Genomic DNA, 72,089 nt, shown 5'->3' with positions numbered 1-72,089 from the left:
AGAAACACTGAGTCTTGGGCACTGTCCATCAGCCCTGGGCACAGCATTTCAGGAGTTCATGATGGGTTTATGTCCTTGATGGTGGTGTTTTATCATCCTGCTACACCCATCCCTTTCTACTGATCTGGCACAAAATTCATAGAATGACTCAAGCAATTGAGACCAATGACTGACTACTTTGACATGCTGTTCACAGCAGAGTTCAATTATCTAGTGAAACCAGAATCCATTAATTAGTGACTGATTTAGGCTTGGTAGCTTAACGATTTGCCTAGTATCTCATTTCTTTAATATGAACCCCAAAATGGAAACAACTTAAGAGGAAAAAAAAAATCAGGCTTATGAAGTGACTACATTTTCTTCAGACATTTTGTGCTCTCTCTTTAATAGGGACCACAAAATGAGAATCTTTGCACAGATGTCTTTTCATTAAAGTAAATGTTAATGAAAGAACTTAAAGAGCTCATCACGAATGAAAATTTGTAGTCCTTTTAGTCACTACTGAAGATAAGATGTATAAGCTAATCAAAATAAAACAACTACACAAACCACCATCTATGCTATGATCCTAAATGGACCAGTTTCAGAGACCACTGACTTATAAGTACATCACTGACTTATAATAAAAACTATATACTTCACGTGACCCCCTGTTTGAGCTCAATATAATATCCTGAAAAGGTTAAATGTGTTCAGTCAGTTTATTGATGACTTTTATGCACACACACACATATGGATCTGTGTATGTGTGTATTCATATACCATTCTTGACTCACATATGTCCTAGCAATAACTTCAAAAGTTATCATTTGCTGACATGGTGCATGTTCTATGATATCATCACGATGAAGTTTATAATCACTATAACCCCACTCATAGTTTCTGTTAGAAAGTGGCCTCTATAGTAATGTATCTATCACCCCTTTGGTTTGACAAATTTATTTCATTTTATCAAAAAAAATGTCTATAAAGCCCATTTTATAAGCAATGTCATAGTAGGTAGTATTGCAATATCAAAAAATATTGTTCAAAACTATGTCTCTCCATAATTGCCTGTCCATGAACCATCACTCATAGTCCAATTGTTGTACAGAAATATCAAGTGGACCTTGGGAAAATGTCTACACTATTACAATTCTATTAGAATGAAATTGAAAACTACCAACCCTACACCTTCTCTGGTCATGACAATACTTTCCTATAGCAGTTCACCACTGAACTTCTTAAAACACCTCTCCACAATAAACATACCTTTTACCCTGCCATTTTTCTGCAACAAAACATCAATGTTCAATCAGTACCCAGGTGATATTGAGTGAGAGTAGGACACGCAAAAAGAGCAATAGGACTCCCAACACTATGAAAAGAGAGTCACCTATTATATGGTGATAGAAATTGAATTCTCAGAGATAAATGTGATTTCCAAGTGCCACCTGACCTTCCAACTGACACATTTATACCACCTGCTTCGGATGAAAATTGAAAGATTCCTTGCTAGAACTGGACAAAAATCATCAAGTCAATCAATGCTCATCCTCATACCTTCAATTTCCTTGAAATTCAACCCCCTCCATCTTCCTTGATTCTATATTATTCTTCACTCCCCTAACCCCCCCCCCGAGTTGCATTCTATTTTCATCTGCCAAGCTCTAACATGGACACATTAATTAACTGGAATTTTATTTATAAAAACTGACTAAGGTAGAAGTAATTTTTAAGAATGCCCCATCCCTCCTCCTATTACAAATGATTTGTCATCATCTACTTTTTGGGAGCTAATTTTCAAGTGCATTTCTCTCTCACTCTCAATTCCATATGTAGTTATTTGAGATTACTAACACCAAGTTTCATTGGAATTTATTCATACTGTCTTACTGGATATGCACTATATTGAAAAGAACAGGATATGGCCAGGCATTTCTGATTCTTATGTGGAAAAGAAGAGAGACACAATAGCAGAAATAACTGAGATAATTGTAAATTATAGTAAATAATAAATATAATTCTTATCACTAATGTCTTAGGAATACCACTCTAGAAATAATCCTGTCTCCTGATCAGGTTTATGAATTATATACAGATAAAAGTTTATATTTATCATATCTCTGTAGGGCATGTGATTTTTAATATATATATATTCTGAATCATATTTAGTAAATCTGCATCTTAATTTCAAAAAAGCCCCTTTTTCAGCTATTTAGAAAAGTGATGGGGGGGTGGAGATTTGAGAAACATACTAGCAATGGCAATTTTCCATGATCACTTGGGGATTTTTTTGGAATAAATGATTGAATTTTGATCATAAAAGTTGTCAGTCAGCTGAGGCAGACAAAGGTAGGGTAATTAGAGCACAATATTCAGCCAACTTGTGATTTCATCTAAACTGACTACACTTAACACTGAAGTGTTCCACCTAATTAGAATATAATGTCACTACATAAGTTTTTGTATTTTCCAGACTACAAACACTCATGTTTATATCCCCTCCCAAATAAGTGGCATATTGTGACTTCCCTGGTGGTGCAGGAGTTAAAGACCCAGCATTATCAGGCTTTTACCAGACACTATGACATGAGTTCAATGCCTGTCCAGAGAGCCAGTCCATGTGGCGCAGCAGACCTCTTCTGTCCCGCCTGCTGCTCCCCTCAGCAGTGTATTGCAGCGGATCCTCCTGTTTTGCTCCCAACTCTGTCTCTGATAAATCCTCTCACCCCCTGCACCTCTGACTTACCTCCAGTTCTTATATGCATAAATAAATAAAAAATAAGCCTTTAGGAAAAAAGGAGTGGCATGTAGCCCATCTATGGAATGTGTGAAGGACAGATAAGAATATCTGATAGGAAAAGAGAAGAAAATATAAGGATGATATAGCTCTTCCTTTCTATTTCTGCCTATATCTACTTTTTTCTAGGCATCCCTGAAACAATTGAACATATAAGGATCAGATGAAACTAATTTTCTAATTACTTGAGCCTCTAGCCATATTCTCTTTCTCTCCTAAGCTTTAGAACTGATTAAATTAAATAGTTCTTGAAGAGTGGCTTTACCTAAATAATTAATGCAATGATTTTCAATGTATTTACCTTCAGGTTAACTCTTGCCCCTGTATGCTCAGGGATACCTGTGTCTTATTTTGTAGATAAATGTTTGGAGCAGAAATCCATTAAGACTAATCAAACCTGAGGCATTGTTGCAGGACGTTAATTTACCCAAACATATTAATTCTTGTCTGTTTTCAAACCATATTTTCTTAAACAAGGGTCTGGAAACTTAGATAAACCAATGCAAATGCATGTAGAGGACAAATAACATTATATATTTGCTTATATATGTAAATATTATATATATATATACATGTAAATATGGAAATGAAAGTATTAGTTAGGAATTCAACTTAAATATAATGTTAAATAACCGGCATATAACTGTTTCAATGTATTCTGTTATGGTCTTAGAGAATGTTATTTTATGTACTCTGTTTAATGTCCGTTTGTTCTAAAAGTATAATGAAGTTTTAACCAATTCCTTCATAGGGTAATTGGAGATTTTTATGTAAGGGCCACATAAAAACAGGGTTCTACATATGATGTTTATGTACCTGTAAATAATATTTTGATTTATATTCCAGTGTGTAAAATAGTAATCATTGATATGCTCTCAATTCTGATTCTTCACTTTACTGAGCACTCTGACTCTTTGTAAGGGTAGGTATTTCATAGAAATTACTCTTTTCTAGAGATTTTCTAAAACACAAAACTTTATAATTTATTTTTTTTACATATTTTAATTGTGGTAATTATAATGCCCTGTAGGATATTGCCACACTGAACTCCTTCCACGAAATAACCCATAATCCACCATCATCATCTGTTGTGTTTTCTTCCCTCTTGATCTTCATTCTTCTCTGTCCCATCCCACCTCTGATGTTTTAACTCTATAGTGCTATTCAAGGGTTAGTTTTTTAATTTGTACATTTAAAGTTTGCCTTTATCTAATTCTTGGATCAGTTTCTCTGTATTTCACATATTAGTGACACTGTCCAGTGTTCATATTTCTCATTCTGACTCATTTCACTTTGCTTTAAACCTTTCAATCTCATCCATATTGCTGCTAATGGAACAAGCTTGTCATTTTGATTGCTGAGTAATATTCCATTTTGTATGTATACCGTATCTTTTTGATCTACTCTTCTGGTTTGTGCACCTAATTTGTATCTATATCTCGGTTATTGTAAATAGTGCTGTTGTGAGAACAGGAGTTTAGATTTCCTTTCAAATGAATGTTTTTATATTTTGGGCGACAGATACCTAGGAATAGAATTGCTGAATGTTATGAAAGATCCATTTTCATAAAAATAGATACTATCGGGCTTTCCCTGGTAGTGCAACATGTTCAATCCTGCATTAAGCACTGCATTATGAAGATCTCCAAAGCCACTGCAGCATGAGTTCGATCCCTAGCCAGGGAACTGAACCACATGTTGTGGCAGACCTCTTCTGACCCTCCCATTGCTCCCCTCAGCAATGTCCTTCGTCCATCTGCCTGTTCTGCTCCCCACTCTGTCTCTGGTGAATCCTCTCACCACCACACCTCTGGCCTGTACCCCAGTTCTGTAAGCATAAATAAATAAATGTAAAAAAAAAAGTTACTATCTTTGAGCTACTGGGGGGATGATTTCTGTGTGCTCAGCTTTCTTGTTTATATGTCCTTCTCCACTTAGATGTTAAATTCTTATTCCTAGTGTGATAGTGCTTGCAGATGAGGCCTTTTGTAGGTGATTGGTTCATAATTCATTAATAAGGTAAGTACCTTTTCATGAAAAAGAGAATCCAGAGCAATCGCTGATCCTCTAGCATGTTAGTTTTTGCACTGCGAGGGGAGATCCTATATTTAAATCATAAACAATGTCAACCAACATATCTCAATAAAATATAAAGTTAAAATGAAATAAAAATTTAAAAAGATATACAGTTATTTAAAAACAAATGAGAAAGGACCCTCCCAGCCAGCACAACAGGTTAAAGAGCAGCACTATGAAGCTAGTCACAGCCACTTTAACACAAGTTTCATGCCCAGCCCCAGAGGTGACCACACAGCATAGAAGACATTTCCTGTCTCACCCACTGCTCCCCTCAGCAGTGTATTTCAGTGATCTACCTGTTCTGTTCTCCAGCCTATCTCTGGTGAATCTTCGCATTGTCCCTGTACCTCTGGCCTGTACCCCAGTTCTGTATGCATAAATAAATAAATATATAAAAACAAACAAACAAAAAAATGAACAAACAAAAAAATGGCAAAATGCAGACTCTCCCCAGACACGGTCTGTGCCTTGGCCTTGGACTTCTCAGCTTCCAGAGTTGTGAGAAACAATTTCTATTGTTAACAACCCCCCCCCCCCAGCCTGTACTATTTTATTATTCTAGAACAAATGGACTAAACCAATGTGATCCATTTTTTATATGAAAAGAGGAATGGGTGTGTGGGATAGGAAGAAGAATGTCCACCTTAGCCCGTACCTATGGATATCTGACCTTACATGGCTAGAGGGACTTTGTATATATGATTAAATTTATGTATATTGAGATGTGAAATTATCTTGGATTACCATGTGGGTTCACTGTATTCACAACACAGTGTTCAAAAGGAGAGGTGACAAGAGAAAAGAGTCACAAATGTTGCACTAGTGAGTTTGGAAATGAAAGAAAGGAACCACAAGCCTGCACTTGTGGCTTTACTATTGAAAATAGAAAAGACAAAGAAAATCCTCACCTAGTCCCCCTGAAAGGAATGCAGAACCTCCAGAACATCTGTGTTAACATAGTGGGTGCATGGTTTTAAGCCATTATATTTGTTGTAATGTATTAAGAAGCAATAAAACACAAACACAGTAGAAGTAGGTGATTTTCCCCAATTCACATAACTACATGTTCTGGAGTCTCATAAACCTTAGCTTTTATTGACATGGTAAGAGAAAGTATACATCTAGGGCAAAATAAGTAGATGGAAACAATTAGAACAATATTCGCATCCCTTAACAGAATAGCCCACCACAGCTTTATGTCTGATTTAATGATGCCTTAAACAGAAGTTAGTTCTAAGCTGCATTACATATGGACCATTAATTGTCTTATACAACTCTGCATGCTTTTCAATAGTTTCCCCAAATCCATCTGTCCTTTTTAAGTCCTTCTAAAGAGAGCCTTTTTGGTGAAATCTTTGTGGAACACATCAGGAAACAAATGAACAGCACTTTATGTTTATGTCCATTTCTGTAAATGGTCATTGTTCATATAATAATTCATCATGTTCACCGTAGAACATGATTCTCATTGTTTCTTTATATCAAGGCTATTCTTCCAAATTTGCATCATTTTGTTTTTTACAAGTGTTAAAGTTTGACGAGAACCAATGTTGAGTTTCTTTTTTTAAATGGTTGACAATAAGTATCTATTCTGGAAGTTTCTGTTTACATATACCACTTAAAAATGTTCACTGTTAAAGAAAAACTGGGTGATAAATTATATTTAGAACAGTAAAGATTGTACGTGCTTATGACTTAATTCAATGGAAAAGTAACCTTGAGAATTAGTAAACACTTGAAAGATAAATATCAGAAGGAAAGCTGCTGGTACTCAGCTCACATAAAAATGTGATTCATTGAATTAAGGTAAGGAGGGGAGATTTCCTTTATGTCGTGTCTAAATATTTACAGTCCTCATAATCAATTATTAATTATTTTTCCTGTCCTATCACTAATGAATTTAATTTTCAGAATATGTCATGATACACTTAATTCATGTTTTTGCATTTAAAAACAATTTGCCTCATTATTTGTTTTCTTTTAAAAATTATGCACTCAAAGAATTTTGTTGTATAGAATTATATAGGCTTTAAGTATACAACATTTTCACATCCGTATATGCTACACTGTGATTACCACCAAATGTCTAGCTTCCATTCAACATACACTGATCACCTTCGCCTAATTTACCCACTCCTCCCTCTCCTTCTACGGTAACACCATTTTACTCTCAATATCAAAGAGTTTCCTGTTTTGTATTAAATATAAGTTTTACTTACTTTCATAACATTTTTTTTAGAAACTGAGGTAACATTGGTCTCTAATAGTCAAGACCTGGAAACAAGTCCCCAACAACAGATGAATGAGTAAAGAAGTTGAGGTATGTATACACAAATGGAAGACTTTTTGGTAATAAGAAAAGAAAAAACAGAGACATAAAAACATGCCATTTGCATAACATGGATGAACAACAGATGCTTTCATTCATATATAGGGTAAAATGAAATAACACAGGAGCAGACAAAACTAAACCCCTACCCAATCAAGCAAACTGAAATATGATTCACAATTAATTCTAAAAGTGAAAGTGTGGGGGACAAAAAGTCATGGAGGTCCATTGTTCTCTGGTAGAGGATTATGGTGTTTTGGTGGTGTGTGTGGCATGGTAATATACATCTAATAAAGCACAAACATCTTTCTCCCATTTTGTTATCTGTAAATATCTACCGAAATGTATAGCCATTATTGAACTTTATGGACCTGTAAAGCTTTTGATAATATTCCAGAAAAATAATTGGAAATTTATGACATCATGTATTTTGTATGAGACCCTATTTACAGCAAATGTTGTAATTGACATTTCATGTTTGTCCATGACTTAATTGTTAGAGAACGTAAATATATGATTTTTTTTCACTTTTTTTATACCCAAGTATTAACTCTGAGACAATTTTGTTTTCGGCGATTAATGTTTAATTAAAATACAGATAAACAATGTTTGTCCTTTGTTAAGGATTATATCTTGAAAACTAACCTAGTTTGTTTCACAGAATACTCATACTTAATGAGTTAGTAAGGAAAATTTAATATAAAATTAAAAATATTTTTAAAGATATTTTATTTGATTGATTGTTTGGATTGACTTTTAACTTATCTATATGTCCCCTTCTAAACTCAAGAAATGCAAAAGTCATATTATAATCCTCTCATCTTTTTGTCAAATTTCTTACCTTTTCACCTTTTGTTTCTGAAACAGAATTTAACATTCCTTATGAAAAGTGGGAACTCCTTTTTGTCTGACTGACCACAATGTAGACAGTGAAAACACACAAAAAGAGGCAAAGGCTTTTGTTTTCTGTTTATCAGTTTTGCGTTTGCTTTTCTCCCTTTTCATGGATTAATCACATCAAGGTCAGTGATGTAGTCATTCCTCCTGGCAAAACTTCTAACCGAAGTCAATTAACAAAACAGCTGAGAAAGCAGTAGCTTTACTAATTCTTTCAGTGTTTAATCAGAAGAAAAATCTGTTTTAATTTTAATTCATTTGATGGGGGTCAGAATTCAAGTGAATATAGTGATCTCTGGACAGTTTCTGAGTCAATTAACTATTAACTTAAAATAATGAAATTATTAAGTCAGAGAATATCAACTAGAAAAATAAGCAAAATTGCTTTGTAATCGGTTTCATATATGAAAGCAAGGTATTCTTCCTGAAGCTTGTTAGAGACAGAAAAATTTCCTTTAAAGTGTCTATTATGTATTAACCCTGGCAAACACTTTATAAATCTTTCTTATAAACTCCCTAATCCTCTCTTAAAAACAAAACTGAGAATCCTGCTGAGAGGTTAAGTAGATTAAAAGAAGCAAACAACTTCCTTGATAGTACGGTGTGAAATGCATATTAATGCATTGTTTACAAATTAGTAAAATACTTATAAAATATATTATACATTCTAGATTTTATGTGTCCAAATACTGCCAGGTAAGTCCAAACATTACTTACTTTTATCAGTCACCTGACAGGGTAATAAACCACCCGAATTTTAGAGAATTGAAAGATCAACCCAACCGTTAATCTACCTTACATCCTAATAACCAGCTATTAACAAGTTTCAGCTGGGTCACACTTGACTGGTAATTACTTGGCCTCTTCTTGTCAACAGTCAGCTTTTGGTAGCAAGTCTATGCTGATTCAGTGTTGTTGACTGATTGAATCTAGGTGTAAAGAGATTAGGAGGTAGGATGAAATTGTTTATCATAAAACAGGCTAGCTAAGATTAATTTACAGGGTAGGTTGCTTACCACCAAGAGATTGTGACTATACAAGATATCACAAGGTCTATACTCCCATCAGGAAAATACTGCTTCTGCTGCATGGATTGAGCCAACAAAATTCCAACTACACAAACGGTATAAAAACAAGTTTACTCAAACCACAAATAATATAACATGCATACAAATAAAATAAAATGGGTGTCCATTTTTATAATTCACTCCATCTTACTTAAAGTTTTTGACAACTTTCAAGATTTATTGTCTTCTGCTCTTTAAATTCCACATCACAGGGCCTATGAGCTGGCACAGGGGCTAAAGTCTAGTGCTATCAGGCTATCACCAGCTGCAGCCACATGAGTTCAGCCCCCAGCTGGGGAGCTAACCCAAATGTTACATCAGACCTCGCATATCTTGCCAGCTGCTCCCCTCAGCAATGCACTGTTCTGCTCAGCAATATGCCTGTTCTGCTCCCCACTCTGTCTCTAGTGAATCCTCTCACCACGCCTGCACTTCTGGCCTATACCCCAGTTCTGTATGCATGGATGGATGGATCTTTATTTAAAAAAAAATTAAAATTTCCACACCACTCATCATATAACTTATATACATATATAATAAATGAGATATATATATATATACACACACATATATATATATATACTTTATTATAAATAATAGCACTATGCTATTATAGTATTCTGCATTAATATGTTTCACAGGAATGAGTACACATTATATATAATGTACAACTTAAATATTATTTACCTCTATATATGAAGATGTGGTATCTACATACAATGGAATATTACTCAACTGTAAAAATCAATAAACTTTTACCATTTATGAGAACATGGATGGACCTGGAGGGGATTATGTCAAGTGAAATAAGTCTGAAGAAAAAAATAATAATAACAGATAAAGGATGGTATCACTTAAATGTAGAAAATAGAAAGAAAACAAGGGTCAGATAAAAAAAAAACAAACCAACAAGCTCTAGAAATCTGACAGTATAACTGAAGTTATCAATGGGAGAGAGAGGAGGAGGAGGGTAAAGTGGAAAGAGGGCACAATGTACTATGATGCGAGAATCGGTCCCTTGATGTTAGAAGTGGTGTAATAATATACACCTAAAGGGGGTGGCCCTATCCTTAAATAATATATGGAAGGGGTAAACCATGGTTGAATAAATAAATTTGTGCATATATAATTAACCCTGTATCAGCATACAATTATACTCTAGTTCATATTAAGGAAATTCACAGTGTAGAAAAAAAAACACTTTAAACTTAAATGCCTTAATTTAATAATGTGGTATCTCTCATAAGAACAATATTCTCTGATAAATATTGTTTATTAAATTTTATCAGAGATATATTGTCTTCTATACTTATTAAACCAGAGGGAATAACTTCACTGTTAGAAAATGATTTTCCCAAGTTATTATTTTCATATAGGAAACAATTTATACAAATGTTTGTCTTTAGTTGTTTTATAATCATCATATGCATTTAAAACATTAAAAGAACTTAGTTTCTCTTGATGAGTGAGGTAGTATTTTTTAATCTTAGAAGAAACAGTTCTATCTTAATTCATCTTTGCACCAGCTTAATAATTTGGCTCTGATATTATTTTATGAACTACAAACAGACTCTTTTTATTAAAGTGCTATCTTATGAACTTGATTTTGTTGTAATGAACTATAAATGCTGATAACTTTTCAAATATGTAATTAAAGCTTTAGATGATGGATCTACTGAAAAGCAAATTAGTTCTGATACATATGTAGCAAGAAATAACTACTTAAAGTAATTCTTAAATTGTTTCCTTTTATTTCTTATATAAATATATGTGTTTAACAACATATATTCTTGATCATTAGTCACGATCGCTGGAGTCAATAAAAAGAAAAAAAACTTATCGAACAAATTAGAACAATTCACAGAAAAAGAAATGGAGATGTTACATGTGGCTTAAACTTATGAAAAGGATTCAGTATTTTCATGTAATTAAATGCTATTTGAAATGTACATTTACATTATGTAACATTTACCAAACAAAGGGTCAGAGAATGACAAACATTAGAACTAACCCTGAATACCTGCCATAGATCTGAGTCATCTAGAGAGGCAAAGAAAATGGAGAGATGAAAACTGGGCTGGGGGATAAGGCCCCGTGCTACAGTGGAAGACTCAGGTGACTTGGTGGTGAAGAGTTACCATGACAACACCTGATGAGAGGTGCTCTTATGTTGCCAAAGTACTGCCGAAGGTGTAAAGCAGTGGTAGTTCAATAAAAAATTAACACAAACAAAAAGTACCCAGAAAAAAAGTAAAATGTTACACATATAACATTACATCAAAGTTATCTAAAATTATGCAGATATCAATTGATTTAGAATCTCAAGAATCATGAGCATAAATGGAAAATCATTGACATAATTGAAAAATAGGCAGTAAATAGCACTTTAATTTAGGAAAGTCCAAAGTAAAAGAGGAAAAGACAAAATAAGACTGGGTATAAGGGTGTTTTGATGTCTCAATTAAAGGATTTATGTTGATTGTGAGCTTTGATAGTTATTTTTTTGTTTCTCAAAATTAGCAGTTTTTCACAGTCAATTGAAGAAGTCGAAATATTACTAACACAGTTTTTCAAAGTGCATGTTTTAAAGACCTAATCAATGGTTATGTTGGGTCACAAAACTCATGGCAAAAAATGACATTGTGTTTTTCTTATTAAACAAGAGGTTATTTTATACTTGATAAAATGATTTTTTAGAGATTTTAATGTGAGTTAGTGCGATTATAAAACTTCAGCTTCAATCCATTATTATACTTGATCAAATATATTGTTTATTCATCTATAGTTACTGCCAAAATGCAATCATATATGTATTGTTTTCAACTTAGTAAAATGTCTGAGGCAATTGGAAATTGAAGTTTAAGGTTGACACTAAAAACAAAACTAATTAACTGTTTTACCTAAGTTTGGAATTTTCTCTTTGAAAGCATGCATGTAAAAATTATATTGCTATCCCCTAAAACTTAAACATCAGTTTCAACTGGAATAAAAGGAAGAAAATATATTCAGATTAAAATACCTATTTCTTAATATTTTGCTTTCATTTTTAAAAAGTCAATATTAAATTTGCATCATTTAAATGCAAATTTAATAGTATATTTGTAGATTTATTCATTTGTGCAGCACTTAATAGTATATTTGTAGATAAGAGTTTTTTTTTTTTAAAGATTTATTTATTTGTGTGTACAGAACTGGGGTACAGCCCAGAGGTGCAAGGGCAGTGAGAGGATTCGGATTCACCAGAGACAGAGTGGGGAGCAGAACAGGCAGATCGACGAAGTACACTGCTGAGGGGAGCAGCGGGTCCGTCAGGAGAGGTCTGCCACGCCATGTGGTCACCGCCAGGGCAGGCGGGAATCGAACTCATGGGGAAGTGACTTTAGCCTCCCAGTGCAGTGCTTTAACCCTCTGTGCCACCAGGGAGGGCCTCAAATTAATTTTTTATCATGACATGTGTTCACTAGCTCTATCAGTTGCACTTATACACCTAGTTCTGAAAATTTATCCCTGTGTCATGAGAATTAAATAACATAAGAAACTACCTTAAAATGTTTTTTTTTTTTTTTTAAGATTTATTTATTTATGCTTTCAGAACTGGGGTACAGACCAGAGGTATGGTGGTTGAGAGGAGTCACCAGAGACAGAGTGGGGGACACAACAGGCAGATGTACTGAAACACATTGCTGAGGGTAACAGTGGGCGGGTCAGGAGAGGTCTGCCACACCATGTGGGTCAGCTCCCTGGCTGGAGATCGAACTCATGCTGTAGTGGCTACTGAGATCTTCACAGTGCAGAGTTTTAACCAGTTGCACCACCAGGGAGAGCCCAAAGTGCTTTACTTTTTAATTCACTGTAATGTGAAATCTGTATTATTGTTTGTGTCTTCACGATCATGTTTTCAAAATAAATTGATTTCTAGAAATATTCTTAGTGTGTTTTCTCCTGAAGAAAAAAAAATATATATATATATAACTGCTGTTATTGATATTTATAGGATGTTATTGCTAAATATCCTTAGGTACATACTTAAAATGCAGAGTCAGTGTATTCCAAATGCATATACAGTTTATGGAATATTATATACATATCCCTCTGTTCTCCAGAGTTTATAATGCACTAGGAGCCAAGATAGGTATTAGCAGAGATTTTGTATATTTTACATCTAATGTTACTTCCTTGTCCATTCAGGATTTGTGTCTTATCTCAAATTTCATCTCTACTTTTAGAATATTTGATACAATATAATCTAAATAATGTTATCACCTTTCCCAATACACAATCACTTAGGATTCTTATTGTATCTTAATATCCTCAGTTACACAAAAAGAAAATATACACATCAAACTATCTTATAGATTTTAACTCACATGAATAGTATGATTGAATGTCTCAAATCCTTTTGCAGTATGGATCTATAAAACATTGTAATATGGTTGACAGCTGAATTTAAGAAAATACACTCATTCATTTATCAGACCAGATAAAAAATTTTACCATTGTTCACAAAAATAAATGAAACAAAGAAGAGTACAATTTATAGCCTAACAGGGGGTAGCAGAGAAGTATCAAAAGCAATGGTTACATCATTCCATTCTTTATTAAAATAGCTATGGTATCTTATTTTGATAAAATACTATTTATTTTTATGTGAATAAAATAAAAAAAAATGAACTTGGTGCAAAAAAATCCATTTTGTCATTGAAATTTGTTTTTACATTGCCAAACAATATATTACTGCAAACAAATAAATATGGTATCTTTTTTTTTCCAAGATCTTCCTTGTGTCAATGAATATTTAAAAAGAGATTTCTAATGTGTCAATGTGAGAAAGGAATCGCAGTGATTCAATTGGAGAAAAAAGTGTAGAGTTATAAGAATTTAACTGATACACGCTTAGTAACTCATGAACCAGATGGACATTTAATGCCCCAGGAGTCCAGAACACAGTCTTCATTTCTGCTACAATTAGTTTGCAGGCCCTTTCTTTTATCTAATGCCCTATGCATGCAATTACTTAGTATTCTTTTCTCCAAGACAGTCAGATCTTCTATTGAGTTTTTTTTTTTTTTTTCCATTTCAGCTGGCTCACTTACGTATCTACAGTGATCACTCAAAAGCATAGCACCTAACATTTGTTCAACGTGGACAGAAGCTATCAATTCAGAAGTGAAAACTGGGAAAGTTAGAATAAATTTTAGAGGCACACAATTTATATATTTTCAAGAAAAGAAGAAATGGAGCACGTTAGAGGCCCAGAGTATGTGTGTGGATGTTGGATGATAAATGGACAGAAAGGCAATCTGATCTGTTGAACTAAAGATGAGATTCATTTATGTGTTACCAAGAGGTAAACCAAAGATTACTTGCTGAATGTAGAGTTAGTGAATTCAGCATAGGAGATCTGCATTACACCCATCAGTAGTAAATAAATGAATAGGGATAAAGATTTCTGACATGAAAAATTACCATCCTATTAAAAATATATTTCCAGTACAAAAAAGCTAAATTTGAAATATGTTGTAAGTGAGCACATTTAGAATACAATGATTTGTTATGACTGAAACACTTTTTGTTTACTTTTGGTAAAATCAACTTCCTGGCTAAGTATCCTATTTAGATTTGCTTATACAGCTAACTACCACTGTGCATAACTTCTAGAATGGGAAATTAGCCTGGCTAATTTAACCACCGGATTCTAATCTAATCCTGTTGATGTATTCCTGATAATTAACAATCTGTGAGCAGTTGCATTGTCCGATAATCAACAGCACAAGGAAAATGATCATTTATACACGGTGGATTCAGTGGACTAAAGAAAAGAGCACTTTTTTTTTTATTAATAGCAGCACTTTTCATAAATTTTATGAGTTAATAGGGTTCAATTAATGTTGCCAAGTGGTGTGCTTCATACATATGTCTCTGGGGCTTTGCAAAGTTGAGAAGAATGTATAATGAACGGCTGAGCAGTTATATTGGTACCCTAGTAATTAGGGAACGAGTAATTAATGTGCATCTGTGTTAGGCTCCTGGGTGCTGTCAACGACCCTGTAGTGTACAAAAAAAGAGAAATTATGAGCTTGGCAAGGGAATACAGCTTTTCTCTTTTTCTTAAATTTTAGATCTACATCTGTGTTTAATTAGAAGAAGAAATGAATTCCCATTAACACTATTAGGTAACATGCTATGATTGGTTAAAGCCTACATAGACTGTGAAACTGATCTAGAACTCTCCAGAGGTTATAATGGAAATGTTTAATCTCAGAAGGACTATATTTTAATAAAATAAGGATGCGTGAAGATCCCTGCCTTCTGCTTTTACTTTTGGTCCATCTACCCCTATGAGTGATCTCAATCAAACTACCGAGCAAAAGTGACACTTGCCACACCCACAAGTGGATTTATTCCCCCTAGCCATGAAGGACAAGATAAAGTAACATTACCTTTTAATAGGTTCCGTATACAAAAAATGTCGTATATTAATGACAGCATAAAATACTTTACTAAAAGATAATAGTCACAGATGATGCAGTTGACTAGCTGTGCTGATACTTTGGTTTCCAGTGAGATTCAAATTAAATTGCTTTTATCTCCTGGAGCAGAATAACATTTCATATTCCACATGACAATAAAATGTATCCTTAGGGTGAGCAGTATGTCTGTAGTTTTAAAATGAACAGGCATGATTTAATTAGTATGCAAGAACCTAGGCCCAGATTTTAAGAGATAGATGACTCTCCTGAGCTTTCCTGTTCAATGGCCCCCTAAAATTCTGCTTTTTGAAAGAGTTACTGAGTGACGTTATTTGTAATTAAACATTATCTTAAAGTTTTAGTAATGATCTGCCAAATATTCCACTGAGATATTAATGTTAAATGATATTAATTTCCTCATATATAAATGTTAGAAACCTGCTATACATTAGTGGTTTTTGAATTAAGAATTTTGGAGAAAAGGTTATGTTTTGGACATCAACAGATTATATAAGCAGGTTAGTGGTGGATAATTACAACCTCAGGGACGTTCAGTATCTGTAACTATGTTAATTTTAAAGAAATAGAAATTGTTTTTTACCTCTTATTTACAGATATAATATTTAAGGAACATCTATCCTAAAGTTAAAAGATTTCTCAAAACATTTTACTCAAGTAAAATAATATATAATAAAATGCGTAATACATATTATTATAATAATTAAATAATTATGATCTCTATTTTCTTCTTGTTCTAATATCTCTGATAGTTCATTTAAGAATTGAATAAGATTTGTTTTAAAAATGAAATATGGAAATGTGAACTACATTTTAATAGAATTATTTTAGTAAGTTATTGAATATTATACTTTGGAAACGGGTCAATATGTCTGAATGAGACTGCTTTTCTCACTAGGTAATATGACATTGATTAAAACAGTGTCATATATTTTATTACCTAGAAAAGGGAAAAATAATATCTGTAGCCTAAAGGGCATTAGAATGTATAAGTAGAATAAAAAATATGCCTGATGATATGCCTGATGATGGTGAAAACAATGATGACAGCCAGTGTGAGTAAACATTACTGGCAGATTGAATTCGTAAGTGAACTAGATTGAAACCAGCCTTATAATTCTTTGCTACTATTCCTATTGTTTTGTATTCTGTCTTTGCTTGTTTTTAATTGCCCTGAATAATTGCAAATACTGCAAATATCTGGATATTTGTAAGGTCTTATGAGACTCTACAGAACATACTCAAGGTCTGTAATAAAAGGACAGAAAACAGCAAGAGTAGTTCAGGCAACATTTGGAATTGGTGCAAGACGCACCAGGCTTACTCTCTCAGAGGCTCTTCTCACTTGCACAAACATGTTGTCTTCACACTGGACTCAAAATATTTGTGGAAAGAATCTAGGTTTCAGGTAGCTCCAGACAGTTCTTTCCTATTTTGTTTGTTTGTTTGTTTTGTTTTGTTTTAGTCCTCTGGCCAAACTGTCTAAAATGTTAGGCCAGTAACAGTCATCCATCAACAAATTCTCTTGGCTATGGGGGAATTTTTGGTTAGTAAACCAGGTCTTACATTAGCCAGGAGTCAAGCGAGATAGCCAAGGCTGTCAAAGACAAATATAAACTGTTCCTTAAATTGTACAATCATTCTGTCCTAAAGACTAGCAAAGTTTTACATTCAATGCCATGATATTTTTTTTTAATGATCTATTTATGCATATAGAACTGGGGTACAGGCCAGAGATTCAGGCCTGTGAGAGGATTCTCCAGAGACAGAGTGGTGACCAGAACAGGCAGATGGACGAAGTACACTGCTGAGAGGAGCAGCGGGCAGGTCAGGAGAGGTCTGTGGGTCACCTCTGAGGCAAGGACTGAACTCATGCTGAAGTGGCTTTAGCTTCTTAGAGCTGTGCTTAAACCTGCTGCACCACCTGGGAAGGCCTGTAATGCCTTTTTAATTACATATTTTCCTCAGAAATATGTTTGTAATTATTGACACTGTTATTTAATATTTAGTCATATTTAAGTTTTGAAAGTTACATATGAGTTTACATTTATTCATACCCAAAGTGTACAATCATCCTAAAATCTTTTTCCTTTGACTGACACTTCTGTTCCTTTTGTGACTGTCTTTGATTTGCTCTTTCATAGATATTTTGTGTTCTTTGATTAAGAGAGTGGTGTTCCCAGGGCCTCTCTGGTGGCCAAAGGCTTGACTTGACTCTCAGCACTATTACCTTGACCACTTGGGTTCGGTCCCCACCAGGGAGCTGACCCACATGACTCAGCAGACCTCTCCTGTTCCATCTGCTGCTCCCCACAGCAGTGCACTATAGTGGATCCACCCATTCTGCTCTCCATTTCTTTTCTTTGTTGAATCATCTCCACTCCCACCTCTGGCTTACACCCGAGTTCTTGTATGCGTAAATAACTAAAAATAGTGAAATCCCCACATCCTGTGCATTCAGGTTTTCAGATGCCTTGTGAATAGATCTCCAAATTACTGTTTTATGTAACAGAGTTACCCTAGTGTATTTGTTCTTTCACTATATTGAGGGCATTTTCTGCTACACTCAACATAGAAAGAAAATTTCGTGGGGATAAATGAAAACAGTGGCAAACCCTCTGGTGATCTATTTATAGCTATTGTATTCATTCCTCTTGTGTGCTGTGGTAATCCACACACTATTCCAAATGAATAAAGAATTACGACAAATAAAATACTTTTTTCTACTTTATCTTTGGAAAATTGCCCTGTGCTTGCAATGACGATCTCTTTTAATCAATATCTCTCAAAGAAACTGGAATATTTATTTATTTATTTAATTTCCCTACTATTTAGTAGATGAAAATAGGCTCTTTGAAAAGAGGGATATTCGAGAGTTAGATAATAATTAAAACTAGAAGGAGGATAGGTTCAGGACAAAGTTGTTTTCCAAACCAATATTTCTGTAAGATCTTGAGAAATTAGTGATTTGGTTCAAAATTGGCTGTGTTTGGGTAAACATTTCACAGTGTTTGAGAGGCAATCTTTTTAGAATCCATTTGACTATTGTAATTTAATACTTGCAAGGATAAAATGAAATTTGTAAACGGTCATTTAATATTATAATGATAACCCTTTTACCTCCATTCTCATTTTGTATGTTTATCTTTCGGTTGCATAAAACTGATTTTCAGGTGAAAAGTGATAGTATGGAGAAAATCATACATAAATACTTCCCATAACCTCTACAAATGTCTTCAGTGTTACTGATGAAACAGTTTCAATTTTTGAGGTTATGAATTTTTTTAATGTAAACACTGAAAAACCAATCTCTCACAAACTACATTTTTACTAATATCTTTGCCAAAAGAAAAAAAAAAAAAACTCAAAACAAATCCACAAACACAAAGAGGATTCCAGCTGCTTTGCTGAATTTTCCCATATCAGCTATGTCAAGCACCCCACCAGTCACAGGTGACAAATAATGCTTGAACATCTGCTTACTCACAATATAATCTGGCTCATTTACTATCACCAGTTTCCTGGTATTGTGCCCACAGGAGATATTCAATAAATACTGAATGAAACATTCCTACCTGTTGAGAAGAATAAATAAACTTATAGGGTGCAGGAGAGTGATACCACAGAGTTTCTTTTCTTTTTAGAAAAAAGAGTTGCAGACCATGGGAAACCAGTGAAATGCATTGGGCATCACTGCATTTTGCTAATATGGTCTGAGTTTAGGATGAAGTCTGGAACAGTTTACGCAGGAAATCTAAAATAGGTTAATGCTCCTGAGAATGTTTCCTGGGTTTTGGAGGCTGATAATTTCAATTTCTGCTCAGTTTGTTTCCAGAGCGAGCAGTGATCCAAATGATTAAACATCTACCACTGGGAATAGTTAGAATTCAGAGTTTCAGATAGCTATGAATGAGTCAACAAATTGCAATCTACTTGGCATATTGCCCAGAAGAACAGTTAGATTTAAATGTTGTTAGAAAAGTCATTGAAAATCATAAAATAAAGCATGTTATTTTTTTCCAAAGCTATAACAATATAGATCTTACATTAAAAGGCATAATCTTAAAATGTCATCAGTTATACTTAAAACCTTGTTTTAAATTAATATAAATATATATTTAAGCCTACCAAATAAAATATTTAATTTATATTTTAATTTAAATGTATATATTTTTATGATAGTACCAAAGTATGCCTTTTCTTTCCAACATCTTTCCTGTGTACCATATACACTGTGTTATCTTCTCTCCAGAGTTATTTCATAGTATTTCTTTCTCCCCACATCACACACCACCACAAAATAAGAACATGGGGCAGAAAAATATTTTAATGGTGGATCACTAGGAATCATTTTAAAAGGTGCAACACGCATTTCAACTTCATTCCTGAACTGTGAATCCTGGGCTATACGCTGTCCAGTGGTTTAGAACCGACATAGCCTTGAGGCGGACACTGCTCCAGATCTATACACATTGGCCACCTACCTGTCTTTGCATCTTTTTCCTCAAAAGTCACTCCATCATTCAGTCATGTAAACAGCTCTGGATAGTAAGGATCATGGTAAGACCAGTGAACTCCATGATGGTAGTGGACAAGCAAATACCTGAAACTTAGATACATTCCCCAGAAGTGCTCATGGAAATAGTTCTGTGAGTGCACAGGAAAGACACTTGCTAGCGACAGTTTTTCTGACAAAAGATCACTTAAGAAGCAAATCATACATAAAAAGATACTAATGAAATTAACAAGGGGACTTTCTGCAAGCTCGCCACTAAGGAATATTTCTTCACAAATAAGGATAAAAAAGGCTTAGTGTACCTGAGCAAAATCAACTTTGCAAATTTTGCTTCAGTGAAAAGTGACATGCAATGAAAATTTTAAGAGAAATTGCAATTCAAGAATATCATTGACCACTGGATTGGTCAATAAATCAGTCAGTAAATTTTTATTCTCAAGACACAAGATCTGTTTATGAGAAAACAGTTTCAAATGCTGTGCTGACATATGGTACTAGCAGAATAACAAGATGTACTTATGGCAATATGTTTACAGTACTTAATTTATATTGAATATTCCCAAGTGTAATTTAAGTAGTCTCACATAATTCTTTAAAATACTTCCAAATTCATAAATTAAAGCAATGGAAATGATAGCACAACTTATGATGTGAAATATTTAAATAGTCTCACATAATTCTTTAAAACACTTCCAAATTCAGAAATTAAAACAATGGAAATGATAGCACAACTTATAATGTGAAATACCCATGAGAGTCAGACATGTTTTTGACCTTCAAACAAAAGAGCCAAAAAAATAATGTATTTACAAAAAAAAAGACCAAAACTTCTTAACCCAAAAGGAAGCATATAAGTAACAGTGATATTGAACAATACAAGTGAAATTGAAAATAATTTTAAGGCTTTAATTTAATCCATTAATGAATTAATATTAATCAATGATATGTTTAGGTACAAGTATGAATTTTTCTTTAAAAAAGGTTCTAGAGAGAACATAAAAAAGTTAAAATAACTGATGTTACAAGAATCGCCACATATGTCTATATCTATTTTTGTGTATGTCTGTATTTTTCAAAAATTAATTAATGTGTTATTAATTATATTTAAGTACTTTATATTGAATTAGATAGCAATTGAAAGGAAAAGCAATATTTTAAAATCCTATCACTTCTCTGAATATTATGCCTTGTCATATAAATGTTCTTTGCAAAATTTCTAGCACTAAGACAAGTTATGTTGAGCTCGGAAGTTAAATTGAGCTCAGAAAATTTACTGTTATTTCTTGAGAGAAAACTGTTGTTCCCATTCTCACCTAATGGTATGCACTAGATATCATGAGTTTTCAACATGGTAGGCCAAGAGAGGTTGTTAAGCAAGCCCAGTCTTATCACACTCTGCACACATAGCACCTGACTTAGATTGCTTCAAGGTAAATATTCCCTGACTGTAAATAGCTACCAAATGTAGAAAAGTGCTTTTTTTTCCAAGCTAAACAACTTTCTTTGTCCAAACTTTGGATAACTGTGTTTCTGTTTTCACATTCTTTTGCAGATCAAATATAAAATCATAACTCCGATTTTTAACAAAACCTGGAGATTATAAGATTATATGAAAGCGAAGTACTTAAATATTGACTTCCACAAAGTTAATTCTATTAGAAATGTTAGTAATTATTAGAAAAATATGTTTGTTGCTATTATTGTAAGTAGAAAGTTTTCAAAAAATGTCACTGTCATTAATAACAGATACTATTTATGTAGCTTCTATTCTTTCCCAGTTTCTAATTCAAGCATTTAACACAGATTATCCTTCACAAATCTGTTAGGGAACCAGTAAGATATAGCCATTTTACAGATAAAAGAATCGAAAGAATGAGAAGGGAAGTTATTCAAACAGAGCTGGGTTTACACTCAAACTTTCAGGATCATTGCTTGGATTAGTTCAGACAACCGCCTTAGGTATTACTATAACACTAGCTATTGTTTATCATGATTGTTATTATTATTATTGTTATTATTATATTAGTTATTATTATTATTACTTTGCCTTATATAAGGGACTATTGTAGATTCCTGGGTTAGCATGTAAATATAACCAGAACAGTTGCCCACTTAAACTATGTAATTTATTGCACTACATATTGTTAATATGCAATAGAGAATAATATCTTTTTTTTTCTTTTTGGTAACTGTATACTTTTTAAAACTACTATATTTATTTTTACATCATTTTGTGTCTTTTTCCATCTCAGTTGTAGTCCCTGAGGGGTAACTACATAATTTTATAATAGTTGCTTGAGAAATATATAGGACTTTAAATACCTTAGGATGGAGACCAGTCATCTCTCATAGTTTACCAGCATAAACTGAGTATCAGTTAATAAACTGATCTCCAGTCTTCTTAATTATATAATTTCCACATATACAAGCATATTCTTTTGCTCCTCTTCACATTCACATTAGGTGGTACTTGTTCTTGCCAAGGCTCTTTCATATGTTCTCTGCCTTGGATTATTTCTATAAATACATGAGATTATAGCAATGTCCATCTGCTGCTAACTTGCTGGAGATGGTTGCATTACAATCAATTCAACTGGTATTTATTATGTCATGAATCTAGTCTGGATGCTAGAGTTAAAGAAAAAGTTCCATCCTTTTAAGGAACTTAAAATCTAATAGGGCGTGTAAGGAAATAAGCAGACCATTTCAGGTTAAATGAATATTCCAGTTAACTTGACATTTACAGGGTTCATGTGGAATTTATCCATTAAGCTGTCAAAGATTGATTAGTAATGCAGGGAGATCACCCAACTAACTCCTTTTATACAGACTACTACTATGGTATTCTGACACAATTTTCCCTGATAAGCATCAATCAATCCCCTAATTAAACTGATTTTTAAATTTAGTCTTTAATATAAAAAGTTCATGTGCCAACCCACTAACTCTGAAGTTAGGCCCAACTCCCGCATTCGGCAAGGAACAAGTACAGAGGCAAAGTCAAATCTTTCAAGTTAAGTTTGTCAAAATTAAGGTGACATTTTATTCTAGAGAGATCTTTCATTCTATTAGTCCTCAATTTATTCAGGATCCAGACAGGGAAGAATGATGATTTTTTTATTAAGGTATCTAAAATCATCTAACATTAAATCATGAGAAATAAAGCTCTTTTCTGAACACGATTCAGGTAAATGAATCTGTGGAGGAAATAAACACATGGTTAGGCTTTTGGTGAGGTTGAGAGCATGACTTCAAAACTTGGACTTTTATGGGAAGGTGGGGCCAGGTCATTATTACACTTAAGATATAGCAGAGGTTTTCAATTCTACCATACCTTGTATGCTAACCTTGGTCTCATCCACAGTTTTTATAGAACAGTGGTGCCCTTGAAGAGCAGAATGAGTATCAACTGAACGTTGTCAATTTTGGATGCAACCCTGGAGCCAGTGCAGGCCCCTTCTGTTAGAATTGTGGAGTGTGGAGCCAGGAATCAGTAGTGTCTTAACGCTCATCATATGACTCCAATCTTCAGACAAGGCTAAATGCTAAAGAGGTAATCATTGGTCTTTAAGCAAAGACAAAAACCTCCAGCAACTAGCAGCTCAGTCAAGGCAAAATCTCTGTGTGGGGAACAGGAGCACATCACATAAATGAGGGTCAAAGAGAGACAAAACCAGTTATAAACTGTGGGGACCTTGGCAAAATGAACTCAACGTTGGTTCATCCCCAAAGTCCTATTTTGAAGTCCTGTTCCTTAATGTGATGGTAATAGCAGGTGGGACCTTTAATAAGTTAACTCCCTCATGGTCAATCAGTGACCTTATTAAAGGGGGAGCCTAGCAAGCTCTCTCCCCCATGCGAAGATACAAGTCAACAGTTTGCAATACAGAGAGACCAAGACAGGGCCCATGAAAGAATAGCTCTCACAGAGTGTCTCAGTCAGCTTTTGAAGGTGACTTTCAAGCACGGTAGCCTAGCAGAGAAGGCAGAACTTTGAGACAAGCATGGGAACTCAGGTCTGCAAATGCAGTATAAACTTGGCCCCGAGCTGGCTTTGCCTGTCAGTCATAAAACAGCTAACAGGACTCAGGAGAGCCGCCACTGATGGCCTGAAGCCACTACGGTGGCCGGAGTTCAGGGGGCTTCTGCCGCTGGGCACTGCCACTGCTGCCTTGGCCTTCCCTTCTGCCAGGGCCAAGAAGCCCTGAGGCTAGCCCAGGGAGTCAAGAGAGCCAGGGGGTGCTTGTGATCCCTGGCCCCGCCACGGCAGGTCAAGGCTGCTGCTTGTCAGAGCCGCTGGGCTGAGCCTATTGCACCAGGCCAGCCGGCCAGATAGGGCTGTTGCTACCTGTGTGTCATCCTCTGATGCTTTATAAAGACTCGTTCCTGGCCCCACATTTGGGCTTTGTGACCTGCTTTTTCATCTGGCGCCAGTGAGAACTGGATATAGGATTCACGCCGAAACCCGATTATGCAGACAACCAATTTTGGGATCAGAGTCTTCAGAACGGTAAGAAATATGCTTTTCTTGTTTATAAATCATCCATTTTATGGTACTTTGTTGTAGGAGCTCACATGAATTAAGTTGGGGATGACTAGGGCATGTATTCACTATGGGCATTCAGGCCAGGGGCACTTCAGCTGTCCTTGGCTTCAAAGTGCTAGACCCACATTTCAATATATAGGTTCAGTGTTTCTTAAACAGCAGATGTCACTTAGGCGATAATTCAGTTATAAAGAGGTCTTCTCCCTCATGATGCTTTTTGGTTTTAAATGGCAAGAAGGCTCTTTTGGGCATGTATTATTTCCTAACTATGCTGTTTAGTTTTGCTACATTTAGCAAATAAAGTATACTTTTAAAACTTGAATTTTACATAAACATACTAGTTGAGTATAAATGTTATAAATGTATAGGTATGTGTTCCAAACATTTCACAGGACATATTTATACTAAGAAAAGATTGTTGTTGATCTGAATTGCAAATTTAAGTGAGTCCTACAATATTTTACCTGACACTCTGTGTGAGTTTAAATCCTTTTAAATTGGTATTATGAGGCTTGTGCTAGTATTACATCAGCTGTTTCACATCATCTTCAGCTTGAAGAGTCAAAAAGAAAATGAAGAGGACAATTGCATATGTATATCTTGTCTATGAAACAGGTGCTGAAAATACTCATAGAAGGGTTTACTGAACCTATGGCTTCTAGATATTGCTTGTTTTTTTAAGAAAACATACTCAAGAAATTTGTGTCATTCAGAAATGGGGAAAAAGCGTTTTGCCTACCACATGAAAAAGTTGCAGGTATCTAGTAATAAATGAAATTGACAAAAATAGAAATTTGAATTCAAGAATCCACTGAGTGTTTTTCTAACTGAAGTGAATATGGAATAAAAAACTATAATTTTCAAAATGCAAAAGCATGACATTCAAACACATATAGAATGAACATGTGTCCATGACTTAGCTCATTAATGAGGAAATAATTAATATGGTAAAACAAATTAAAAGGGAGTATGAACAACACACTCAAACATACAGATAAGAAACATTTAAATAAATTTGCTTATAGGTGCAAAACTAGTTCATACTGTGTATGTAAGGAAATGGAATATAAAATGGATTGGATTTTCTGGAAAAATATTTTTTCCACATGAAAAAATTTGCACTGTTTTTATCTTATTATGAGTTTTACACCAGTTGTACACCTAACAATGTAGACTAATTAGTAAAAAGACAGTTAAAAGTACAAAACCCCATACATTTAGATAATCTTTAGAGAACATACTAAATAACTAGCAGTAACGGAAAACATACGCAGTAATAGCTTCAGTTGTGTTTCTAAGTTTTTGAATTTTTTTTCTGACAATGATAATCAGAAACTCTCCTAATTAGGCATTTTCCTCAGACATGGGGACTTTGCAAATGACCTCTCAAATAGGCCTATATGGTCTATATTCATTTCTTATTGCCTCCAATTTTATGCTGAAATTTTATGTTCAGTGCTATTGTAATTGTTAATTCTTCTGTTTCTGGTTTCTCTACTTTTTTCTTGTACAATGATACTTTTGTTTCTGTTGTTTCAGTTTTCCCTATCCTGGAAAAAATATTTTCAAGCTACTTAGGTTTTCAATAAATAGAACTGCCTTTCTTTTTCAGTATTTCAACTTCACCCCTATCTTGACTTATTTCATATTTGGGAATAATCTGCACAACCTGAAGAAACTTCAGCAGTTCAGAGATCTTTAAATTACATTTACCTTGTATTTTCTTCTATCAGTCAATATTTTACCTCTTTACTTTTCAGCCACTACAGCTAAATTCTATTAAAATCCTAGAGGAGGTATTCTCATAACTCTGGAAAAATATCTGTGCTTGTTTATGTGTATGCCTCCATTGAGATGCACTATAAACTCCACTGTGCATATTCACGCCTCACAAAGTGGCTTTGAGGCATCACCTTTCCCAAATGGACCTCAACCAATCCATGATTTAATAGCAGGTGCTATCACTTTGCCAGTCCTTCAAGTCCTTTCCAAGTTCATTTGGCCTGAGTAGCATAAATAAACCATATTTAACCATATAGTAGCATTTGGTATTCAGTGCACTTGTGGGAATTTCAAGAAGTTCTGAGGCTGCCTCTAGTCTATCGACTCTGGCAGACCAGATCTCACTGTCTATTCACGTTTACAAGGGAAACAACTTAAAAGATCCTATGTTTCCTGTGGTCTTAGAAAAGAAGGGGCGCGCAGCTTCTCTCTGTTTCAGATCCTGCACACATGAGCAGTATCTTCACACCCTCTGTCTCTCCTCAGTGTTGGCTAAGCTGATAGGTATACATATCCAAGACACACTTTGGTCTGTTAAATTCTCCTTAGATCTTATCCTACACAATAGGATCTGCTCCTTTGTGGTATATGTTCATGCCTTTCAGGGGCTTTCTTTTGCAAAAAAGAAAATCCTGTATCTTAGAAAGCAAAAGCCTTTGTCTCCTAGGAGTGTTTCCACATTGTCAATTTGAAAGTTGAAAACTGAACATTACTTTCTCCTCTTCCTCTCTCTCTGCAGTAATCAGTATCCTACATTGTAAATAGCAAGTCTTAAGTTCCTTAAATCCCTCTTCTCCGGAGAAAGCACAAAAAAGAGTGCAACTGTGCACAAATACACTTGTGTTAAGAGGCTGAGTAGGGAAGTAATCTGCTCACTTTTTTGAGAGCATAGTCAAAAATGTCTAGTAAACCCTGCAGTGAATGTTGTCATATGCCCTCAGATTCCAACTATGAGAGAAGAAACTCTTTCTCTCCAGGTAGCTTAAATATTGCTGACCAAAGGCTTTAGATCAGTATAAAAAACTGCCTAACTCAAGGTCAGTCCACTTGCCCAGGAACTGCCTGCAACTAAGGCCAAGTGGAGAGGGAAGAACAAAGATATCCAGCCCTTTGTTTCAACCAAACACTTGTCAAGAGCCCGCCCCTCTCCTTAGCTTCCACAGGAAACTGCTAAAGCCCTTCTTACAACTGCCTTGCATGTCAGTCTTTTCCTCTGCCCAATTAACCTTGCAGACACAAATCTCTATTAACTTACCAAAAAAAAAAAAAAAAACCTCCTTGTATGAACTAATTAATTCAATATATACATTTATGCCTGGCTGATCAATAGTTATTTATGTCCTAATAGAATGGATCAAGAACAGAAAACCTGGTTCTTAGGGGAAAAAAATATATATATTCTTCAACTCCATTTTCTCCTTTTTTTTAAATTCCTTTGGCCTCTTATGTATCACTCCAATATATAAGACAGAAAAGTCTGACCTACTTACAATGAATATTACTTTGGAGTAGCCAGAGGGTCCCACTTTATTGATTCCCTCTTTGATCCTTCAAGGACAACTTAGAGGATCCAAGAAACGGTGGGAAGTCCACGGTTGGGAAAGATACTTTAAAATATTCGCCAACTTAGCTATTTTAAGAAGCAGAGCTCTCGCCATGTTAGTGACTACCTGGGAGATGACTGACTTTAAACACTTGTATTTACATAGGGACATTGTTTCAGCACAGTGTTAAGCATGATTTTGTTTTTAAATTTATTAACTTAGTGAACTTAAAACCTTATTTAATCTTACCTCATAAACTTATTAATATTTATAAGAACAAAATAATTAAAGAACTTTACCATAAAACTAAGAAGTGTTCTGTTCATTTGGCGAAATGATATGGAAATATTGTAAACATAGGCCTTTGAGAAGAGGAAAAATGGGTTAATGTCAGAATGGATATCTATTTGTTGGCCATCTTTCCAGAATAAAAGTAAGGAAACAATTTCCAATAACTCAGCAACTTTATTTAGATGAGAATACATATATAATACCTTGAGATTTTCTCTTTGCTTTATTGTACAAAAAAAATATTGAGGACAGAATTTGTATTCTAGAACTCATAACTGTTGATTAACTTTCTAGAAGGAGTTAGACTACTATCACTAGATAATGGAAGATAAAGGAGGGAAAAGTTGAACTTTTAGTAGTAAACTTGATGTATATGTATATGCACATGTTGATTTTCAGTTGATACACATCTGACATTTATGCAGTGTTAATCAGCTTACTTAAATAAAGTAGAAAATAATAAAAATTACTCTATGGTGGGAAATACTAGATTAACTGGTTCTTCAATAAAAAGGATATATTTTTAATTTTATTTTTGAATATATATTACTGTACTGAAAACTAATTAGTCTGAATATTTATTCATGTACAAAGATTTCAGTCCTTAAAAAATTAGCTTCTAACTTGGACCAACATCTAATTTTTGTGAACAATTTTAAAAGGCATTTGAAAAAGTAAATTGTTGGAAATATGTCTCCTTTTATGTTTCTAAATTTAACAATTCTTCCAATAATCTCACAATAACTAGATATAAGTCAGTTGAATTATTTTACTATATTACTAGTTCTATTAAATAAGTTTATATTTCTCTCATAGCTTATATTAAAGTAATACTATCTTTATTTTGAAACAACAAATATGTACAATTAATTTTACTAATAGCATCTGAGTTAATATTATTCCTCTCAGTGAAAGCAAGTAATCAACAGATCCTAATTTCTCTAGATAATGGAAAGGACATGCAAACATAAAGAATGAAAGTGACTTGTTACTATCTTTGACTTTGTTCACTCTTGTTTTTAAGTTGTACTTTTATTTTCTCTTATTTCTGCTGTATGTAATATACTTTAACACTGAAAGAGCCAGAAAAAAGAAATTGAACAAAATCCAGTAGGGAAGTTCTAGTATAAGAAAATTTTAGAATAGGATGTTACTTTCATTTATCTATCTTTTCATTTTGTTTTAACCTCAAAGTGTCATATTGATATGGGCTCAAGAGAGAGGTCAATCTTGATTGAGTACCTTTCTGAAATGGGTTGGTCTAGGAATCATTAGTGTTTAAAGATTTTTAGAGTTTATTCTGGACTGATAACAAAACTTTCTCTTTTTATTTTTTCTTTTTATATGTTGGTTACAGTCAAGGTAGCATTATATTTCACATCTAACATAAATAGATTCCTGGACAAATCCCACAACCTGTTGATAGCATCTTTTATCTTTATCTTCAGACTAGAATAGATTATTTGGTCGGTGTTAATGGAAAATTTTGCCTCCTTTTCTTTTTTTCTAGAGTACTTAATTTGTTTCATATGATTGTTAGTGTTTGACTCTCCCACCAAAATGAAATCAGTGTTTATAATGTGGATTTCTTTGCACTAAGCATTATACATGTATTAACTCATCCAAAGCAGTTATTTATAACTAATCTTAAGAAGTAATTACAATAGATGCACTGAAGACATTCAGAATTACATTGCTAGGGTTTGTGCCCACATTACCAAACACTAGTCATGTGACTGCTATATTATGCCTGTTACGTATGTCCGGTATGTGACATGCATGTTAAGATATAAAGTTGTCTCATGAGGTTATAGAGAGAATAATACTATATTGCCATGCACAGAACTCATTCCTTGTTGGTGCGATGCCTGCCTGACCTTGTGGGGTGTCTGGCAATGGTCCACTTGGTGCAGGTGAAAATGCATGCATCAGAGGGATAACCCTTGGAAACCAGGTCTGTGAGCCAACAACAGCAACAGAGGTCATGTGGGTGCAGCCCAGCATTTCAGTGAAGATAATCAAAGAGCCAGTGAAGGAAAGTGTGTGTGTGTGTGTGTGTGTGTGTGTGTGTGTGTGTGTGTGTGTGTGTGAATGTGAGTAAACTGCACATAGTGTTTTCATGGGATCCTGGGTAAAAATAAAATGTATACAGAGCTTGGGCCCTCCCTGGTGGCGCAGCGGGTTAAAGCACAGCACTGAGATTCTAAAGCCGCTTCCGCATGAGTTCGATTCCCGCCTGCCCCGGAAGGGACCACATGGCGTGGCAGACCTCTCCTGACCCGCCCGCTGCTCCCCTCAGCAGTGTACTTCGTCGATCTGCCTGTTCTGTTCCCCACTCTGTCTCTGGTGAAGCCTTTCGCTGCTCCTGAACCTCTGGCCTATACCCCAGTTCTGTATGCACAAATAAATAAATCTTAAAAAAAAATGTATACAGAGCTTAATTAAAAAGATATGCTTTTGCTGAAGCTTGGGAACAAGGGGTATAAAATGGTATGCTTAAAAATAAAGTTTCACTGCATGCTGAATATAGCAGTCCCCCATGTCTGATGTCCTGTACCGCAGCATCCCAGGTCTCCAACTCAGTAAAACTCCTCAATTTCTTGCTCATATTAAATGCTAATATTTAGTAAACATTATGGTTTGTTGAAGTAGAATATTTCACCAAAAACATTTAAAGTTTAGAGCTGTGCAGTATTTCTTAGAACTCTCTTTTGTTAACATAGCAAACTGGAATTCCCTTCCAAAGGAGTTTCTTAGGGATATTTTATGCAATTCTTTATACATCTGAGCTACAAATATATATTAGCACTCATTACAATTACAGGCATTTTGATGTTATGGAATTACCAAGAGAAATACATCCCTCATGGTTCATACAGTCTAATGACTGCATGAATATTCATTATAAAATCAATTACATATAGGTTGTAGAAGTGAAGACATTCTAGAACAGTGAATGATTTTTTAACAATAAACATACATGACAGTAACTGAAATAATGAAAGTGCCTACATTTATTTCCAGATTTTTCCCTAGGTAAAAGAGGAATTGCAATTTAAAGTAAAGCTCTTAAAGAAGGCAGGTTCTGATTATTGGATTCTTGAAATTCATATAAATATCCTTAACATTTGCTTCAAATACTTAGGAATACCACGAAGGGATGCTAAGCAAAGGTGAAAACTGACACACTGACAATTTCATATTTCTCTTGAGTTTCACCTCACTGTTAAGTTAGACTCATTAACAAAGGAAGAAACATCCCATTTTACAACATGAAAATGAAGTACAGCATTGTTTTCTTCATCTTGTCCATTGTCTAACTTGGACACTTCATAGACTTTCAAACAATTAGTACTATGTCTACCTGTCTGCTTTCCACACATGTAAATCTGTCATGGCATCACATGCATCAGTAAATGAATCCCAGTCACTTTCTGCCTGTGTTCCCAGTGTACTGGCTTTTTTTTTTTTTTTTTTGATATATTTATTTATGCATACAGAACTGAGGTACAGGCCAGAGATGCAGGGGCGGTGAGAGGATTCACCAGAGACAGAGTAGGGAGCAGAACAGCCCGACTGACGAAGTACACTGCTGAGGGGAGCACTGGGTGGGTCAGGAGAGGTCTGCTGCGCCATGTGGTCATGCTGAAGTGGCTTTAGCTTAGTGCTGTGCTTTAAACTGGCGGGGATTGAACTCATGCTGAAGTGGCTTTAGCTTAGTGCTGTGCTTTAAACTGCTGTATCACCAGGGAGGGTCCGTGTTCTGGCTTTTAACTCTTAACTTGCCAGGTGACATTACCAACCCAAGTTCTTATGCAGCATTATGAATCAAGTTGTACTATTTCTGTTTGCTTGTTTTGTCTGTTCTCCAAGGTTGACAGCAGCCCTCTTCCCCTCAAATTCTAAAATCTCCTTAAAACATGTATATTTAGAGCCATCACTGCAATCGGCAAAGACGAAGGCATACAATTCCCAGTAAGATGACTGAGAAACTGGTCTGAAGGTCATCATGTATCACACACATGTACACTCGCACAACACAGTATGCTTTTATTGATTCATCCAAAATGACTGTGTTGTCAATATAAAGACAAAGGTTTCTCTCATGATAATCACCTTTATTGTATCTTATTAATTACTTGGACATATCAGAATATAAATATGCAGACCATTTTAGGTGAAATTATCAATGGAATTTTTTTTTTTTTGTAAACTCTTGTAACACCTAAACATAAGTATTTGTGAGGAGGAAGTTGCTTAAACTACTGCATCAGAAATGTTCTACGGTAGCTGCAGGGATTGAACATAGACAGCTAGATAGATAGTGCTCTATAACAGCCCCTGGCTACAATGGGTTAATTAGTCTGCCTGATTACACTATTCTGAATAGTTTGTTTTGGAACCCACTTATGGATTACAGATTCTTGTTAAACACTTTTGGTAAAGCTTACTTTCCTTAACTTTCAACTAGTATTTCATTGCATCAGTAATACACTTAGAATATAAAAGAGAGTGAAGGTTTTATCTGGGGAGATGTGAAACGGAATACATAGAATTAACTATAGAGCAGATGCCCCATTAATCCAAACAACCATCATTCCAGATATGCACAGACAGAGACAATTATTTTAGAAACATCAAATTTTGAAATTTCCTCAATTGACTATAATGGCAGAAATGAGTCACTCACTTCCCAGAGGAAGCCCAGAGCTCAGGTAATGTATAACCATGAACATTTTTATTTTTACCATTAGCTGTAATATAGAGAATATCCAAAAACAGTGATGCTTCTGAGAGATCTTTCCCTTTGAAAAATAAACATGCTGATAATGCTCTCATCATTTAAACAAACAAACCCAGAAACCTCTACTAAGTACTTCCTTTGGTCCTAGCGAAATCTGCATCTCTTTCCTTTGACCTCTGAGTCCTCTAATGGTGAACTATAATAGTTTTCATTCTTCTTAATCTTATTATTTACCCTCAATTTAGTACTACGGAAATCTTCTAAGAATTCCATTCAAACAATTAATCGCCAAATCCAATAAATCATTTGGTTCTGTTATTGATCCAAAAATTTTAGTATCCACTACTTGCTCCTAGAAACTATCTTCTTTTGTCATGACTTTTTTTCTGGTCAAATTCTACTATCTCTAGCTTCTTCTTTTTCTTCATCTTTTTTTTTTCTCTCTCTCTCATTACATTGTTTGAATTTTTGAATTTTCCTTTTTTGCTTCATATTTAAATGAGGCTTTGGCTTACTCTCTGGTTTATTGTTTCTCATCCTACACTGTCCCAAAGTAAAGGTCTTAACAGTCACACATACTTATCCTAAGATCATCTTTTGCTGCTGACATGTAGAACTTTATCTATGGCAACAACATCTAGGCCTTTTAGATGACTTCGACCAATTCCCAAAGTAAATTACCACCATTGTATTCACTCCAGTTCATCTTCCATCAAGCCTGAAGAGAAATATTTTGTAAAAATAAATCACCTGCTTAAAAGTCTTGGACATTTCGCATTTTTCAGGAAAGATTTCAAACTCCTTAACTTTGCACATGAAGTCTATGACCCTTTTTTCAGTTATTTATCATTTCTTACCCATGCTAAACTACATATGTAAATCACTCAAACATATCCCTAATTGTATAACACTTCTGCATTCAGTCTTGAATTGAATGCCAACTGTTGCCAAGTACTTTATGCCCTGGGCCTACAAATGGTCTGGCACGTATCCCTACTTTTGCAAGTTCTGGATTTACCAATGAATCAACTCAAAAATGACTAGGAGATGTCAAATAACAAGATAATTATATTAAAATGTGATGCTATAATAAAAGCAATGTACATATATTTAAGAGAACATACTTCAGACTGCTCTAGAACATGGAAAGCATCTTAAGTCTTAACAAATTCAAAATATATAGGTGAAAACAAGGGAAATAGGAAATATTTGAGGACATGATCCTTTTAAAAGTCATTTCTCCTATCTCGTTACCTATTGAACTCTGTCATGCTCATGTCTTTATCTCCAGCTGAAACCTTCCCTGCACTGTACATTTGTTCAAACTACTTTCTCTATTTGATGGTTAAGTCATCTAAAATTCACATCAGTGTCGAGTATCTACTAATGGTTTGTACTGATCTGTAAAATCATTGGTCTCTAGCTGTTCCTATGTCTGTCTTACAAGTTTCTCTTACACTTTCTACTTTCTCCAAAGATGAAAACTCCATTTTTCAGTTGCTTACACCAAAACTTCTGTAAGTACTTTCTTAAAGTGTTTTTACTGAAGTAATATTGACATACAAACATACATATATATATATTTCTCTCTCTATATATATACATATACATATATTAATTTCTGGGTGTGTGTGCTCAATCTCTGTAGTGGTGTGTTAGCATGTCATGTCCACCAGCAAAGCACCAAAAACCCTCCCCTGAAGTTCACCAAGGCTCCTCTCTCCCTGTGTTCCCTTCCCCCAGCTCTCCTTTTCTGGTTACCTCCAGATTTAGAGGGTTTGCTTGGTTTGGTTTTGTCGGTTTATTTGCTTTGTCTTTTATGTTTCAGATAGAAGTGAAATTACCTGCAATTTTTTTCTACTTCTGACTTTTTTCACTTAGCATTATACCCTCTAGTACCATTAAATAATGTTGTCCCCAATAGCAAGATCCATTTTTATAGATAAGTAGTATCCCATTCTGTACACATCTTGTCAACTCACTCATCTGCCCTGCGACACTTAATTTGTTTTCATACTTGGCTATTTTTAAGTAATGCTTCATTCAACACAGAAATATTATAACCCTTTATTCTTTTTGCATTCTTTGGATGGATATCCAGGAATAGAACAGCTGAATTACATTCTTAAAAAGTTTACTATTTTGAAAAGCTTGCAAAATGTTTCCCATGGAACTGGACCAGTACTGAATTACCAACCAGTACAGGAAGTTTTTTGTTTTGTTTTTTTTCTCTCCCCTAGTCAATACTTTTTACTATGGGTCATTCTCACTAGTGTGAAGTGGCTTTTGATATGCATTTTCATGATGATGAACATTTTTTCATGTGCCTTTAGGCCATCTGTGTGTATTTTTAGGAGCAGTGTCAGTAAAGTCATATTTTCTTTGCTTTATTTGATTGCTATTTAAGGATTTGTTGTTTAATAAAGAACACACATTTTTCTAATACAAGACATCTCCTAACTCAGTTTTTCTCAGTAATGTACACCAGTTCTTTGCTACCATATCTATTTTAATTAAAAATGCCTCTAGTCATGTTTGACCTCTAGTATTTAGCTAAGAAAGGAAGTTTTAAGGGATTGAATTTTCAAATTTCTCTATGAAAATATTCCACACCTCTCCCCCCTGTTTCTCGTTGTAATTCAACTTCAAGAAACACTTTGATAATATTTAACGGTAAAGTTTTCTGTAAATCTATTTATTTCTAACTTGGTTTCAAAGAACTGAACTGGTAGTCTCTTCTGGCCTAGGTTTAATTAAATACAGGTATAATTTATAATTTCCCATCAAACTGGGTTAGCAATGATATATTCCTCTGAGGCAATTTGGCTTCTTTCTGTTTGTTTGTTTGTCAGCTTGTGTTAAAATTGATTAGGATTCCAAACAGATGGAATTTTCTCCTTCATCCAGCATCTTGAACTACCCAAAGACCTACAATAGACAAGATGCTGCTTAACTCAGCCTTTTGATGATTCTTGTCTGAGCTATTTCAAACAACAAAGTTCCCTCCTGAGAAAATTTTGTTCAGTCACTATAACCTTTAAGTAAAAAGATTTAGTTTCAAAAATGCTGGGATTTTTTTCTTTTTTTGTGAACAGCAGATTATTCTCCTTTGACCCAAATTAATGTCTGAAAGACATGAGTGTCAGAAATTTGGCCCACACAATATTCCATTTCCTTGTCAATGCCTACCAGGTCTTTTTGGCAGAAACAAAAAGAAATTGTAAACTGCTTTGAATAAAATGGGCTGTATTAATCAAAGGCAAACACCAACACATTAATTTTGCTGCTTAACTGTTAAATTATAGCCATTATAAAGCATGGGCTTAAAACCTTACTTTATAACAATGTCTTCAGTAGGTCCAAATGCCTTATTAATATGTGGCAGACCTCATGTTTGCAATTAATCTGCCATAGTTGCACAGAGTTATTCCAAATTATTTTTCAATTATAAACAATACAAGCTTTTGAATTACTTCTATTCCATTTCCCTATTGAAAACAACCTAAATATATGCATACAGATGATCAAACATATTGTGAAGCTAGATGAAGGTAGAGCTTTGGAATTCTTAAATTTCCTGATTTTTTTTTTCCCAGTGATGTGATTACTATATATGACCTCCTCTGGAGGTGACAGGCTCAACTTGTGAACTAGCTCCATATTTTCTGAAGCAAACCAAGCATGGGGGAAAAAGGAATTTTCTCATTTCCCTCATTTGCACTAATTGTTAAGCTGAAGAGCTTTTGAAGTTTCTAATGCATTGAAAGGGCTTTCTGGCCTTCCCTGGTGGTGCAGAGTATTAAAGCACAGCACTGCAAGGGATTCATAGCTACTTCAGTGAGAGTTCCATCCCTGGCTAGGGAGGTGACCCACTTCCTGTCTTGCCCCTGCTCCCCTCAGCAGTATAATTCATCATTTGGCCTGTTCTGCTCCCCACTCTGTCTCTGGTGAATCCTCTCACTGCCCCTGCACCTTTGGACTGTACCCAGTTAGTTCTGTATGAATAAATAAATAAGTTTTTAAAATAGGAAGGCAGGAAGGTAGGAAGGGGGAGGGGGAAAAGGAGGGAGGGAGGGCAGGCATTCGTTCTTTTCAAGGTAGGTCAGAAAGATTGAGCAAACTCTGAGGCAGCCATCCAGACAGCTATCAACAGAATCCTTTCAACTCATGGATTTAATGAAAATCCTGACTGTAGTTCATGAATAATTTTTAACTCATTATTTACTAACATAGTTATGGAGTGCTGCCTGAATTAGCTCATCTTCTATTCTTTATCATTTAGTGTCTGAGGCATAAATCTACTCCAAAACGTTTTTCTTAAACTGAAAAAAAAATATTTAGCCACAATTCAATGAGTAGGGGATGTGGATGGGACTCAGCTTCCTGGTTTTTCTGAAGTCAGTTTGTTTCACTCCTGAGAGTAGTCAGTCAACAGACCAGGTGAGGATCCATTCACCTGAGAAGACCTAATGGAGAATAACTTTACCTTCACCCTGACTGGCAGACTTGTGGAGCTAAAGTGTCATCTAGAGTGTGCCATTCCAAGGCACAACTCTTCAAGCCTCACATTGTATCATGTTCACTAATGCCCCTTTGCCAGTTAGTCAAATAATAAACTGTCTGTCCCTGGCTTTGTCAGCATCAAGCTGCTAAATTACCTGACCATAAATTTGAATCTTTTCTACAAGGAACTTTGAGCAGTTCCTTGCAAGATTATTCTCTGACTAGTTCTTGTTTGCTAAGCCCTCCACATATTCCTTTCTATTATCATTCTTTACATCTTTGTGGTTATTCAGAAGTACATTATCTGTTGCTGCAGTAAATTAGCAAGTGTTACCTTGTGTGATAGTGTATTTATGGTAGTCCTCTATATTAGTAGACTTAACCTACATATTTGAATTTCTATCAAGTATTAGATTATATACTATATGACAGGATACAAAACTACATAAAGACTCACCTCTATTCTCAAGAATTTGACAGTCTACTTTATAAAACTGCCCTAAAATTTAAATTGTGGATACTAAACCATGGATGAGATGTTCTGTGGCGTCCATCCAAGAGTGCAAAAATTGTTAGAAGAGGACCTAATTTCTTATAAAGCACCCAACAAATTGAATTAAGGCATTTTTACTTAAAAAAAAAAAACAACTATTGTCTATGTCTTCTTCCTGGTAAAACAAGTTTATGCAAGAATCTAGAATCTACGAATGTACTTATCCCAATTTTTGTGAAACCTCCCCCAAAGCATTAGTAGTAGTAAATTATATAGTTTAAAAATTAATTAAGGTTTTATTCTAAAAGAAATATTTGCATACCTTACATGACAATAAAGTCTTAAACCCTTGGAAAGGTTCAGCTCTCTATCTGTTTTCTACTTGAGAGGGGCGAAACAAAATCCTAAGGGAAAAATTCAACAACCTGTAAATCACAATAATATTATAGATCCAAAATGAAAGTAATACCTGGTAACATTTGTTATTCACAGGACTTTTAATTCATTAAAACATTTGTATTCAGCTACTATTTGAAAACTTATATATATTCTAATCAGGAAAAAATTGTTAAGTCAATGTATGTTAACTCATTTTATTAAATGTTAAAAATGAATGTTGTAAATAGTGTCAAAGTAATGGGGGCATTCAAAAAAATATATATAGCACAGTCAGCATAAAATGTGAATTTGTGCGTGTTTGGCAGAATAGCTTGTGGGTAAATCTGACCTGTTACTAGAAATAGCTGGTTTGAAAGCTAATACCAAAGTTTTGGTAATACTCTTTCCTCAAAACATACTGCAGATTTATCATGCTTTTCCTTTGGGGTAGATGAAATGCTGACATAACAATTTATTGTGAATATCAGAATGTTCAAATCCAAAAGGACAAACAACTTCAGGAACACTTTGCCTCTTTAAAGGCAATTTTCAGAATGTTGTTATTCTGGAACTTCTTTCCACATTATTGCCTCCTTTAATAAAGTTCTGTAAACAAATCTGTCCTGTGACCTTCAGTCTCATCCCCTCTGGCTTGAATAGCTTGCTAAGAAGAGAGCAATATCTCCTTTTTAAACTTACTAGTCTATACACATACATTATAACTACTTTATTATTATAATTTCTAATCAGCTGTCAAAAGTTTCTTTGCATATGACCTCCTTTTGAAAAACAAAAATTCATCTGCTTCTGTATCCCCTGGAGAAATTATTATTTCAAATACTTACACACAGATGCTTGAGTATACACAACACACACACACACACACACACACACACATGCACGCACACACATACACACTCTTTAAAATTATTATCTAAGGCGTTGTCCAATGTTATACCATCATTCTGTTTCTCTCCATTGTATTGTACATTTTTTGTCTTCAGCAGCAGTTTAATTATTACCTGGAATTATATAAACACAATGTTACATCTTCTCATCAACATCTTGTCAATTGTTAATTTTATACAAATATATTATGAACTGAATTGCCTGTTTAGAAATACTTGCTACTGCAATTATACAGTTTCTTAATGCTTTAACTTGGCATTTAAAACCTTCATTTCCCAACCCCACCCCCCACCCCCACAACAGACACACACACATACATATTTCCTGAAGGCAAAATTTGCTGTTTTTGCATAGATTAAACTATATTCACCAATGTGGCAACGGTTGATGACAAGAGGTACTGTTCATAATGACTGTATTTGCAACTTTTTGAAAAGTTTTTTTTTCAAAATTTTGTTAATGGAAATAGCACAGTACATAGGTTGAAAAAATAATGAATGAAACTGCAAAAAAGTCAAAAAAATTAAGGTATTACACAAGAGACAATGAAAAAAGAAAGCCAAAAAAATCAATAAAAACACTGCTCAACAATGACTAAGAACAAAAATAAATTATATAAATGAGAAGTATGCCTTGTTATGTAAAATATACATGGTCGGCAAGGCATAAGTTTTGGGAAGAGAAACTTCAGAAATATTACATACATAGTAAAGCATTTTAAGGCAATGATAGTGAAAGGTAAGAAGCAAATACAGTTCTACTTCACTGGAAAATAGTAGTGAGTTATGTTTGGAAGTTACCATAATTTATAGATTCTTTTTTGGGAATGCATTGTAACAAAGGATTTTAAAATATTTGGGTACGATCAGTAGGCTGTGATTTTCAGAGAAATTATATCTAGAAATTTGGTGATATGAGGGACTCAGTGAAGATATGCTTAGTTGAACTGGAGTCTAGACTTTCAGTAGCAATGTATAAATTTCTCTAAAAGGGGTATGTAATGAATACAAAGGAGCATGGCACTACCCTCAAGAGCTCCCCACTCCTGACAGATACCTATGCCACTGACAAACACCACACTGCTCCCAGCAAAGAGGTGTAGTAACATCTGAGTGGGTATAATTGGATCAATGAGTGGTATTGCCCTTTGCAAACTGGTTTATATGATTTCCGATAGCATCATTTAAGGAGTAACTCAACATTGTGTTCAATGTTTCCACTAGTTCTGTTACCTTCTGACAGATTGGAGGAGATACTGTGATTTATATACTGTTGTGCTGTGTCTTTTGTCTTTGTAACATAGTACTTAATAAATGTTAGAAAATTGATATTTGTGAACCCTCCAATATATTTTTTTTTTCCCTTCTGGCATATTTCACTGAGCATGATCCCTTCAAGCTCCATCTATGTTGCTGTGAATTGCATAATTTTTCTTATTTACTTATTTATTTATTTATTGCTGATACTATTCCATAGGAATATAAGGGAACCAAATCAGGGACCAGGAAATAATTAACAGGAAGCTATAAATCAGACATTTCTTCAGGGGAGTGATGGGGTCAAAACAGAGAAGGAAGAGCACAGGGTCTATGGTAATGATATACAGTTTAATTGGTGGTGGGAATTTTATAGGAATATACCTGAGAGAAAGCTAACATTGTACAGAAATGAACATTGTTGTAAAATATAAATTATATATAAATAAAATAAAGAAAATTGGTATTTGAAAGAATATAGAGTATCTTTAACTGGGGAAACTTTGTACTCAAAACTAACATGTATTAAAATTTGTTTTTTTAAATAAGATTACCACTTTCATAAGATTTTTTCAAAAGACCCACATATTAATAAATTTAATAGAACTTGATTCTAGTGTCTCATTCTTTACTCTTTGAAGCTACAGACACCTAAATTTCCCAAGATTAAGATACCTTCTTTTTACTAGGGAGAAAAAGTAAGTTTTTAAAAAAGATTTATATATTTATGCTTACAGAACTGGGGTATAGGCCAGAGGTGTGGTGGGTGAGAAGATTCACCAGAGACATACTGGGAAGCAGAACAGGCAGATCTACTGAAATACACTTCTGAGGGGAGTAGCTGGCTGGTTAGGAGAGGTCTGCCCCGCCATGTGGCTCAGTTCCCTGGTGGGAGATCAAACTCATGCTGCAATGGCTTCCGAGAGCTTCATAATGTGGTGCTTCAACCGGTTGTGCCACCAGAGAGAGCCCGAACAAGTAATTTTTAAGGTAATGTTTGCTTTAGACAATTTCATTCCTCTTTGAATTTCTTCTCTATGAACTGAACATCTCTTCTCTGCTCAGAGCCCTGTGGATTGTATAATTGTTAGACCAAGTTGTCTTTGTGATCCTATCTACATCATAGACATTGTTTTTCTCCAAATGCATGCTTACATGCCTGAGGAATATTAACTCACATGCCCTATGTTTTATACATACATACATTACACATATTTTATATTGTGTATTCATATATAGTTATATAACACAATTAAATGTAAACATAAGATACGTGCACACATATTTAGAAACTTTGGCAACCTGATGAATTTTAGGCAAAGTTTAACAGGCATCAATTGTCTTTGATTGATCTCTAGATCCTTTTAAACGATACATATGCATCCTTATATAACTGATACTTAACTTTCTTTTGACTATTGGACTATATAAAGAATATCAGTTCCTTGCATCAACATTTTGTTGTCCTTCACAAATTGTAGTAGTAAAATTCTCTGAGAAAGTAGAGCTTTTTGAAAACAGTGTGATTTCCCATTTTTTAAAGACATTTCTCAGCTGTCAGACCCCAATGGATATTTGATAGAACTGTAATTTTTGATGGATGATCCAATGTGGGCACATACCTTGTCATTATGTTAATAATCTATGCACATTTTCTTTCCCATTACTTCTTGTTTGAAATTAAAAAAAAAATTCAGATACTATGTTTCCAAACTGTCCCCAGGGTACACTGTTCTTATTGTCAATCATTTCTGAAAAGAGAAAAGAAAATTCAATGTAGGAAAGCTTTACTAGCTGAGTGCTTTTATTTTGTCTTCTATGTAGCAGAACATTAAATCTACAATTTCTAAGACTGTTCTGAGAATCTTATAATTGCAGCACTTAGATTTAAGAGACATAATTTGTCATTTTGTTTGCAACTGCTGTAGTATTTCAATCACATTTAAAAATACTTTTCTAATTTCATTTCTGAAGGTTATGTTGACCTTTCCTTTGTGTTAACTAAATAACCTAAGTTCATGTTTTAGTTGGTAATGTATATATTTCACTAGGAAGTTTTCACTTTTTACATATTAATATTTACATTCTATTGATAAAAGTATATCCTAATACTTCATTATCATGATGTACAACCTTGTAAAGAACAACCACATTTTCTCCCATTGTATAACTTAGTAACACTAGATTTAAAGTTAGATGACGGCAGTCAGATTTCATTAAAATCGTTATTTATGACTTAAGCAAATATTTACTCACAAATATGATTTGTCTCATAGCTATACACACATCAACTTCTGATACAGACATTCAAAATGAAGATATTTATGTTTTGACGTAGTTAATAGTACATATTTTTGCAGCATTACATTCTACATTCAGCTGTTCTTATTGTTGCTGATGGACAAGTTCCCTTTCAAATGGAAAAAAGGATGTGTAAACGCTATCCTATATTGTTTTTGTGCATTCATGTATTACATCTGCTTTCAATATTGGTATTAGAAAATATGAATAAAATTAATATCACACTTTTTACAAAAGTAACAGCAACACCAACTGATTGCTACCAAAATAACTTGATTTAATGCTTGTACTGTACATCAAATTCTTTCCAAATTTCAGCATCCTTGTCCATACCCTTCTTACATTTAGTTTCTATAATGTCAATATCCCCCCTTTCTGTCATTCCAACATATCCTATCAGATTAGCTAATTAAAAGCCCTTAAAGTTAAATTTTATCTGGTGATTCTGTTCAAAGCATATGAGTAGTAATCCTCAAGGTCTGCCATTTAAGGAATTCCATATTCAGGCAACATCTAGCTGCACAAAATTTAACTCATTTGTTTTCTAAATGTACTCTACAGCAATCCTAGTCAAGGGGAAAATATCAGATGTATCTGAGTAGGTTAAAAAAAAAAAAAAAAAGAACCAAAATGGAAATCACAATACTTCGTCATGTACTCTTGGTGAGCTTACACTACATTTCCATAGCAAGGTTTTCCTATTACAGGAAGCAGTGTGTTGTACCATGCTGTAACAAACTCCCATGCATGGCAATTTTAGTATCTGGGTTTATGCTCTGGTTTCATACATGGCTTGTCTCATCACATAGGTAAAACATTCCTATGTAATTGACTTTATGCCACTTCCTTGTAGAAGAAGGATCTATTTTTTTATTCAAAATGTATCACTCCTCTAAAAATGATAGTAAGAATGATCTCACTCCCTTACTAATTCACTTGCTTTACAATATCACCATTTCTCTAATGTTTCCCAGTAACACTGTTAATTTCAGGAAATATAGAAATAATTACTATATTTCTCTGGCTGAAATGCCATTTGTTTATATCTCTGAGAATGAAATTGGTCTTACATTTATGGAATAAACCTTGAAATCACTATTAGCCAGGAGGGAAGGCGTTTGCATTACTTGAATGTGCAAATATACACTTGTCATGCTTGAGGGCACTATTGGACAGTTATAATATATGGCAATAATAGCTGTTCCACAGAAGGATTACTTGAAAAGCAATCTTAGTCCTTATTATGCTCTAAGAAACATCTGTTAATTATTTATAGTAATGCAAATATGCCAGAATGAATGTGTGAGACTCCCAGAAAGTCCTGGGATGTAACAGGAAATACTGTCTGAAATAATATATGAACCACAATCTTGAATTCATAAGAGTCATCTTTTGTGATAGAATGTGAGCCTGAATGATGTTGATTTGAAAAGTACACATCTGCACATAAAAAATTTTAGGGAATCAGCCTCCCTCGTGGTGCAACAGGTTAGGACGCAGCATTGCAAGTAGCAGCAGCCACTTCAGTGAGAGTTTGATTCCCAGCTCCAGGGGTGACCCACATGGCACAGCAGACCTCTCCTGACCTGCCCGCTGCAGTGTGCTTCATCGATCTGCCTGTTCTGCTCCCTACTCTGTCTCTGGTAAATCCTTTCATCACCCCTGCACCTCTGGCCTATACCCCACTTTTGTATGTCTAAATAAATAAATAATTAAAACAAGAACAAAAAATATTTAGGGAATCCATGACAATATATTTGATGTCTATTTTTCTTTAAATGAACAACAATTGAATAAATACTACACAGAAGAATCTGTTTGAAGGTGCTTTACAACAATTTAATTCATCAGTATATGTTCCATTATCCTGAAAAGTTTATAGATAAGGATGATAATAGGTAATGCATCACTAAGTATGTAGTTCCTACAACAATACTTGGCCTATCTCAGGTACTACACTATTACAATTATTTCTAATCCTGAGATGAGACTAATTAACTCTAAGCCACAGCTAACTCCAGGAAAACTTGGGGTTGGAGTCCATTATTTATATTTTTTAATTGCCATGCCTTAGTGCTTTTCATATTATATTGTCCCACAAATAGAACCCTTTTGTGCAGAAGACTCAACTAACATGGACAATGTAACTTGTAAAGAACTGTGCTTTAACAGTTTTTGATAGAGACACATACAACATGATGTCTAAACTCCACCAAAATGGTAATTGGAAGTATCAAATCCATCAAAAGGCTAATTAGCAGGGATTGTCCAGCTGGAACAATCACTGAAGGCAAATTTTTTAATGGGAATAAAAGCAAGAAGAAGGCTTGGTGGTGCTGATGACTAGAGTTTTCTCAGAAGCAATTGTACTCTACCCACATAAACCAGGCAAAATTCTACTGCAAAACAATTACACTATTTTTTCTGCCCAGAAGTTTCTTCCCTAAAAGACCTTCATGAGTTATTCTTTCACCTCCTTCATACTTCTATTTGAAATTCTCATTTGTGAAGACATTTTGGTCAAATTTATGAAAAATTTCATCTGAGGGCCCTCCCTGGTGGCACAGTGGGTTAGAGCACAGCACTAAGAAGCTAAAACCACTTCAGCATGAGTTCAATCCCCTGACCCGAGGGTGACCCACATGGCACAGCAGACCTCTCCTGAGCTGCCTGCTGCTCCCCTCAGGAGCTTATTTTGACAGTCGGCCTGTTCTCCCCACTCTGTCCCTGGTGAATCCTCTTACCTTTTGCACCTCTGGCCTGTACCCCAACTCTGTACACATAAATAAATATTTAAAAAAAAATGCATTTATCAGAAATGTTTTTTAACTCTTCCCTTTTCTCATTTGTGTGTACATATCATTAAACAAAATGTATTTTCCATCAGTCTCTTCCACTACAATGTAAAAGAATGAGGACAGATTCCTGTCTGTTTTACTACAGTATTCACCAGTGTACGATGGAACATCAGGTGGTTCGCAGTTACAGGAGTTACATGGAGTTTTTATGTTTGGTGTATTTGGGATGGGGTGAGGCCATTAAAAAGGCAGGGAGGCATAGACCATGGTAAGGCATGCTGCTGATGCGTATGAATGTAGTTGTTTTTCTGATGAAAGAAATAGATGACCTGACTTAATTTCTGATGGTGAAACATTCCATTTTTAAAATGAGAAATATGTCTGCTGAAGTCATTAGGGGAATAATGTGGAGGAATATGTAGAGAATGCTTGGACATTGAGCAGGTAATGACTGCTGTAATCTAAGCCATTATATTTTAAGAGTTAGTGAGAATTATTGACTTGAGACAGTGAAAATTCCTTTTAAGACCAGTTGAAGCTGGCTTCTGATATTTCATAAGAAAAAGTTATACTTCAGAATTAACTAAGTTATTTATGTTTACCTAATGCTCTATGCTTATAAGTTTACCATATATATAAGATTAATTTATGTATGTAGATCTGGTGTACAGGCCAGAAGTGCAGGGGGTGAGAGGATTCACCAGAGACAGAGTAGGGAGAGGAACAGGTAGATGGACTAAACCATGCCGCTGAAGTGAGCAGTGGGTAAGTCAGGAGCGGTCTGCCGTGCCATGTGGGTCAGCTCCCTGGCTGGGCATGGAACCCGTGCTGCAGTGGCTGTGATAGCTTTATAGTGCTGTGCTTTAACCTGTTGCACCACCAGGGAGGATCCCTGCCCCTTTTATGTTTAAGTGATCTGGTTAAAACAAAGTGATTAGTAGGTATTATAATACTTAAATTTTGACTAGCATAACTTATTAAGATTGTCATATAGATCATTGTTAATATTTGATTTTCCAAATTATACCTCACTCTCATCCAACTTCTTACAACATACTGTTATTTCATTATGTTTTATCCCATTTTGGACCACAGATTTTATCAAATGGAGTAAAGGTATTTGTTTTCCTAAAGAGGAAAATATCTATTTTAACCTACTTATAGCCTGAGTTTTCCAGATTTACTTTGCTTAATATAATTCATGTGTAGATGCAATTATACATACAAGCACCTTCTAATACTTTCTTAACACATAAAAGTAATGACTCATGATTTACAACCTAAAATATAGTGGGGAAAAGGAGTAGATACTACTGTTTCAATTAATAACATGACTTCTGTGTTATAGGATGTTAAATGCTCTGACTTACTTTCCAGTGTTATCATGTTTCCTTAGTAAATTTTAACTTTTATAATAATATTTAGCCTTACATTGCATGAGAATATGACACTTACAAAGAAAGTTCTTGAAGAACGTTTATTTTCTTCCATGTAGTGTAGATAATGAAATCCATGTTTGGATCTACAACTCTAGTCTATGGCATTGGCACTGGGTTATGTCAAATGACCATAGAACATGATGAAAACAAAAATACCCCTGACATATGTGGGAACATGGTATTTGATACAAGTGTCATTGCAGTAGAATATTCTTCATTTTGAAAAGGCTTATTTGATAAATGGTTATTTGGAGAACAGTCAATTAAATTAATACAATTTTATTCTTCCCTGTTTATGATTTTTCTTCACATATAATATAAATAGTATGTGCTATTTTACAATTAGCAAAGATAGCATTGTACTCAGTGGTATAGAAACATTTCTCCAGGTTCAATCCCTACTAGCTGGGATCCTAAAAGGGAACTGGCCCTGCACAGAAGTGACCAGTAATCAACTATGGCCTGGTGCTAAACATTAACTCCGATTAACTACAAAGTTTGGATGACAGCTCCCCTCATAAAGAGAGCAGTGAGGCACAGAAGTTGTCCCTACAATAATCAGATTTGCACAGATGGTGTGGAAAGACCTAGAGCCACAAGGGCTACACCCCAGCCCCTGCTCTGTATCACATATGGGATTGATGTTGGCACAATATGACGGGCACCCAGGTTTCGCATGCTTATGTTATGCACACATTTATGTTAGCAGTAGTGCCTGGGTACACTAGAGGCAGGCGCAGTTTCCCTGATCAAAATTCCTCAGTCAAAAATTGGGGTCCCCTTTAAAATTATCCTAAGGCTGATATCTGGTCCTGTGAGGTATATCAAAGGATGGTGTCTAGCGGATGACCCAATCAGCTGCCGCAGACACTGCATTTGTGAGATTCCCCAGTTCAGGACGTTCAGGACTGTGTCACCATTTATGCACGCTGGCGTCACACATACACCACACAGGTAATTAATTAGAAGGTTCATCAGGAATCTTTTAAGCATCCCAGTGGAAATGGCAATTGCGAGGAAGCTTTGGTAAAAGTTAGGGTGGAAAATTGTATGTTTTCATGAAGATGACACCAAATAGTAGCATACAAAGGAAAGCTCAAAAACCTATTTAAAGGACAGAAAATAATCAAAATTTTATTTATTTTTCAACTATATTTTATTGAGGAAACATTGGCATACAGCACTGCATATACTTTGGAGTTCTAAGTTCACACCTTTTAAGATGTAAGCCAACCGCCACACCCATTAGTAAAGCATCCATAATCCTCCCCCACAGCTCATTGGGGGTCCTACTTGCTTTGCTGCCCACTTCCCACCTTCCTCCTTAGTAGCCCAATTTTTCAGTCAGGTTTCCATGGTCTGTTTGGTTTGGTTTTGCTTGACTTTGTTTTGTTTCTGTATTTTCCACATACTTGACACCATTCAGGGTTTGTCTTTCTGTGCGTGACTTAATTTGCTTAGCATACTTTCCTCCATCCATCTGTATTGCCACAGATGGCAAAAAAGTTCATTTATTTATAGCTGTGTAAGTGATTCTAAATGGTATAGCAGAACTATTTTTAATATTTTTACATATATTTGCATTTTTTCCCCATAGTGATTGGACCAGTCCACCTTCTTACCAATGTTCACTTTGATACAAGTTTAGGTTCCCTGGTGCTCTAATGGTTGGGATTCAGTGCTCTCATTTTGATACAGTTCGTTTTCCTCCACATTTTCATCAATCCTTGTTGTTTCCACACTTTTTAATGTGGGTCATTATCATGAGTGTGGAGTAGTATCTCATTTTGATTTTGATATGCATTTTCCTGGTAAGGGACAATAAGCATTTTTTCATGTTCCTAATTACCATCTATTTGTCTTCTCAAGTGCCCATTTAACTCTTCTGCCTCCTGTTTTGGTTGGGGGCTTTTGTTGTTGAGTTGTGTGCATTCTGTATAGACTCCGGATATTAGCTTCTTGTGAGATATATGATGCAACAATATTTCCTTTCATTCGCCAGTGTCTTTTTGTTTTAACGATAGCTTATTTTGTTGTGTAGAAGTATTTTTAGTTCAAAGTTTTAAAAGTATGGGAAATAGTTTTTCAGCTAACATGGATAAATCTTAACATAAGGAAAATTTTGACATTTGTAAATTGGTAGAAATGCATTTAAGAGAAAGCTTTAAATTTGGGACAAGGATTTAGCTTTGTATTCATGCAAACAAATTTTAATCAAGAACCCTGGTGTTTAACATCCAAATACATAAAAAGAAAAAAAAATGGGCAAGTGAGAGAATAGTTGATGGCATTACAGAGACATTTTGAACAAATATGTTTATATTTACATTGAAACCTATCACTTGGGAAATTTCCCATTTCATCATATAGCACAAGGAGAATTGTATGACAATAGATTATCAGTATTTTTCATATTTTCCTCTCACATCTTACCATATCTGTTATTTTCCACCCAAGCCCCCATCTGCTTGCTAGACAGTTACTATCAGCGATGACCATGGTGTGCACCTACAGTAATTAGCATTTAGCATTTGACAAATGACAAAGCAATTGTGAAACAGAAAATGCCATCTTTTCAAATGTATTCTCACTTAGAAAATTCACATGCTTTATGAGCCTTGTCCCTACCATGCGCCTATTAATTCCATAGTGCAAAAATGTCTAATTAGAACCAATTTGATAAGCAGTCAGTTATCTGCATTAAACATATGTGTTACTATTCATTGTACAAATAAACCTATTATTTCCAAGAGAAATCAGTCATTAGATCAAAAAGGCTTACTGAATAGAACTTTGCTAAGCAAAATTAAGGATTTCCATTTTAGAAGAAAACATACATATCATTTCTAAGTAAGTGATACATTAATAGGTATAACTAGCACTATAAAGTAAAGAGGCTTGAGAAAATTAATCTGAGTATTGAGTTTGAATGTAGTAGATTGCTTCAGAGGCCATCCACATATTCTATTATGAACAGGTTTAAAGCATATTAAAGCTTTAAACAGGCTTATAAAGTAACAGATATTCTTTGAAGCAAGAAATTAGAAAAGGAATATAAAAATTGAACTTTCCCAGATTGTCAGAGATTTCTTACTAACTAAGCTTCCTCTTTCATCATTTTAGTGACAAGTTACAAAACCAGGGGAAAAAAAATTTCCTTATCCAAAGTTGTCTTTAATATTAATAGTACCTTGTTGCTTCTAAACTTCATGGGTACACCACACTTTCAGTATTGTGAGGTATTTTTATTTCCAAATAGTAAGATATATATGGAATGATAATGTTTCTGTAGTCTGGAATTATTGTACTATTATTCCCATGCTACCGACAGTTAATTCATATTACCTTTATCATCTCACTTGCACATAAAGCAATTTTAGGTAAACATCATTTCACCCTTCTAAGGTATAAAGTATTTTATTTTCAAAAAAAAGCTGTCCACAAGAAACTCACGTTAATTTTAAACTCATTAGACGAAAGTTCTACATAAGCCAATCCAGGATCACTGTCTTCACATCGGATGTAATTTCTCTTGCCTTTCAAATATGCATGCATTCATTTCAGTTTTGCTGAAATTCTTAGACATTAAACTATGGAGTTTGCTATTTCACTGCCTTGTCTTTTCATTATTACTTGATTTCTTCTCTCTCATCCTCTGAAATTTAATGCATGAAAATTTCCAATTATTTTTCATCAAAGAACTTGAAATCACTAGCTTTCTCCTTGTTCCCATTTTATCTTCTGCTTCCCCTCCTAGGACACCAAACCTACCATTGTCATCCATGATTTCCATAGTGTCTCAACCTCTAGATTTTAAAATTTGCTAAGATCAGATTGGGACTTTTAGCTTTGTACTCCATGTGTAAAAACATGGATTTTGATTTGATGTAGGTGTGCTCAACTTTTCAAATTAAACCAGTCATGATTACTAAATTATACAAAATGACAAATTATATTAACAAAGGGGATCAAACCAAGAAAAAGTGCTGATCTCAATTCTTACCTAATTTGAATTAGTGATGTAATTCAAATCAATGCCTTGATTATAGTATTCATTCATTCAGTTAGTAATATTTATTTAGGATCTGCTATGTGCTGGATATTTTGTGAGAGGGGCTCTGTAAATAGACCAAACATTAGATGATAAAATCTAGGTTTAGTTAACACAGAAATAATAGTAATAAACTAAGTCATAAAAATATTGGCTATTTTGAAATTTGCAATGAATGAATTTGTGAGCTGTCAATATAAATTGCAATATGTCAGTAGTACAGTATATAGGATTTAACAGCCAAGGAGGGTGTAGCTGATCTCACATATCCCTAGCAGGAGCTTCCATTGAGTTGATTGTTCTAGGTATTATCTTTTTTCCAGTTAGCTTGACTTGCTTCTGTTAGAACACACAGGAATCCTTGTAGCTAGTTTTTTTTGTTTGTTTGTTTGCTTGTTTCTTAGTGTGATAGATTTTAAAATAGAATTGGTATCATAGAAAGAAAAAAGAAAGGGTTTCAAATAATAGTTTCCAAATAAAACTACCCAATTGCTCATCCACCCTGAAACGAATGCCTGTCGGGAACCATCCCCATCACGGATTGTTGGGGAGCAGATCAGGCAGAGTCTTGGGTGGGAGCAGTGTTGGCTAGCAGAGATTCCTAAAAGGGGGGAAATAGGGGAATAGGCACCACGAGGAAGACAGGGGAATCAGAGTTGGATGCAAGTCTTCCTGTTCTGCTGTCAGCAGAAGTTTATTTTATACATTTCAAGCAAACAGTGAGAAAACATTAGCATATGAATTGGGCTGAGATCACAATCATCTAGTTTTCTGAGAAGTTTGGGGTCGTGTTGACCTTCAGCTGAGATAAAACATTTATTATTTTTAAAATAATTCTATTAAAATTAAGATAGGTACATAAATTCATATAATTTAAGGTTAACATTATATTCATCACAGTGATGATTGCTAAAATAAAGTACCTTTAAACTATAAATGCTACTTAATAATCTTCATTCTCATTGAGACATCTTAGAGGGTAAAGTCAAGTAGAGGGTTAGGGTGGAGCCTGGGTTGGAGATGTGAAAGAGTATAAAGTGAGGTCTTGGGCCAAGTTGTGAAGGAAGGTAAAGTTGAGGATTAGGGTGGAGAAGTTTTCCTGTAGATAAATCACTAAAGGAGATAGTAAGATTCCTCATTTAAAGACTAAGCAATAGAAAGCTTAAGAAAGCTAGTAGAGAGATAAGATTTGGTTTCTAGTTGTTCTGGGCAGTAAAAGAACTCGTAATTTTTAACATGTTCTAGTACTCTCTGATTTTATAGTATTGATTTTGCTATAACAGCCAATTGCTTTTATTAATCATCCCATTGTACTATTTTTGATTTTAAGAATTTACCTTCCTGGGGCAGTGCTTGCTTGCCTGGGTCAGGTAGCAAGCTGATGGTTGCTCAGAATATTTTGATATTACAAAAAAGGGGATCATAACATGAGCTAGTGTGGAAATTCTGATTTTTCAGAGCTTTTCCTTTTCTATCCAGAATTTGTCAGTCAATAGAAATTGCATCGCTTGTGTCAAATGCCCATGCAAATAGTCTCAACCACAAGTAGGGCCACTGAGGCCAGAAAACTTGTCATAAGTCTAAGCTACCCGCTGGTGGAAAACCATAAGAAAGGACCTAGATAGCTGGGTCAGAAGAAGAAATTCAAAATTCAAAATATGTTACATCAAGTTAATGGCTACAGAGATCTCTGCTAACGACATGGGTAGGTAGCTACGTAGCACCTAAAGGTTTGTACCATATATTTAGTCCATTGATTTTATTCCTTCCCAGGACCCTACTCCTCATCCATCTAAGTTGAAATTCTGTATCCTTCAAGAACCTGATTCCTCCTCAAGCACTTGAATAAATACTTGAAATGATGTAAAGGCATAAATACCTTACTAAAATTCAGTAAACATTAGGAAGTGATAGGTACTTTGTGGACATGTGTAATCATGAGCAAGTCACTTGATGTTTCCAAGCTTCAGATTATTTATAAATAGATGGAGGTATTTACTTTGTAAGTAAGATACTAAGTGAGGTCTCGCTGGTGGTTCAGGAGGTTAAGCACAGCACAGTGAAGCTATCTACAGTCACTATAGAATGAGTTCTATCCCTGGCCAGGGAGGTGACACACAGGGCATGGCAGACCTCTCCTGTTACCTTGGCTGTGCCCCTTGGCAGTGTATTTCTGTAAATCTGCCTACTTTGCTTCCCACTCTGTCTTTGGTGAATCTTCTCACCCTCCTCCTTTCACCCCAAAACTCCTTACCTCTGGCTTATACCCTAGTCCTTATATGCATAAATAAATAAAATAAATGTTTAAATAAGCAAACAAATAAATTTACTACTAGTTGCATATCCCTAAGCTTTACGAGTCATTTGTAAACAATTCAAAGAATCTTTTTTCTTATTTTCAGAATGTCATTTTTCTGTGCACTTACCTTTGAGTACTTTTTTCACTTAGTAGTTAGTGTATAGAATTTATAAAAATATATTGAAAATACATTGTCACTAAAACAAAAATATCTTTGTTAGAGTAGACCTGTATTCAAACTAGGTTGATGGCTGAACTACAGAATTAATAGTTATAATACTGGTTGTATAATCACTGGCAGCTGGGGGTGGGGAGGAATGGGCAAATAGTTATTTATTTTAACAATGTCAAAATTTAAGAGAAAATCAAAGTGAAACCAATTACCACTAAAGTAGTAATTAGTAAAAGATTTTTTTTGTGCACCTGCCAAAAAGACAATTTGCAAATGGGGAGCACTCAAACCAGAACATAGAATGAGACTCAGGGGTATATGTTATAAAGCAGCTCATGTAGTGAGAAGACAGTCACTGTTCTTCACAGTGATTGGTTATAATATTGGAATTTTCTTAATTAAGAAAGAATTGGTCAGTGGTTACCTCATATCAGTGTTCAGGAACAATTTAAGTTTTTACTTCTGATTTCCAGGGGCATAAGCAAGAAATGACCCAGGTCAAATTAGTCTTGCAAAATAAGCTAAATTACACTTTGCTTGTATAAGTAGTGTTTTTTTTTTGCTCTGCTCATGGAATTTTCAAGGCTGATCTGTTTTTTACTTTAATGGTACAGATTTTTTTTTCTTTTTCTTTTCTTCTTCCTCTTTTTTTTTTTTCCATTGACAGCAAGTTCTGTTTGCCTAATCAGCAGTGGAGAACATGTAAAAGAAAATATTAAAATACAAACAAGAAAACCATCACTGTAACAAAAATATATTCTCCTCAAATAGTATCCAGGAAGTGGTTTAATGAAGTAGAAATGGTGGCAATATCAAAAGCCCATATTGACTGTTATGCCACTGTTATGGAACTGAAAATTGAAAATATTATCAAAATATAATCCATACTTGTCCCTGATTATGAGCCACATGAATGCAGAGATACTATTATATAACTTCAGTAACTTCACTGTGCAGTAGGGTGTCTTGTAAATCATCAGTATTCAATAAATGTGCTAAGTGTGTGTGTGTATGTGTATATAATGCCATATATGCCATATATGAGTATTTCTCTGTGTGTATGTGAACCTTTTTATATATAATTGTGATTGGAATTATTCCTGGCACTTTTGGGTTTAAATCATTGTGATTCTGTTCCATTCAGAGATAATAATCTTCAATGAGTACAGAGGCCAAAATGAAGCTGACATTCTCTTATTGGTTATTAAAAATGTCAGGGGGTTAAAATAAACTTCTTTCATATTGCTCTTCAATTCCTCAAAGTGTTTTAAAATTAATAGATGAAGCAGATCAAATTGCTGAAGAATACAAAATAAATTTATTAATGAAATTTCTGCTTTAGTCCACCTCAGAAATGTTACCTACTTGTACAATATGCTGTTCTCATCTACAAAAAAGGACTAGACAGAATAATAATGCAGCAATTTCAGAAAACAATAATGTTTCTATATTTATAACTTCAATGAGGACAAGACATTAACTACACTCAGAAGTAGATCAATTCACCCATAAAGCATTTAGTAAATTTTATGAATAATTTATTCAGGCAGCTTTTAAACTCATTCATGATTCAAGTTTGCCTCTTACAATCTACCAAATGAAGATGTTCTAGGATTCTAGACAAATATCTCTTATTTTTATTAGTAAGAAATGGTGGAAAGTCTTGCCTTCTGTTTTCTTATGTGCAGGCTAATGACGTTCATTCACAGAATAATCAATGCTGCATAACCAATTCAGCTTAGCCTTTCTGTTGAAAATTAAGAAGTGCTATTCAAATTATTTAGTTTTTTGCTCTCAATGTCATTTTCTATAATTGAAAATCTGTTCATAAGTGTGATTTTCATTGATGTGTTTGAGATAACCACCAAAAATGTGGTTAAAAGTTTAGATTGAGCTGTAACTCAGAGATGTTTTATTTTGTAATTGACAAAGCATGTCTTGATTTTTTTTGTTTGTTTGTTTGTTTGGGGAGGTAGAGAGGTTAATGATTAGCATGTTCCTAACACTTGTGCCCCACATTTTTAAATCTATGAAATTAGCCTATTAATATTTCTTTGTCTTTGAGCAAGTTAATCAATACTAGATAAAACTACATTAATCAGGTCCTCCCTGGTGGCTTAGTGGGTTAAAGCACAGTACTAAGAAGCTAAAGCCACTTCAGCATGAGTTCGATCCCCACCCTGGAGCTGACCCACATGGCACAGCAGACCTCTCCTGACCCACCCACTGTTCCCCTCAGCATTGTACTTCATATGTCAGCCTGTTCTGCTTCCCACTCTGTCTCTGGTGAAGCCTCTGACTGCCCCTGCACCTCTGGCCTATATCCCAGTTCTGTATTCATAGATAAATAAATCTTTTTAAAAAACCTACATTAATCACCTTATCAGAGACAGCACATTTCTATCCCATCTTAGAACTGAACTTGCTATGAAATTCTTATTTGTTAACCATCATAACATTTGCTTCTACATCAATGGATTATTCATTTTACTTTTCTTCTAAACCAATGCCCCTGAAGCCATGTGTGTTAAATTATAAATTTTTTAAAAAGAATTTTGACTGGCTATGCAGAATAATTATATATTAAAAAGGTAAAGGTCGCTGCATATCTACGTGCCAATAATTGCGTATCATTTGCTCATAGTGCACTTGTTATTCATGTGTGTTTTCAGATGAACTTACAAATAACATTTGTTTAAAAAGAATGTAATAGGCCCAAGGTGGTTGTGCTTGTGCTAAGTTCACCAAGATCTCATCCCTATATAACTAGCTTTAACCTCTTGGTGGTTTCATTCATCCCAGGAATAGTCCCACGGATCAGCAGGGAATTTTCTGGTCTGGTCCAGAATAATGAAGAAATTGTTATTATTCCCCACAGGAAAATGAGAAATCTGTCACAGACCCTTGTCTATTTCTCATGGGTAGGCTACTTACACCTGAAATTATTCCCTCTTTACTTTTCTTGTCCCTTTTCTGCCTATAAAAGTCTATACTTTTGAATAGCTTTGGAGAACACCTTTCCACTTGTTTGATAGGATGCTGCCTGACTCAAAAATCGTTTGATAAAGACAATTGGATCTTGAAAATTAACTCGTTAGATTTTGTTGTAATGAACACGTTCCAGCTCACATTGTTTTCATACACCAGAATTTACTGTAGGAGCAGGTTATAAAGCCCATTGTGGAATTTAGAAACAGAAAAGCATGGACTTAGAATTCTGTAGACAGATCATCTTTCCCTGACACTATCAAGATGGCCACTTTTTGTGCTTTTCATTCACTTCCAAGAAACATTTATCTCATGAAGTGTAGAACTAATGATGCAAGGCAGATTAAGACTTTATTTGAAGGCCCACAGATGCATTGACTCAAGATCATTAAAATGACTAGTGGAGTTTGTATAAAATAGTCTGCAGTGCCAGCACTTAGCAGAATCAGTGTGTCAGACTCAAAATATTGTTAAAATGAAATTTAGTACAGAGGAGAAAAAACAGAATGCATATATACTTTTTAAGATTTATTTATTTATGCACACAGAACTGGGGTACAGGCCAGAGGTGTAGGGGTGGTGAGAGGATTACCAGAAACAAAGTGGGGAGCAGATCAGGCAGACTGACTGAAATACACTGCTGAGAGGAGCAGTGGGCAAGACTAGAGAGGTCTGCTAGGCCAGAATGCATATATTCCTAAGAAAAATATTTTGGACTTTGGAGGATAAATCTTCAATATTTTTTTTTTAAGATTTATTTATTTATTCATATAGAACTGGGGTACAGGCCAGAGATGTGGAGGGTGAGAGGATTCACCAGAGACAGAGTGGGGAGCAGAACAGGCAGATCGACGAAGTACACTGCTGAGGGGAGCAGCGGGCGGGTCAGGAGAGGTCTGCCCGTCATGTGGGTCACCTCCGGGGCAGGGATCAAACTCATGCTGAGTGGCTTTTAGATTCTCAGTGCTGTGCTTTAACCCGCTGTGCCACCAAGGAGGGCCAAATCTTCAGTATTTTAAAGAACTAAAATACAGATTAACATATGCCTTTATAGATCTATCATGTGTAATCTTTAATGAAAGGAAATTTAAAGGAAGAGTTTCACTAATAATGACAAGAATCTTGTCTATCTTGTCTAATTTTCAGTTCCATAACAGTGGCATAATAGTCAATATGGGCTTTTGATATTGCCACCATTTCTACTTAAATAAACCACTTCCTAGATACTATTTGAGGAGAATATATTTTTGTTACAGTGATGCTTTTCTTGTTTGTATTTTAATATTTTCCTTTACATGTTCTGGGGAGCAGAACAGGCATATTTACTGAAATATACTGCTGAGGGGAGCAGTGGGTGGGTCAGGAGAGGTCTTCTTGCTGTGCCATGTGGGTCAGCTCCCTGGCCGGGGGTAGAACTCATGCTGTAGAGGTGTGCATTTACAGTAGCACTGAGATTAATCCATAGGCCATCATGAGGCTCCATTTATGGTCTTTTCTTGTGAAATTTTGCTAAATTATTTTCAAGTTACTTGTGTAGCTATGTTTGGAAATTTGTATAACTAATAAATTACATGTTATAATGTAAGAAATTATGATAAAGTCATATGCTAATCTCTTCTAATATAATGAAATAATCTATGTTAGGTTGTCAAGGCTACTTCTAGTTGGGTAAATTCATGAAATAAGTCAGCTGATTCACTCTGAAACAGTGATTATAAACTATAATCAAATGTTTGAGTGGATTTTCTTAGTATAATTTGCCTTACTTTGTAAGCACTTTCTTTGCAATATTTTTCAGGGATTAGGATTTTTGGACAATGTTGAGTAAAATACAGTGAAGAGGAAATGCTTACATAAGTACTATTCTATAAGCTATATGAACTTGAGAAAACCATCTAAAATAGATTGCTGTAAGGATTAGTGATAACTCATATGCATGTCTGTATACCATGTCTATAAACTGGACTATATTTAGCATGTAATTTCACACCATGGAGTATAACTTTAGAGAGTTACCGAATCCTCAAGAGTTTACATAGCTATATAGTTGAGCAAATAACGTACTCCTTCATATTCCTCCAATAGTTATCTAACTTACTATATTTACTTAAAGAAAAGGGTACAATGGGGCCCTCCCTGGTGGTGCAGCGGGTTAAAGCACAGCACTGAGAATCTAGAGCCGCTTCCGCATGAGTTCGATTCCCGCCTGCCCCGGAGGTGACCACATGGCGTGGCAGACCTCTCCTGGCCTGCCCGCTGCTCCCCTCAGCAGTGTACTTCATCGATCTGCCTGTTCTGCTCCCCACTCTGTCTCTGGTGGGGCCTCTCGCCGCCCCTGAGCCTCTGGCCTGTACCCCAGTTCTGTATGCACAAATAAATAAATCTTAAAAAAAAAGAAAAGAAAAGGGTACAATGTAAAATATGTTTATTTGTGAGTGCTTCACCTATCAAAGCTGTCATGTTGTCTAAGATTTTGGAGTTACGGGGGAATTCTTTGTTATAAGTAGTCTTTCTCCAACTTGGGGTAGTAAGATTTAAAGAAAGGTGTTATCAGTAACTTTTGTAGGTTTATTTATTTATTTATTTATTGGATGGTGGCCACATCCAGGATGCTAAATTCCAGTGTTAAAAACTTAGAGAAGCAAAGAGAAGGTCAAAAGGAGAGATGAATATAGAATTCACCTAACATATAACATGTTCATTTTAGTTTCTTCTAAGACCAAATTATATCATTAAAATGCATGTTTTACCTGTCCTGTATCCCGTGAATAAAAATGCATATTCCTTCCAACTTTGAATGCTGATAATAGGCAAAAGTAGGATAAAGTTTATGACCAGGAATAACTGCTCTTCTAAAACCAGAGACACACATACATACGCACCCATGTTTATTTAGCTTTGAGTAAAAATCAGATATTCTGAGTTATAATATGTACTTCTCAAGCAAAAGAGTAGATGTTGAAATTCTACCTGCTATACCCAAACCTTTCAAATTTCCAAGCTATTATTCCTGTAGTATTTTTGCTTCTCAAAATTATTTACTATTTATGGTCATTTAAAATGAGATCTCACACAGAAATTCAAAGGCAATTCTTTTCTCCATTTTATCTCCAGAACAAGCACAATACCTGGCACGTAGTTGTATTTCAAGATACATTTACAGCATACATGGCTGAATGCAGCAATATGTAGTTAATGAGCAGCGCCCATACATCAATGAATAGGCAACATTAGACTGAATAGAATCTACAACTAGACAATAGGGTCTTTGATAGCCTTTCCTTTTCCAAGAATGTTCAAATAAATAAATCATTGTCTTCCTATAATAATTTCAACTGTAACAAGTTATGGTTGTTTCAGATCCTTCTGTTAAGTGTTTGCATGGGTGTTAGTGGCCCTTAAAACACTCCTTAAAAATTCAAGCATGCTGGCAATCTCTCTCCCTTCATTACCAAGAGACCTGATATATAACACCAAACCTGCAGATAGCATTTAGAGAATTCCCCAGGAAAGCATTAACTTCCATTGAAAATAATGCTGAGGCATTTTAGTAAGCTACAACTCAGCAGTGATTAATTTACACTGAGTGTTATTATGTAAGTACTCCTTGGGCCACATGCCACATGGTACTGATGCATGCTAACTTAATTCTCTTAAATACTGAAACCGTAGATATATTGTTTATACTGCAGCAAGCATAGCACATGCCATAGAAATATGCAAGACTCTCCGACAGACCAGCATAGTCCATTAATTAGGTAAAACATGTCATATAAGTCAACAGTAAATTCAGAATTCACTCTCACCAAATTTGTCTACTACACATTCCTGACTTTCCTTTCTGGGTACATTGTTCTCATGAGGTAGTCTCTAGTTCTGAGTGGATTTTGAGACTGCAGCCAAGTTCTTGAAATATTTGTTCTCATGAAAGTGAGACTGATCCATCTGTTTTTTCACACCCTCATCTTTATTCTTCCTTATCTCAGTTCTTATCTCCCCACATAGTCATACCTTTATTTAATATGTTATCTAATAAGGTTATCATTATCAGCCCTCTTTTCGTTTTATGTATTTGTGTTTGCATTTTCAGTGCATCAATGTGTATTTCAATTTACTGTATGCTTGCTAACAAAAAATGTGTTCTTAATTAGTTGGATATACATAAATCACATAAGTAGTAAGAGAAAATTCAATTAAAAGAGAATAAATTCATACCTTGAGAAAAAGGAAAAACATGTTAAGATCTAAGGCCAAGTCTGGTTTCTATGCAGTAAATAAAGTATAGTCTACTAAAACAGATTTAGGTGATTTTCAGATATGTATTTTTCTCTTTAATATACACTTAAATATAGGGAGATTTACCAATTGTAAACTATGGTTTATTTGAAGAGGGAGACAATAGGATTCATCCCCTTTCATAACAAAAGCAATTTACAAATCAATTAACTAAAAGAATCTGTTTCTTCAATAGATATCTTAGTTTTAAATGTTTTGATTTTTGGTAGAATATGCTAAATTTAGAAATTCTGGCTAAATTTCAACCACAGGTTACCATAAGATAATATGCATGATTTTGGGCTTCCAAGATTTCATGACAAGATATCATAAAGAATGTCTTCTGAATGATTTCGGACTTTTTGCTACATATTCTTAGGTCTTTTTTTTTTTTTATATAGATTCATGAAATTTATATTTTGTGCACCTACTGGCAATCATCAAAATTTCATAAAATCTGAATGTCAAAGTTGATTGTGGATTTTTTTTAGAGTTAAAGGAAAGAAAAAGTGATGTGGAATTAAAGAATATATGAGCACATGCTGAAGCTAAAAGAGAAAGTATAAATTAAAGAAAAAATTTACCTGGCCATATATCTCTATGTTCAACTAATTCTAGTTGAGAAGCAGGCATGTAAGCTTCAGGGTGTTTTGAATCACAATGCTGTGTACAGTTCATTAAGAAAGAGGTAGGATCCTTATCATTCACAATCATACTCTGCTCAGCTGTCCATCTTCTGTCGCAAAGTCTGAATGCTTGCAATCCACAGTGGAGCTTCAAGACAATTAATTTGAATCCAGGCTCATGACAGTTACTTTTTGTAGCTAAGCTTGGAAAAATAATTTTGGAAAAAAAAAAAAAAGGAGTCAGTGGAGAATATAGGAAATTTATCCTACCAAAAAATAGAAACAAATGAGAAGAGTAATAGGTAAATAAAAAGTAAAATAGATCCTCTTAGATGGATTCTAAAGCAAGGTATGCAAGCGGTATGTGTCTAGTTATGCAACAGGATTCTGGTAAGTGTACATGACACAGTGTGTTTTTACAGCAGAAATATTTTTACATTAGGGAAATTTAATAGAAATTACCTCAGTATATCTGGATTTCATAGCGAGTCCATCAGCGTAATACCTGGTACTAGACTGGTTTTATGGATACCGCCCTTTCATGCGCTACCTCCCTCCTCTGGGTCCTGAAACCCTCACGCGCTGGCACGTGCTGACCTGGCTCCCATAATCTCCCTTAGTGAAGCTGGCGATGAAGATCCTAATATTCTTCTGTTTATTTATCTTAACAGTTTACAGGAATTGCTGATGCCAAGGTCACTGAGTTGATAAATGTCTCTAGGTTTGAGCTGAATGGGTTGAATATATACTACTTAAATTTAGAAATCAGAAACCCCTTCCATTCCACTCCTCCTTATCCCCAACCCATTCCAATCTCTCATCATCAACATGACTTTCAAAGATTAATCTTTTTTTTAAGTGGAATTTGATTTTGACTCCTCTGTTAACCAAGAGTGACCATTTAGCTGGGGGAAATGAGTTAAACTTGTGAAGCAGAAAGCTGAAAAATTGTTTCAGACAAAAGCAAGCAAAAATTACTAATAAAAAAAAAACTGTTGAAAGTCATTATTAATTAACTTAGAAACAAACTGTTTTTTTTCTACACTTGTATTGTTATGTCCAAAGAGAATAGAGATTTCAACTGCATTGTTCATAAATGACAGAAAAAAATGTGTTTTGAAAAATAGGCAATACTTTGAAAGCTATTTAGGTGGTGATTTTAAGCAACTGAAAATAGCAGTCATAATTGGTGAAAAATTATAATAAACATCTTGTAGTAAAACATTTTTAGTTGCAAGACATTTGTTATGGTGGATCCCTCCCCCCATGCATTTAAAGTTCTTTAAATCAGAAACACATTAATTTCAGTTTGAAAATTACTATATAGGAAATAAACGGTTTAACAAAATAAAACTGACCTATACTATATCATAAACTGTCCATGCCCATAAAATTCAGTATTCCAATATACATTGCATATATTCCAGTCATACTGTAATTTAAAGAAAATACTATCAAAAAACAGTTCATTAAATTTGTATCAAAAGTGTTGAATTTGGGTAATATGCTTTTGTATAACTGGGTTAGTTTTTTTTTTTAATTGAAATTGTTTCAATGAGTCTCAAAAATTTAAACTCTAAGCATAAAAGAGGCCAATGAAGAAATATCATGATGATGCTACTATTGAAGATGCTAACTCTTCAGAGAAGGCATGCCATTCATCAGCAAGCAGAAAGGGCAGAAGTTAATTAAGCTTTTAGTTTAGAAAATACAAAATAAAATTTGTTTACAGTATTCATTTAGTCACCAGGTCATCAGTTTTGAAAATGGTAGTAAATCCTTAGTCAGCTACTTAAAGGAGTAAGAATTGGAGAGTCAAGACTATCATTTACTTATTTATTAAGGTGGAACTTAAATAAAAGAGTCTCCTGTTATTGAGTTCTAATTCATAGTTTGTAATAAAAATTTCTTACCAGGACATCACAAAATTGTTCTTATTCCATTTTCCCTTCATCAAACACTTTTGCCTTGCAAATAAGAAAGAGCTGAATGGTTGTGGAGGGTATGAGAGTGTATGTGTGTTTTACTCCTGGTAAGAAATTTTTATTGCAAACTATGAATTAAAAATCAATAGCAAGAGTTTGAAGATGATGATCTTGTCCTCCCTGGTGGTGCAAAAGATTAAGTCTCAGCAATATCAAGCTATGGTAGCCATTGCTCCCCTCAGCAGTGTATTTCAGTGGATCTTCCTGTTTTCCTCAGTCTATATATAGAGAATCCTCTCACCCTTCACATCTCTGGCCTGCATCCCAGTTCTTGTATGCATCAATTAAAAAAAAAAAGAAAAAAAAACTAATCTTTAAAAAAAAAGAAAGTGGAGACCTTGAGAAATAGATTATCAGGTTGCTTCTGTATAGATAGGAATAAGTAGGTGAGACAGAACTCACAAATCAATTACTAATTTGAAGTTTTTCTTCATGTAAAAACCTGTGGAAATGTATATGATTCTAGAATGAGGACCCATTTAACTTACAGGTTTCAGACCATGCCTGAGATATGGCATACTGCCTGGTTCACTTACAAGAGTTGACATTATGATGCTCTTTAGTAGCTTCTAGACCTACGTCAAAGAACACAGCCTGCACATAGCTCTTATATTTAGCAAATTCCACCTGAAATTTTGTTAGTATTTGTCTAATTTTTAAACTAATTTTTGATTTAATACTGGAAGCCAAAACTAACTGCACTTGACAGAAAAGTCGCTGAGGAAACACAACTCCCAGTAGCAAAAGGTTTGTGGGGATTTGCATTTGCAGGGACATGCCTGCTCATTTCCATACCCAGGAAGGACAGAGCAGCTTATTGAAACAACCTTCCTTCGGAGGCCTGGATTCATACTAGATACTGAAGGGACCTGGGTTTCTGGGTCCCTTTACCTAGAGATACAGAACTGCTGGTACAACCACGTTAGTCCTGTTATTTTAACAAATGGGTCATAACTTGTAGAATTTAACCAACCAAACAGGAAAACAGAAAGCACATAAGCCTACTTAGTGATGAGCCTTCAGGAAAACAAATGCAAGTCTGTTTGGGAATGGGCTTCAATTTGGGGGTGGGGGGGTTAGAGTCACTTGAAATCCACCCCTTATCTAGATTTAGGATATGTTTTCCAAATTTTTATTGCAAATAAGAATTATTGAGAATATACACAAATGCTGAAGAACTACAGATTCCATAGTGAGAGATTTTCTTTTAGTAAATGAGTAGGATTTCAGAGTTTTAGTGATGTAAATTAAAATGAATATTCCAAGGAAACCTGAAATATATATTTTACAAAGTTAAGAGTTAAATTAAAAATAAATATTCAAGAATGAATCCATAATAGCTAACGTCACTCAAAATCTAATAAAACAAGAATTAAGTGTCATTCTTAATTTACTAACATTATTTTGAAAAGTTATAAAATATTAGACATGAATTGTTTGAGAAACTTAATAAAATACATAAAATATCATTTTTATATTAAGCTCTAAGTATTTCTTAATTTAATATATGTACATATATACATATATATACATGACATATGTATATATATATATGTGTATATATATATATAATACCATGATGTTTTTCGGAGTGGGATAATTATTTATCTCATTGTCCATTAAAATTTCAGTCACTTCCTGTACTATAAAATTCCTCTCACATATTTTGGTTTCTGAGTGTTGTTTCTTCAACATTATTGTCACTGAGACCCACAAGTATGGAAAAAATAATGACTTCAGGCAAAGACTAATGCCAATAAAATCATGCATTTAAACCTTTATGTTGTATGCATATTTGAAAATGTCATTGTTGCTATATTATTATATACTCCTTTAAAGAATGTGTACCTATGTTATTATTTATATAACTTTACTAAGTATACCTAATGGTGCATCTAAAATAGATCTGCTATTTAAAAAAATCTAATAAATGTTTGGTACATATTTCTACTTTTAAAATTCCTTCCACAAAAACTAATATGGAAACAGGATATAAGCTAAAATTTACTAACTCCTATGTTTTTAGATAATTTTATTATTATAAATTGTGCCATATTTTTACCAGCTCATCCAAGGTGAATTTAATGAAACTATAAAATGTAAATGTGAGAACCTAGTAAGGTATTAACAGTAAGTCTCCTTCACCTCTGTTAGGAAACACAGATATTTATGGATATCTCTCTCTCTCAATAAACTGGCTTTTTATGTTAGGGATCTCATTGGCAAGCTTTCTTCCAGATTTGTGCACCTAGAGTATTCGTTTACACTTCCTATTTGAATCCCTTATGTCTGGAAATGATTCGTGTATTTGCATCTTACTTCTTTGATGATTTAAAATTTCAGAAATACACACAGTAAACCTCATCTCTAAACCAGTAATGGTATTACTAATTGTTTTCCATGATACATAGCAGCATCAATAATAATAATAAAGAAAAAACTACCCTCATTCAATAATGTCAAAAAACAATAAAAAATACATATCTAGTTCTGAAGAATTATGATCTTGCATAAAAGGCTAATACGTAAATTTATTTAAGTGTCACTTTCCATCTTGATGCCGTAATAGGATTCCTGTTTCTTTAGACATTACTGAAAACATATTACCCTCTGCAAACTGAAAACTTCTGTACATTGGTGAAATGAGGTGGTGGTATGTGGCCATTTCTGACTGGACAAGGCTCTATTTTTTAACCTTTGTCATGATGATTGGCATTAATAGGTTCCTTGGCTGGCAGTAGTGTCAGACAAAGGAAAAATTATGAGAGACGGATGCAGGAACTTCCATTCCTCCTCAAACTAAGCACTTATTGCTATGGCTTGGGAATGGATGTGAGGCATGGGAAGGAGTCACTGATGTACTTTACACTGTGTGAATCCTGTAACCAGAGAATCAATTTTCTGTTAGCTTTTTCACTGGAGAGTACCAAGTTTGTTTTTGAAAGTTGCACAATGTAAAGTCTACTGTTCGGTGTTTGAAAATAAAGTCTCTCTCTAGTGTAATGAGTAAAAGCACAAATTAGGCAGTAATACTGATGGGTATTTTTTATTACATAAAGTTGCAGAAGCTTTACAATACCTAGCATGGAGATAAAAATGCATTTAGCCTAAGAGAAAGTCACAATTAGAGATAATAATTTTAGACCCAGGATATAAGTAATACAAGCACTGCTTATATTCTCTATTTCTAGAAAACAAAAGTGTTGACTCATAGTTAAAATGCAGGTTGGTTGCTATCTCAGGATCAAGGCTTTCCTTTCTTTCCAGGAAATCGTCTATTTGAGTCCATATTTTCCCCTTGGTTTAAATTGAATCAGCAAAGTTGAAAATGATGGAAAATTAGAACTGGAAGAAAGGTAAATAATAATCTCTCTTTCGAAATAATTACCACTGTGAAACAAATTCAAAGTTTAGAAAGGATAATTATTTTTTGAAGAGATTACTCAGAACCCAACTGAGAACATAGGTCTTAGAAACAGCATCAGATTACTCCCAGTGGGGGGCCCCCACCCTCAAAATGTTTTGACTTCAGTTTATACAAGGCCATCACATAGGCAGAAAGAATACGTAATCACTTTTCTTAACAATGGAAAAAAAGACAGTTCATGTCTAACATGTCAGTTGATTAAAGGAGGTTGATTTCTAACAGACTTGGTGAATTTATAAAGGAGCACTATCCATACCTCCCAGACAATCCTTTGATATTGAAGTTATTTAGAGCTATTTGTGTTGGTGAAAGAACAATCATTTGACTCTTACAGTCTGAAAATACCCCAGAAGGTAGAAGCGTGCTGTCAGGCTGTCTGCTCACGCTACTTCTCAGGGGAGACAAAAATAGTGAAGTCTGGATATTACCTTTGTTTTTCAACAGAAGGTCTCACACAAGAAGACAAAAGTCATTAGCTTATTTGCTTTAGCATCCTCTGAGGCAGCCATGGTAGGGGAGAGGTAAATTCCAATAGAGCAGAAAGTGTAATTCTTTTTTTTTTTTTTTTGGTCCAAGATACAGGTGCCTCTGATCATACTCGGTTTAATAGCTGATCAAGACATTTGACCTGGAAATTCAAAGATCAGAGGATACAATATAGGTAAGAGTGTGTAATATAGTATTGTGGTGGATTCAGTGTATTGGAGATTAAATAACGAGAATGATCTAGAAGTTTCTGTTCAAAGAGTGGGATTCAAATCTCGCTATCGTGAGATTTCCTTAGTATAGTTTCAAAGTGAGAAGTATCCAAAGAACTAAGAAGAGAAAAAAATTTCAGAAATGTTAAAATATTATAGTGATCAGTAATGGATACACAGGAATTTTCCTGATATTGCCAACTTCAGAGGAAGCAGATCCAATAACTCATTATTGAAGGTAGAAGTAAGGAAAAAAAAAAAAAACAACATTAAAACTGTGGGTAATAATCCCCCATGCAACAAGCCAATTATACATGTAATTATTTGATATAACATTTTTGATCTATTATATTCTACCTGCAAAATTTTTTTTCTCATTCCCTCTAGAGACAGGATAGAAAGCTTCTATCCCTCAATAGCAAATACCCTACATTTTTGCTTTATAATTCTCACTCACAATCATTTTCTGCTTTTTTGTGTACTCCTCTCTCACCTCTGAAGTTTTGTATCTTTTAATTTCATTATAAAACATATCCAAATTCTAAGATTTTCTTGATATATAAACATCCATATTCTGAATTTTTGCCATCTTCTCAGTATTTTGCCCCGTATGTATGACTTTTTATTGCTTAACTTTGCCCATCTAAACAGTTCTGTGCTAATCATATCATAGTCACTTTTAAATTCTACATAAACAAGAACTATGTTCTTCCCCCACATGATCATTTGATTTTTGTGTGAGTAAAGTGAATATGTAGCAAATATTTTTTTTCTTAGCTCTATATTTCTTATTTTAAAATACACAAAAAGAATAATGTAACTATGTGGGCAATGAAATCCTAGTCATAAGACTGAAATTTATGAATCAAAGACAATTTTATTATTCTATGGAATCATCAAGTGGAAATAAAAGATTTGTTTAATTTTCTGTCATGCTTTATGCTTATGTAAGTAAGCATGATTTTGTGTCCATAGAAATTAAGACAGGTCCTGTTAGTAAAATTACTTAATAAGTGATAAAGTAAGGAATGTGTACATTTTCTACTGAAATTGGCAACAGTTTCTGGAAAATACAGTTTTAAAATACATGAGTTCATGAAAAGCAACTTTAAAAGTTGAACCCAGGCGCTCCCTGGTGGCACAATGGGTTAAAGCACAGCACTATGAAGCTCGCAGCTCCAGCTTCACCATGAACTTGATCCCCCGCCATGGAGCTGACCCACATGATGCTGCAGACCTCTCCTGACTCACCTGCTGCTCCTCTCAGTAGTGTACCATGTTGATCTGCCTACTCTGCTCCCCACTCTTCCTCTGGTGAATCCTTTCACCACTCAGTTACCTCTGGCCGGTACCCCAGTTCTGTATGCATAAATAAATAAAATCTTTAAAATAATAATAATAATAAAAGTTGAACCCCCCACTCACACCCTATATGCCCACACATACATACATACCACAACTAGCTACACTTATAACCACCCCTGGTTGAATCAAAGAGCTTATGACCTCCTTCTTATAGTACCGGTACTAACATTTTCTTACCAAGCAACCCTGCTTTTCCACATAAAAAAAAAAAAGCAATCTGTCCTATTGTAAAATCATGCCCCTCTGTCTCCTGCTCCCCCAAACACTATCTGTCGGGCCTTTTCACTCCTCCTTATTAAAGTAAAGCCCTATTGACCCAGCCTTTGAGATGTTTGCAGGTTCCTTCTACTGTGATAGTATCCTCCTTCTCCCACTCCACTACTGCAATAGTCTCTTTCCTCCTTGCAATAATGCTTTCAAATAAAGTCTTTTACTGAAGCCAAAGTCCAGAGTTGTTTTCTACTTGACAAGAGTGAAAAGTAAAATTGGGAAGCCACATGGGGCCCTGAAGCAATTACTGACAATATTAAGGTACGTTTTCATGATTGCTTTGCTTATGGAAACATAAACTAAGAACCAGAAAGTCTGAGCTCATTTCCCAGCCTTGCCTCTGAACAACTGTGACCTTGGGCAAGTCATAAAACTTTTGAGACTTGAATTTATTCCTGATAAAATAGGAACCACAATGCTCACCTCCAGGTATACTGTAAAGATTGAATGAGATGGTGCATATGGAAGAGATTAACAAATTGTACAATCCTTTCCCATTGTATTGATCATCTCTAAATGGCTATTCTCTATTTGCTGTTGACCTCTCAAAAACAGCTCCTGTTTTACAAGTGTGGTTTAAAATGTTTGCAAGGTAATCAACTGTGGTTATCCCACAATACAGAATAAAAGGTGAATAGAGAAAAATAAAAGTTAGCCAGAAATAGCTCTACTTAAACATTGTTGATTTTTATTTTTAACTTGAGGATAGGGGAGGTCTCCCAACACAAAGAGAATTCACTAAAGGACAATCATCTATAGACTAGAGGACACAAAATATTGAAAACATTGCCAGAGTTAAAATAAAATTCATTTTAAAAACATGCAGTTTTATATGATCATAAAATATTACATAGTTTTAGTTTGAAAATGAAGACTTGAAAAAAATCAAATAATATAGACGCTTGTCATAAAATCATCATGAAACAGATTGTCTTTGTTTGAAGCTTAGCAAATGATAGTGTCTTGGGGCTATAAAATCAATCTTGCCACCAAAAGGTAAAATTGCTAATCTTTAAGATTAAATATATTTTAATTCATTTTTCTCTGGTGCAAAGAGGTACCAATTTAACTCTTTTTTTTTTTGTGACAAAAGGAGATATTTTTTAAGGTTTATCCCTAGAGATTATAGCAGTTCTTCAATAAATTTCCCCACTCTCAGTCCTCATGTTGAAAGATATCCGTCCCTGAATAGATTTCTTCTTGCTTCATACTATAAGAAATATTTTGGTTTATATTATGTTTCCACTTCTTCATACACAACAGGAAACTGATCATTTTGAATTCAAACCTAATTATCCTGATTTGTTTAAATAAATTTTAACTAATACATAATTTTCCAATAGCAATGCATATAACTTGCATTTTTTCAGGTTGATTTATTTATGCATACAGAAACTGGGATGTAGACCAGAGAGGCAATGGGTGTCCCTGTACCACCAGAAACAGAATGGGGAGCAGAAACAGCTACTGAAAAGCACTGAGGGGAGCAGCAGACAAGACACATCTGCTGTGCCAAGTGGGTCAGCTCCCTAGCTGGCCTGGGATCGAACTTGTGCAGCAGTGGGTGGTGATAGCTGGATAGCTGTGTTTTTAATCTCTGTACCACCATGGAGGTCCCTGCTTTGTATGTTTTAAATAAGGTCTGTTAAGGGCTGAAGTTCTAATTGTTTACTATACATGTGTGTATGTGTGTGTATGTATGTATGTATGTATAGGCATGTATATAATTATTATTTGGAAACAGTTAAGTCAAAGAAATTTTGAACTAGTAGGATAAGTGGCCCCTGCCTATTTGAACAGATGGACTGGACCATGGACTGATGTGTCCTGGCCCAAAACACTGACCATGAAGGGCCACAAGAGACAGATGATAAATCCTAAGCAATGATTATCTCATAATTTCCTGGCGAGAGAAGACTGAGAGAGCTCATGTGCAGTAGTAACCTGTTCTGCATGCTCGGGTAACCCAACTTAGAACAAACTAGGCTGTTGCTCTCCTTCACCCCTCGTGGACTTACCCTTTAAATGTCTCCTTTGTGGAGTAGGTTTTATGCTTCCAACACTGGTGCTCTAATGATTCTCTACAAAAACCTTGCCTGAGTCAACTACCCCTAGCGCTCATTGGTGAATTCCTTCCACAGATGGCAAAGGGCTGTCTTTTGGGCCAAAGTCTACAATGGTTCTTTACTGAGTCATGTCAAGGACTTTTATAAATCTATTCTTATGTTGTGCATGTTTTAAACTTAAATGGTAAGAAATCTTATTTAAGGCATGGATTTCCATTCTAACAAAGTCCTTAGTTCTTCATTAAGTTATTGATATGCTTATTCTTTTACTGGGTCATTGCACATATTGCCTACATTTTCTGATATGTTTTTCCAGAAATAGTGAAAATGTTACACATAATTTTGTAGCACATCATGTTTCTGGTGAACTCGAAGGGTTTACCATCTGGATATGGTAAACCAGTAGATCAAATCTTAAAAAATTAGTAGTTTTTTAATTACAATGTGTAATAGATGCAAGGTGCCCTAAGACTGTCTCACCAGGTAAAAGATATGAAAGGGATTTTATAGATTAATTGATTGTATTAATTTTGGTCAGGTAACTTTGGTTTACAACACTGTATATGATTTACAGTTGTAGGTTAACACTACTCCAGATGTATCATACTTTATTTACTGCCAGAGCACCCATAACCTCCTTCCACATGCCATTGGATCTCCCTATTTTGGTGCCAGCCCCAATCCCACCCTCTGGAAGGACTATTTCAAGGGTTTATTATTATTTA

The sequence above is a fragment of the Condylura cristata genome, unplaced genomic scaffold (genome assembly GCF_000260355.1).
Source record: "Condylura cristata isolate star-nosed mole 26May11 unplaced genomic scaffold, ConCri1.0 scaffold00012, whole genome shotgun sequence".
NCBI lineage: Eukaryota > Metazoa > Chordata > Mammalia > Eulipotyphla > Talpidae > Condylura > Condylura cristata.
The sequence above is the reverse complement of the archived record's forward strand: the minus strand, read 5'-3'. Positions refer to the sequence as shown.